Source organism: Pinus tabuliformis, chromosome 7, assembly GCF_031772625.1.
Source record: "Pinus tabuliformis cultivar Carrire ecotype Pingquan chromosome 7, CPIR1, whole genome shotgun sequence".
Classification (NCBI taxonomy): Eukaryota; Viridiplantae; Streptophyta; class Pinopsida; order Pinales; family Pinaceae; genus Pinus; species Pinus tabuliformis.
Window position 1 is genome coordinate 922,918,778 of NC_142293.1, and position 72,089 is coordinate 922,990,866.

The 72,089-nt window shown below is 37.5% G+C and overlaps 1 protein-coding gene across 1 annotated transcript; it reads right to left on the reverse strand.

The window, feature by feature from the left end:
* Nucleotides 1-22,405: 22,405 nt before the first annotated feature.
* Nucleotides 22,406-25,556, reverse strand: LOC149250666 (4-coumarate--CoA ligase-like). The gene is made up of 6 exons (XM_089459172.1): nucleotides 24,498-25,556; nucleotides 24,071-24,269; nucleotides 23,374-23,519; nucleotides 22,956-23,023; nucleotides 22,759-22,861; nucleotides 22,406-22,542 (listed from the first exon to the last, which is right to left on the reverse strand). The coding sequence occupies exons 1-6, from the start codon at nucleotides 25,554-25,556 to the stop codon at nucleotides 22,408-22,410; spliced, it is 1,710 nt and encodes a 569-aa protein (XP_089315298.1). The 3' UTR covers nucleotides 22,406-22,407.
* Nucleotides 25,557-72,089: the final 46,533 nt, after the last annotated feature.

Below are 72,089 nucleotides of genomic sequence, written 5' to 3' on the forward strand. Positions count from 1 at the left end.
TCTTGTGCTCCATGCCCGCATTTTGCGGGGTCTTTACATTAAATTGACCAAACTCAGGCTTTAAGCCCCAGAAACCCATTATGGGGGGATCCACTGCCCAACATTTATTAATCTCTTCTCTGGTTACAGACTCAACTCTACCCTGTGCACTCAGCTGTAGGGGTCCGCGCACTCAACTACAGACTCTACTAGGCCTTTGTGCACTCAGCTGCAGAGCCTCTTCCTACTACTATGACCCAAGACACACTTAAATTCTTCCTCTATGCTTCGCTATCTCAATCTATCCATTAGATTCTATCTTCTATGCTTCACTATCTCATTCTATCCATTAGATTCTATCCTTTGATCTCTTTACAACTTAGAGCCTCGCTTTATTTATACAATCCCATGGTCCATAGACCATGGGTAGGCTGACATTACACTCAAACCTAGGGCAGACATCCCTATGACTCTAACATACATTTCGCGCCCGCAATTCGCGGAGCTTTATAATAATATTACTCAAAACTTGGGCTTTGAGCCCCAAAACATGTTGTGGGGGGATTCCATGCCCAACAGGCCCCCAACACAAACATCATGACTCGCCCTCGAGTCACTCTATCGGTGTAGTGATCTTGGCGCGGAGTCCCTGCAACTAGTCTCGAATAGTCCTGATGTTTGCAATGCACTGAGATGCTGCTTGTTGAACCTACTACATCCATTCTTCTGAAACCTCTGTGTCTAGCATGTTTCCCTGTATCTGCGCATGCATCCCTTGAATGTGCGCAAACTTCCATTCAATATTTGCCGTGATTGTGAAGGCCTCGTCAATCCATGGCTAAACGCGTGCTTTGAGAATTGCTTCCTTATGGCGTGCCACATCCACCTGCTCCTTTAATGCCTTGGCTTGCTGCATCCTCACAAGCCACTGAGTGAGGACTATTGTTTGCATAGTTCCTCTGATACTGTCGCACTGTTGCTGGAGTTCGCGTGCCTCTGTCTCTAGCCACTGGATGTTGGGGTCCTCCTACAAAGTCACGAGGATGTCAAGTGCCTATTCCAACATGTTGGTATAGTCGCGCACTGCACCTTCAATTCCTTCCAACCCTGCTGTGATAGCGCTAGCACGCTGTTCTCGGCCTTCCGGGGACGTGGAAGGTTGCGCCTTCAACCGCAGTTCGTCGATATGAAGATTCAGCTCTAGCTAAACCTTTGTCGTCTCTTCTTTTGCCTCACGGACTCCAGTTGCCAAACTATGGATCCGCACTTCTACGGGTAGATCTGTTGTGATGGCTAGCTCCGTGACGTGTCGCCAAGCGTCATCTACCGTCTGCACCAACTGTTGATTTTGTGACACGAATTCATCGCATTGCAAGATGAGCTGTTCTATGTTTATTTTCTACTCGCTAAGAACTTGGATCACGCGGCTCTCCCTAGCCCGCAGCTCTGTCGTGATCCCATCCTGTAGCTGATACAGTGTCTCTCGGGGAAGGGCAGCCAAATTAAGGCCAAGTCCTTTCAACATGCTAACCGAAAATCGATCCATCGCATTTGACAGCATTAAAGCTTCCTCCAGAAACATTATTGTGATTTCCATCCTTGCGCGCAACATCTACTTTGTTGTTGAAGTTCCTACTGTGACGTGTGTTGACAAGGTACCTTCCTGAGGGGGCTGCACCTGTAACTCCTGCAGTTGTGCCCTGAGGGCCCCCAACACAGTCTGATGCTCCTGCATGAACTCCTGAAGTGCTTCACTTGTGACATCGCAGACTGTCTCGCCGATGTCATGGAGATCACCTTCGGTTAAGGTGATTAGGTCAATGGCCAACTTTGAGGCCTTGACCTTCTTCCTTGGGCCCGATCTCTCTTCGATACGTAAGCAATTTAACTGTGTGGATGCGGCCCCTGGGTCCGCACTTCCTTCTGCTATTTCTGTTTCCTCTACCTCCTGCCCTGAGGACATTGCTTGGCCCTCGTCTGCCTGTGCTGTTGTTGCCTCTGCTGTCTACACTGTTGCTGCTGCTTCTGCAGCCTTTTTATGATCTGCGGATTTCTGTGACGCTTCTTGCACTACCCTAACCTCAATTGCTACTTTTTGGTTCCGCCTTTTCTCTACCAATTAAGTGACGCGTAGCTTAGCATCGTCCTTTTTCTTCTATGCTGCCGCCTTCTCTAGTTTTACCAGATCCGGGGCACGCCATTCTGGAGGCCATGTCTCCAAGACAATAAAAATTGCGTTGTGAGTGGCTACAAATAGTAGCTTCGTCCATTGCTTTGTTGGATCCTTTCGCGCCCTGATATAAATGTTGCACATATTAGCTTTAAAGTTTGCAAAACTCTGCAGATTATTGTGCACTGTAGGTGACAGGCGTCGCCTCTGATTGATCCACATCCGGATGCTCACATCCATGAGCACCCAGAAAATTTTGGTGTTGCGAATCCTTTTCGCATCCTTTGTGGCCCAGAGCGAAGCGTACTTCGTGGCTTTTGGTAACTCTCTGTCAATGTTGGGGAATTGACTATCCTCCGGCAGTTCTCCTGCTACTAGCAATATGGATAATAACAACCACGTGTAGTGGAAGGTTTTACCCTGCTCCTGGGCTTCACGACAGTTTGTCAAAAATTCCTCGTAGAGGAATTCAGACTAGTTGAACTAGACCCCCTCCGCGCACTACTCGGCCAGTGCGACCACCGACGTTGGTACCTCATTAGCGCGACACTTCCTCATCACTTGGCCAGCCAGGAGTTGGGTTGCTACACACACCCCATTATCCTTGATGCCGGAGATAGCGTAGCCCCTCTTCTTCTTCTCCAGCTTATATTTCACCTTCATGTCTTCTGCAAGATCCAAATCACTACCTTTTTTGGCTATAGTCATGGGGTCCTTTCCTTTATAGGGGAGCCGAGAAATACGGTGAATGAGGTCTACTGTGATGGGAATAGGCTCCTCCAGCCATAGATACATGTGTAATGGACCCATTGCTTGTTTATCCTTCTTGGGCCTCGGTGTTCACGGTGATTTGGGGATTTCTGTCACCACCCCGGTGCCTTCTGGAACATCCTCCACCATTTGGGTTTGCACGGCCTCACCAGTGGGTACCTCTTCAATTCCCAACCCATCCTTAGTGGCCGTCATCATCTCTAGGCTGTATTCTATCTCTCGCGAACTTAGGGGCTCAATTATTGCTTGACTCTCAATGCTCTATGCTCTACTCAAGTGCTCAATTCTCAAATGACCAAGTGTTGTTTGTTGGCCAGCCCTTTGAGTTTTATAGCGCTTTTCGAATTTGAATTCTACCATTCCCCCCAATTTTGGGCCATTAATGCTTTCTTGGCAGAAGATTTTCCCAAATCTTGCCCATAACTCGTGTCTTAAATGCCCGTCGCCCACTCCATTTGGCCTCAAATTGAAGATCCCATCATGAATAGTGACACCAACAGTCACTTCCCAGCCAATCTGCACGGCAACGCAACCCTCCATGTGCGGTCGCTAACCCTGTGACGTTCTAAGTCTGCGTGCATTTCCAATATCGCGCAGCTCCCAAACAGAATATTTTATAGTCCCGCGCTCCCTTTTAGTTGCCTGGAGCGCTAAGACTATTCTCCCTACGACTAGTCAGGTGGTCGCACCACCCGTACGGGACTCCATCCCATCCTCCACCATGGTTCGCGGAGAATCCTCATATTTCATTGTGGTGATCGACACCGTGCACTTTACCACTTTCAACGTGCTACCCTAGTCACTTCGTTTGACAACATGCAGTCCAAGCCACGGTAGCAGATTAACTAGTTCATGACGATAGTCCTCCAATTTGTTAGTACGATCGTATGCATCTTGCATTACCATTCCTAGTTTTTCGACGAGAAATGCTTCCTTTATTTCATCTTCCAACTTCTTGACCTCCATGTCCATCAAAGCACTTTTCTTCCTTAGCTGTACCTGGTTTTTTTCGAGTTCACGAAGTCTAAAGTTTCCTCGTCGGATTTCTTCCTCAAGTCTTATGTGTTCTGTTTCTCGCGGCTATATGATTCCTTCGTTTCGTGCTTCGTGGATTGTCGTAGCTACTGCTTCTATTCACGAACTAGGCTTCACATGCTTCCTAGGGATTATAGCCCCTGCTTCATATTTCAGCTTCGGAATTACGCGTGCGGTCAAGGTCTTGCACATGGTCCTATAAGCCCATAGAACTACTGGTACACACAGGTCCCAGTCAGTACATCTCACCTGTTGGACCGTGTTCAGCACTTCACACACCTTGTCAAAGGCTTCCACGTGTATGATCTTCGGTGCACTTGGTCTTATCATACTTTGTCATTCACACCCTCGTCTTGCCTGTTCTTGCTTGTTGTTCTTGTTTCCTATTGTGAGGATGGTGTGCATTTGTGTAGGTTGCATACCATATGCCTGTACCCATCTAGAAAGGTGGGCGCACAAGCTGTTTCATCCATCATTCCTGGCTTCCATCCGCATCTGAGGCTTCCCAAATCATACGTGCATCATCTTTTTGCATTCGCGCCAGCTCTCAATACTTCTCTGATGGATATCGCACCACCTTGCGGGGCGTAGCGCGTAGTGCCCATTTTAGAGCATCGAACCGTTGTTTTTCTGGCACTTCTCTTTCAAATTTGTTCAAGAATTCCTCCACCGTTGTCAATCCGTCATACATAGGCAGATCCCTTACCTCTATTATTACGCAGCACAATGATCTTACCATCATGTTGCAATTGAGCGTGGTTACCTTGTGCAACTGGTTCTGCCATCGTTCTGTTTCCTGATCCGAATCTGATGTGCAGGAGCTTTCGCACTCCCATGAAATCCTGCCATCCACTATAGTATTAACCCAATCCTTTTCCCACGTGGTTATGTTGTAGATACAATCTAGCTCGTCGTCACGCATTGGCTCTGTGTAGCACTATCCTTCTGCGGGGTCTAAAGGTACCACTACGCGCAATGACTTTTTCTCAAAGATCATTTTGCACTTCTTTAGATTTATCACTCCATTCATATCAGTGGCCCAATCTATTCTCAGTAACGTGGGATAGGGATTACTGTCATCGATAATTTCTATCACTTCGAAATTTGCAAGCGCGCTCGCACCTTCGATGTCTATCGTTATCCCCTGCAATCTTCCCATCAGTAGGATCTTCTGCTGGTTCACCATTCACAATTGAATAGGGGACCATTGCAACGCGGGCCTACCCATGTGCTCCCATGTCTGCTTTTGGCAGAACATTCGGGTCCAATCCTAGATCTAGAATTACTTGATCCATTTCATACTCCCTGATTTTCACAATCAATCTCATTTCCCTTCCTATTTGCAATGTGTGCTTTCCGAGCTTCTGGACTACGCGTGGTTCTCCTGACCCAGTGCACCTATTGATAAGCTCCTGTAGTCCGTTCACAGCCTTGTTGTTGCACAACAACTTCATACATGTCTCCAGAAAGGTAGTGATCATTGAAGGATCCATCTTCAGCTCTAGTTGATCCTTACTACTTGAAGTGGAGGCCTCTGTGAAGCTCTTCTTAGCTTCCATGAATGTCTCCTTCATGCGCTCCAAATCAAATTCAGGTTCCTTTGTAGGAGCCTTGCGAACCCATGCACTTTCTTCAGGCTACTTACCTTTGTCATCTCCTGTCGTGATACCACTTCGGAGCACGATGTTTACATTTGGGTCCTCTTCGCGTGGCTCAGACCTCATCATTTGCAAATTCTGAGTTAGGGGAGGCTGGAGTATCCCTTTATCGCACAACCTCACTATCAATGTAGGGCAGTCCTTTATCTCATGATCAAATTGAGTACAATATAAACATGATGCTATTATCAGATTTATACAATCGTAGGCATAATTCCCTAGCCAGCAATTGTAACAAATCAGCTATCCATGAACCCTTCCTAGTCCCATTCCACCTTGACCTTGTCCACGCCCCTGAAATCCAGTGCGCGCCATCCCTGCATTTGGATTGAGGGCTCTCATTTTGACTTGCACTCTGTAGGTAGGAGTTCAATCCATCATCACCTCGTAACTTCTGCAGTTGCACTCATCATGGCCGACCGACCTGTAGAAATTACAGAACAATTGTTGGGACATCTGCATATACTTTTGTAATAGGTGAAAATTATCCATAGCATGTTTTCCTCATATTTGACAAATCGCGCACCATAATGTAGGCGCTGTGCTCGGCCCTGCTTGTGCCTCTGGTCTTAATGGCATCGACCCTCCTACTACTAGGTAATTCACGAAGACTGGACAACGGTCCTTGACATGCCCCTAGCCTTTGCATTTTATGCACCATACCTCCTTGCGCGCTTTTGGGCGAGTTTTACTGTCCTGTTTCAAACTCTGCATTTCCAAACACAAATTTTGCAGTTGCGCATGGATTTGTTGGACTCCCAAGCCAGGATCTTGTATTGGGGTCTTGTGCAGTCTCATTGCAATCTCCAAATCTTCAGCCTGGGTGGATAACTTCTACTGTGACAATGTCATCCTTAGATGCGACATTAGTGATGCTACAAACCATGCGTGGTGTTGCCCATCTATCAAGGTCATGTTGGCTTCATGAATCATACTCTTCAGTCTCTGATCCAGATCCCATGGGGTTTTGCCTGGAAGCATTGCAATTTCCTTAAACCCGATGACTGATTATGTCTTCAGTTTTGGCCTGCTAAATTCCTTATTCAGCACGGCTTGGATATCTGTGATCCCTGCATTTGGATGGTCATTAGAATGCTTAATGTACCATGTTAGTGCACGATCTTGCAACGTGCTTACCAGTATTGCCTTATTTATATTTTCATCTACGACTCCTTGCGCTTCCCATACAGCTTTTACCATGAACCAAAATTGGTCCGGATCTTCGTTCCCTACTCCTCTGAATACCGACAATTTTATCACGCTCTCCATATCGAACTATGGTGGTGGCGAAGGTGGTGTGGGAAGAGATGGAGGTGAAGATGGTGAAACCGGTGGTGGTGGTATGTGCAGAATTCTTTGCCTTATCAGATCGATCGTGCTCCTCGGAGAAACTTTCACGAGTTCTTCCTCACTTTACCACTGAGGCGAAATGAAGGGGCTATTTTCTATCTCTGTGCTACCTTCGTTTCTATAGATCCTCCCACTTTGCGTAGCCCCAAACATCAATTTATTTGCATAACCTGCTTTTCACACAGTAACATTTTAATCCAAGTGTTCAAAGATTTAATGTACTTACCTTGCGGTCCTTTAAGGAAGCGTCGTTCTGCCTCGCTGTAGCTGACTGTCGTGTCTACCGCGAACTCGGTGATAAACCCTCCTATAATTCGATCGAGCCAATGGTCCACAGCGTGTGCGATCTTATCTTCCGATGATTCTAGTCTGCGCACCAATTATAGAGTCGACACAATTGGTTTGTCAAGCCTACACCTTCCTTTACTGTCTGCTAGCTTTGAAATCCACTCATACAACTCAGAGGGGAAGGATGCAAAGAAAATTTTGTGGATTTCCGTATATAAGTAATTCTCTAACCACTGTTCCTTTGATACTTGCGGATTCCTGTTTTCCTGTGCCACAAACTCGTGAATCTTTCTCTCCAACCACCCTTCAATTTCTTTCTTCATTGGATTCCAGTGACACGACACCAGACATCCCTTATGCAGATCCTGATCTTGGCAACAGAACCATTTGTTGGCTTATTGGGGCCTGACCTAGGTTCGGAGGTGATTTAACCAAACATATCCTGATACTACTGGCCCTTTTGGAAATAGTCCACGGAGTGCGGACTGAGGTCTCACCCAAAGTAATATGGGAGGGTGCTAGAATCAGGTTTCCACACCCTGGGGATGTCTGATGGGTTTAAGTAATCTGCGGTTCAACATTGCGTGCACGTCGCTATGCGCACTCACCCATACCTCGCAACTTGAGATACTACCTTCGTGCAGCCCTACTAGGGGTCCTAACAATGTTATTACCCAAGTCCTTACTAATCATCCAATATTAGTTGATTAACTTAGCTTATTTGTATGCCTTCAGTTATACTTTACAATATTCACAATTCATACAAGTGCACCCAGTGAATAAACAATATAATTGTAAATGATATCAAACATGTAATAAATCATAACAGATGCACAAAATTGGTAACAAAACCTTTCTTTATTAATCTCTTCTCTGGTTACAGACTCAACTCTACCCTGTGCACTCAACTGCAGGGGTCCACACACTCAGCTGCAAACTCTACTAGGCCTCTGCACACTCAGTTGCAGAGCCTATTCCTACTACTATGACCCAAGACACACTTATATTCTTCTTCTATGATTCGCTATCTCATTCTATCCATTATATTGTATCTTCTATACTTCGCTATCTCATTCTATCCATTAGATTCTATCCTCTGATCTCTTCACAACTTAGAGCCTCGCTTTATTTATATAATCCCATGGTCCACTGACCATGGGTAGGCTGACATTATATTCAAACTTAGGGCGAAAAGCCCTATGACTCTAACATACATTTCGTGCCCACAATTCGCAGAGCTTTACAATAATATTACTCAAAACTTGGGCATTGAGCCCCAAAACATGTTGTGGGGGGATTCCATGCCCAACATAGCGCAACTCTCCTCATGTTGTCGCGAACCCTATGACATTGCCTCGTTCCACACAATCCTCCAATCGCGCAGTTCCCCAACCCAGGAAGTGTAGTTTATAGTCTTGCACCTCCTTTCAGTTGCTTGGAGCACTAAGACTATGATACCTTCATAGAATCACCTAGCCGGATCACCGGTGTATGGCTTCAATTGGCTGCCATTCACTTTGTCTAGGAAGGGATCTCCGTTCAATTTAACCAACTGAACTGCTCCACCATTGGTAATCTACTTAATGACATAGGGCCCTAGCCAGTGCATTCTGAATTTCCCTGGAAATTTATCAAACTTGCTGTGATATAAAAAAGGCAGATCATTTATCTTAAAGGTGAGCAATTTAATGTACCGATCATGCTATGATTTTTCGCGCTGCTTTTGGACCTGTTGGTGAAATCCAGCCAGAAATATTTCTTCCTCAAGCTCAGGATGTTGCACAAGCCTCTCTTCTAGGGATCCGCGATCTGTCATACCTGTGGGTGCCGATATGTGCAGACTAGGCACAATGTATTCCATGGGAATCACTGCTTCAACACCATATATAAGCCTAAAGGGTGTCTTCCCAGTCAACTTTTTGCATGTTGCTCGATAGGCCCATAGTATTGCGGGTATGCGCAGGTACCAATCACTTCGCTAAGCGTTGCAAACCTTTGTCAGTGTGTTCTCCAGTACCTTATTGAATGCTTCCACCATCCCATTATCCTGTGGGTGATAAGGCATGCTTTTCGTGAGATACAACTAAAATTCCTCCGTCAGCGTGCTGATCATTTTGTTCAGAAAGTGTGTACCACGATCACTCATCAAAACCTTTGAACACCCAAATCATGTCAGTACATACTCAAAGAGAAACTTCGTGGTGGTCATGCTTGTGCAGTCCTTCATAGGCTATGCCTCCACCCATCGATTCAAATACTCAGTCGCGGTGATAATGTACCATGCTCTCGTCTTCTTTCCTTGGGGCTAAATGGGTCCCACAAAATCTATTGCCCATTTCTTGAAAGGTTGTAACATCATCTGTGGGTTCAGGGGCAACTCATGTCTCAACGATGGCCTGCCATTCCTTTGACACACATCGCACGCCTTGCAGTAAGCTTTTGAATCTTGATGGAGGGTTGGCCACCACAATCCTGCGTGTAAAATATTATGTGCGGTCGCCCTTCCTGGATAATGCCCTCCTGCAGCACCCCCATGAGCATCCGCGAGGATACTGCTTCTTTCAAACTCTAGTACATATCGTCGTAATACTTCATTAGACCCCATTTTGTACAGATGTCCAACAATGATAGAAAAGTCTGCTGTGTGCATCACTAACTCCTTTTTCTGCTGGATGGTGTGGCCTTCCAGGTCAGTTCATGTAATTAGGAAGTGTATGATATCTTCAAAGTGACCATCCGCGATGCGCACTGCAAAGAGCTGTGCGTCAGACAATCCCTCCAAATTAGTGGGCTCTTCCCTCATTTCGGTGAGTGACAAATGGTTTGGTCCCGTGTTCAGTCATCCAAGCTTCACAATAACTTCAAAATCATACTCCTGGAACAATAAAAACCACCTATAGATTCTCCCCCCACAATACATGCTTATTGACTAGGTATTTCAATGAAGAATGATCCGTATACATCTTAAAATATCCACCCAGCAAATAGTGTCTAAACTTCTAGAGTGCGTATACCATGGCTAATCCTTCGCGCTCAGTGGTGGAATAGTTCTTCTCAGCCTTGGATAACCTCATGCTTGCGAACACTATAGGATGGTCCAATTCTCCTCCACCGGCCTATGTAAGTACTGCTCCTAGTGCTATATATGACACGTATACATGTACATGAAACTCCTTCTTCCAATCTGGGAAGGCTAAAATCGGTGTGGTGGCCATTTTTCCTTTCAGCACATCCAAGATTTTCTAATAGTCCTTGTTCCAACAGAACGTGACATCATTTTTCAACAGCTTCTCCATAGCCGTGGTGATCTAGGCATAGCCCTTGATAAACTTCTTGTAGTACCCAATATTTCCCAAGGTGGCACGCAACTATTTCACACTCCTCGACGCCTCCAAGTTAAGTATCACTGCAATCTTCGCGGGATCTACCATTAGTCCCTATCTACAAACCACATGACCTAGTAGAGTCCCAAAAGGAACACAAAACAGACATTTCTTCAGATTGAGTGCAATCTGGTACCTTCAACAAGTATCTAGCATTAAGCGCAAACTGGCCACATGGTGTTTTACAAACCCAAACACAATGCAATCATCAAAGTACACCTCCAAAAACTTATGAATGAATTCTTTTAATGCAACAATGATTACGCATGAAAAAATTGAAAGCGCATTCTTTAATCCGAAAGTCATTACAATATACTAAAAACATCTCCATTCAGTTGCGAAGGTCGTCTTGCTTCTATCTTCAAGCATGATTTTGATCTGATGGTACCCAAAAAACCCATCAATGAAGGAGTATGTTTCCTGGCCACCTACATTATCCAATAACTCATCAGTGAATGGAGTCGGGAAAGGATCATGCATGCAAGCATCATTCAACTTCCTGAGATCTACGCATATCCTTATTTAATCCTTCTACTTCTTTTCCTGTACCACCATTGGGCTCACCCAATCAGATTCTTCTACGGGCTCAATGATGCCTGCCGCGAGCATCTTATCTAACTCTAATCTGACCTTCTCCTTATACTTCGGATTGAGACGGCAAGGTCTTTTCTTAACCGGATTTGTGTCGAGTTTTAAAGTGATCTTCATAATGCCCAAGTCCCCTATTATCCCCTTTAACTTTGTAAACTTGGTAGGGAACAAATCTTGGTATTCGTGGAGCAATTTGGCGACCTTATCTACCATCATGCCATCCCAGTAATCTCTAATATTTGCGAATTTGGGCTCCGCCTCCATACCAGTATTTACCTGTTTCGATTTTAGTGGCACGATTATATCAGGATTCTCGATCTGTGGTCCCTCGACCTCGCAGTGACCCTCGACCTTGCGGTGACCCTCAGCTTCAGAGATATTAATCTTTAGTGGGTCCTTGTCTTCTTCTTTAGCAGCCACTTTATAGCATTCCAGTGTGTGGCTTGGCTGAGTAGTCCAATCGGGTTGAATCAGATCCAAAGGATCCTGCAGTATCCTAAAGATTGATTCTTTAACTTCTTGTAGCGCTTCGTTAATATAGTCAAACCCATATTCGAAGCTGAATGTCATTATGAACCCTTTGTGTAGAATATCCCATTCGCCTGTGCCATGGAGGAGCTCTGTCTCCAAGTACCAGTTCATCGGGATGACATCCAAGGTGTGACAAAACAAGTGCACCAATTCTAGTTGGGTCTTTCCTCCATATGTCTTAGCCCATTTGGCCAAGTGTGTGCGCGAATCAACTTTTCCGTCATACTTGTATGTCACTCATACCTTCGGCTTCCCAAAGCATGTTATCATCATCCTCCTACACTCGTGTCAATCGTCAAAACTACCCTTGTGCGTACCCCACCATCTCGTGGGCATAGCGCACAGTGCCCAGTCCAAAGCCTGGAAGTGTTGCTTCTTTGGTACTTCCCTCTCAAATGCATCCAAAAACACATCCACATCATTCAAGCCATCATAAGTGGGTAGATTTCATACCTCTGACGACACACAACGTAGCAACTAAGTCATCATGTTACAGCTTAGCGTGGTTACTTCATGTAGCTGATTCTGCCAGCTCTAATTATTCGTCTGAGTCTGAGTTGTAGGAACTCTTGCGATCCCATGTAATTCATCCATCCACTATCGGATTTAGCCAACCTTGGTCTCGTGTTTTTATTTTATATATGCAGTCCAAATCGTCATTGCTTTCATAATCGCGGATTGGTTTAGTATAGCGCTATCCTTTTGTAGGATGTAGGGGTACTATGACATAAGCGATTTATTTTAAAATATCATCTTTCACTTCTTTAGGTTGATTACCCCATTCATGTCAATAGCCCAATCAATGCCAAGGAGCGCAGGGTAGGGGTTGTTGTCATCCACAATTTCTATTACTTCAAAATCAGCCAATGTGCTTGTGCCCTCAATATCTACAGTTACTCCCTGCAACTGTCCCATGGGTATGATCTTCTATTGATTTTCCATCCTTAACTAAATCAGAGACCGCTACAACGTGGGTCTCCCCATCCGCTCCCAAGTCTGCTTTGGCAAAATGTTTGCGTCTGACCCCAAATCTAGAATAACCTGATCCATTTCATATTCTCCTATTTTCGCGGTGAGTCTCATCTCATGCCCTGTCCTTGCCTTGTGCTTACCAATATTTCGTACCACACGCGGTTCACTCAGAGTTTTTTCGGGGCATCTATTTATAAGTTCCTGTAACCCCTTCACAACCTTGCCGTCACGCAACAACTTCATGCGGGTCTCTAGAAAGGTTGTAAGCATAGAAGGGTCCATTTCATGAATATGCTTATCCCGACTCCCTGAGGTAGAGGCCTAAATGAAGCTCTTATTTGCTTCCATGAACATTTCGCGTGCGTGCTCCAGATCAAATTCAGCCTCCTTCGCCGGAGCTTTGCGAACCCATGTGTTGTCTTCAGGTTGTTTCCCCTTATCATCGCCCGTTGCAATTCCACTTCAGAGCACTATATTCACATTTGGATCCTCTTCGCGAGGCTCAACCCTCATCATCTGTAGGTTTTGAGTTGGCTACGGTGGTAGCACCCCTTTGTCGCGTATCCTCGCTATTAGTGTAGCACAGTCCTCTATCTCATGATTAAACTGAGTATAATATTTGCACGACGAATGCGTTGGGTTAGTGCATTCACGGGCATAGTGTCCTAGTCCTCCACAATTGTAATAGATCAGCTGTCCCCGACCTCTGCCTGGTCCTCCTCTGCCTCAGCCTCGTCTGTGCCCTTGAAAACCTATTCGGTCCATCGCAGCGCTCTAGTCAGGAGGCCGCATTTCTACCTGAACTCTATATTTCGCTGTTTTTGCCTTGTTTTCCCTCTTTATTGAGATCGTCACTGTTTAATTCCTAATAGCTACGATAGATCACTCCTGTTCTCTCTACCCTCGCTGTACGTTGTGAATAGCTCGTCATATAGTTGTGACGATTCCTGAAATCGGACCATCTATGAGAACATGTGTACTCTTGCGATTGTCTCAGGTTGTTAGTGTTGTGCCTACAACGATTCCTGTAGGGTTAATTTCTACAGCCCTACCTCCTGAATAGACCAGTGTAGATTGTCCTCTGTTGTTTCTTTCACCTTTTTAATCTTGTTTTGATTGTGTTTACTAAGGCATGTCCTTCTTAGTTCCATTTGTATGAAATTTGGCTTTTTGGACTGTGTGATCTAGGTCTTTTAGGTTTCCGTCAAGAATTCATTGGTTTTGGGTTGCTTGTCCTTTCAAGTTTCTGAACTAAATCCACAACAGCCTTGTTGACTTGTTTGAAGCTGTTCTCTTACTACTTGCCCATCTTCCTGGTTGATCTGTAGTGATTGGTCATCAAACTAGCTTGTTGTGTTGATTTGATTTCCATTCACTATTGAAGCATATATTACATTTTCCTTTTGATCGGTCGGGCTGTGCATTATCTTGTTTTTTATTTATTCCAAAAATAAAAACAATTGCAGTCATATAGTATACAAAAATGAAAATGTCAGAGGTTCACTGTGTGAATCCCCTGTGTACGCACCGGTGTTGAGGCTTCTCCTAACGCACTACTATTTTTAAATTAAAAACCATGCAATGGTGCACCATGTTGTATATGCACTGAGGCATTTGGAAAATGTCATAATACCAAGGCTTTGTTGGAGTATAGCACCAGAATGGTGAAAATAAATTTTACGATTGACATTTTCTTAAATTTAACACACTTGTGCTTTGTTTTGATTAATTATGGGCCTCCTTGAAAGACCATCTCAGCTAGGATCATAATGAAATGGTCTCTTAAGAGTTAAAATATTAATGGTGGTAAGTGGCTCCTTGTTCCATGGCTGGGAGTTCATGGAAGGTGACACCACATTTATAGTAGTAAAAAATCTACACTTTGGAAATGAAACATTTATTATTTTAACAATGAGGTATGGAAAGCCTTTTTATAGTGGTGGATGAGGGCTATAATTTCTAGAAATATCCTCAATATAGCAAATATTTAAACATAACGTTACTTGAAGGTCCACTTTGGTCACCTTTACCACTATGACCAAAATAATTTTAATTAACATATTCCAACACACACCCTAAGTATTGGCATGGGAAATGTGATACAAAACAACCTAGTTAAACATCATTACAAGAACGCATTTCCCTTCACCACTCCCTACATGGATTGGGTTATGAAACCCATCCCTATTGCATGAAATTCTTGAAATCAAACATGTAATATTCTCTATATAAAATTTGTGTCTAAAGCTTTATTTGTGGTTTATGAGCTTGAATAAAAGTTAAATCCTTAATATTCTTCTTTAAAAAAAAACTTAGTCTAACATACCCATCTTACTATGTTAAAATAATCCTTGAAATTTGTTCTAAATTTTTAAATGTATAAATGAATTCATTTTTTTTTAAGATTTCAAGTTATTTAATTATATTAATTTAACAATTTAATGTGTCATATCATTATATTAGTTTAACAATTAAAATCTACACGCTGATTTTTTTTTTAATTAATTTTTATGTGAGTGATTTTCCCAAGGAAAAATCACAATTTTATTCATCTAAAAAAAAATTCATATTGTAGATGCTAAAAAGCATATGCATAAAAACAACAGATCATGGTGTCAAAGATCAATAAAAACTCATTAAAGAGTTATACTAGTCTACTCTTTTCTACCTTTCTTCTTTTCCACTTTCCGCCAATCACTAGAGTTGGGCGTGGATGATACAATTGTCATTTGAGTCTCTTTTACATTTACTGGTATTGCGTTATCTGAATCCGATCTTTCTAATACCACAGCTGGCTTGACATATAACCGATGTTCGTGGCATACGAAACAATAACCCTAATTTGACTACATATTGGAAAATACTTCTAAAAATAAAATTATTTAACCCCCTTACCAATATGAACCCAATACACCTTCCCAATTTAAACAACCCCTACTTTCACTAGATATTATAAGTACCAATTTTTTAATAACATTTTGTATACCCCTTTATATTTTTTCATTAACTTTGAGCTCCATTTTTTATACTTGCCAATATATTATATCATTTTTTCCTCAATATATATCCCCCAATATGAACCCACATGGGATGATATTGCTCTCCTAGTGAATCCTCCATGTCTGATATATGAGTTCGTTTGGTAACACTTATTTCCTTTTCATAAGTAATCATCTCAATCTATTGTTGTTGATCGGATTGTATTGGAACTAATGAATATTTATTCTCAGCGTCGTCCTTCTGTGAAGTGTCCTGGAATTTCTGATCATTTATGTTAGTGGTTGTTTTTGTGGTTTCCTGTTTCTGCTTCATGAGTTTTTGAACACTGGCAACCTTTTGGCTTTTGAGGTTGTCTCTTTTTTCTTTTGGGGTATTTTTTGACTTGAGGACAAGTGCTTTGTATATGACCGGTTTGAGGACTTATACGACATCGAAAGGTCGTGTTCTCATAGTCAAGGGGTTGTGACCACTCAAGATTGTTGTGAAACAACAATATATGATGAGGTAAACATTTACTAAGATCTACCTCCGCACAGATTCTGGCAAAGGTGAAAATGTCTTTTGAAACTTGTTATGCATCCACCTCTATGAATTTTCCAAAAAAAATCCCAATTCCTTTTAATACTTTGTGGTGCCAAAAATGCAAAGGTAGATTATGTAACCTTACCCACACTGCCATTTTGGATACCAGCATGGTATTTGCATCAAATTCCTGAAACCAAGGAGTCATGAATAGACCTGCATTGCCCCAAAACCATGGTCCCTCATTTAAAACATAATCTTTATCTTTTGTTGTATCAAACTTTACAATGAAAAAACCCCTAGAACATAGATGTATATCACAGTTTTCTATCCATGTAGATAAAATCCATTGATGTAGCGCCTCCAATTTGGGCCAGAAGCCATTAAATTTACATATAACAACTTTTGCATGGAAATCAGCATAAATCTCATTGTCAACACTAGCACCTGGGTTATCTGCTCCATGATATAGGGACCAAGAAGAGTGGGAGACTACTTCGTTGATTTTGTGGCTCTGCCTTCCCTTTGACTACATCTTTGAATGAAATTGGGTCTTTTGTGCTTGATCCAAGGCATCTTTCAAGAAATCTCAAGTTAAGGATGATAGTCGAGTGAGAACCAATGCCATAATCCTGCAGCTTGAAGTCCTCTTGCATTGATTTCCCTGCATAAATCAAATTTTGTAGTCTTGCTTGGATACTTATTTGATCTTGAAATTTTTGTTTAAGAACTTGCATCTGCTCGCAACTCCAAATCCTCGTACAAAAAATTTTCCCTCTCGGCTTTCGCATCATTATTTTAATTTAAAGCATAAATAATTATAGTTATTTTAATTTATAAATAAAATATCATTAAGCAAATTTGCCATGCGATTTACACAATAAATTACTTTACCTGTGTCATCATCCCATACCAATTGAATTAATTTAATTTACAAGACACACAAACCACTTAAATAGCCAAATGCGATGGAGGTGGAGAAACTTAGGGTAAGTGGAAAGGAGACTGGAAGAAGCGAGGTGAATCAGAAATATGGCACGCTATTACTCAATGTCTTTCTCTCTATCCTAATTACTCGTAATGGCTCCCTCACAGAGAACCAGGAATCCATAAATATATCTCCAAAAAGGAGCCCAGAAAACAGTCACATGATTGGTATTGACCGCGTTGAGTCTATGGCACGCCCACAAATCCTTGTTGAAGAGATAAAATCGATTAGAATAAAGAATATCATGCTTTGATTTCAACGGTGGGGGCAGAGAGCTTCGCCCTCAAATCCTTTCGCAGTATTTTTCCAGCAGGAGACGGATGAAACAGAATTTGTGCAACTTCTTGTAGAAGACCATAAATTTCATATAATTAGATATTTACACGTTAGCATAATGGAAATTTGCTGGATAATTCAAATAGTTGACTTCACTTCTATATATGAGAATTTTTTTGGAATAGTCTAGAATCTAAAATAAAGATAGACTTTTGAAATAGTTGAGAATATGTAATTTAGATATTTTGGAACTCTAAATTTAGATGATTAATTTTAATTTTCAATAAATTAATTTAAAAAGTTTAAAATTTGTAATAATTTTTAATTTTCAATAAATTAATTTAAAAAGTTTAAAATTTGTAATAATTTTTCTTGGAATTGATTTATAGAGGATTTGAACTTGAATCTCATATTTTACATAATTTAACAATTAACAATTAAGAGTTTAAATTTTTTTAACAATTAATTAATTTTTCTTGGAATTGATTGATAGAGGATTTGAACTTAAATCTCATATTTTACATAATTTAACAATTAACAATTAAGAGTTTAAAAAATTTTAACAATTAATTTTGTTTTAATTAAAAACAATTTACCCAACCACAAATTGCTTGATTTCATCTTCTGTGAGATCAAATCCATTTGATCTCACCACTAAAGCTACTGGAACTTCTCTTGCAACTTCATCCTTTTGACAGTCTACAAAGTTATACGAAAAGGGTTACATTGTTTTTACAGCTGGAGGTAGCTGTAAATCAACAATAAATGGCCCATTAAAAATAAGGTTCATATTTTTGGTGTACACATTTAAAAAAAAATCTAAAATAATCAGTTATTTTAAATATTTTATTAAAGGTTTTAAAATATTTTCAAAATTTGATAAACAGTGGAGAAAGATATGATCAAATTCAATATGTTTAATTTTTTTTTAAATGTATTTGATATATTAAAATTTTGAATTGCAAATTTCAAAATGTTCTCACAATCTTAAAACAAAATTATATGTTTGACTTTGCTCGTATATATGTTATATCTTGGAAATATGTTGAAATCTACCATCTAACCTCAACCAAAACAATCCAAATCTAAAATCCCTTATATTTGATAATCTCTTTCACTCTGTCAACAATGAAAACTTCGTCATCGTCAACAATATAACCAATATCCCCAGTATGTAGCCACCCATCTTCGTCGATAGTTCTGGCTGTAGACTCGGCATCGTTCAGATTACCCTTAGAAAAAACACTTAGAGTCAAAGCTCAATACAGTGGCAGAATCCGGGTGAATCCGGGAGATAACAAAAACCAATAACATTTAACCTTAAATATGGCAGATAAGTGGCCTCTCACTCTACAGTACTTAAATTTTCAGGCCAAGTTTCTTGCACAAATTTGACACACTGTAGATTACGATGTAATTTTTTATATGGTATGGAATCCAAAGTAAAATCCCAATTCCCATTTGCGTAGTCTAAATAAGTTTCAAATTTATTCGAAAGTAATTTTTTAAATGGCGTGGAATCCAAAGCAAAAACCAAATTCGTATTTGCTAATCAAATTTGTAAATAATTAGTAGGAAAAATGACCAAGATATCATAGTCATGATATATACTAGATAGAAGGAATATGGTCCATGGTAACGACTTGGGATGGGATATTTATTGTCCTAGGTGGTGCCTCTTTCCAAGGGAGGTATGTTGAGATGTTGTTCGATGCACTCCATCTATCAATTTAAGTCTTTCATGTGACCATGTAGATGCTCAGGGAATGGAGGATATTCTCACAATGCTCGTGCCGGTCCTATAGGGTGCAGCCAAGGAGGAACTTCATGTTCCAGTAGAAATCAAATATGTGCATATTATATTGATTAAATTGGTTGCGGGTGTGCCCAATGTCCAATATCCAGTTTGTCATCTCAACAAGAACCTCTATATCTAAGAGGTGAAGCCGATGGGAGGAGGCTTTTCCCTCATCATAGGTTAGCTCTTCGTGAATGGGGCTCAGTGTGAGGTCATGGAAGCGGGAGGTGGATTCCTCTAGATGATAATACATGTGTACTACCCTTGTGGGCTCACTCTTGGTAGTAGGCGACGCCCCTGTGAACCTTAGTGAGTTGATGAGGCATGGGAAGGTGTCAAAGGATATAAAAAAATTGAACAACATGTGAGGAAAAGAAGGCATTTCAAGCCAAGGGGAACACCACATCGTGAGTGCATAGGGAGGAGGGTCGACATGGCAAGAGTGAAAACCAATGATTTCCATTGTCTATGTCACTGTGAAACAAAAGATTGTAAGAGAGCAATAACAAAGGAATAGTGAGTTGAATCCAAGGCAAATGCCCACATTGAAGGACCCATAGTGAAGGAGAAAGTGGCGCTAAGGAATGGACATGAGGTTGAAAAAGGGGAAGTACAACAACGATGAAGAGCTCCAGAGGATGAGAGAGAGGGTGGGCCTATAAAGATGGAGAAAACCCCAGAAGGATACTAGTGGGACTACGCCTAAAGACTAGGACTAAGAGCGACGCTGAAAGTTTTGAAATTGAAAAGGCTCGAGCACAAGGATGTATAGAAAAATATTGCTACAAGGAAAAGGCCTTACAGCTGAAGTTTTTACGATAATCCCTATAAAAATAGCCAAAAAATTTGTTTATAGGAGAGGTCACTAGTGGAGTTGGGAGGGCAGTTAGCGTAGATTTTTTAATGGTGTGTCTATAATACACTAACACATCGGTGTGTTTCTATAACTATACACACCAATTCTTACTAGTGTATGGTGCACTATGGCAGAGTTATTTTTTATAAACTGTGGTAGAGTTATTTTTTATAAAAACAAATAAATAACAGTGCATTAAATACATAATGCACATTGGTGCGTATACTACTCAATATCATTGAAAAAAGGTTAAATGTATAAAAATGTCGGTCGTAAAATTCATTTTTCCTAGTCGGGTGCTATACTCTCATGATGACCCGTTGCTAAACCCGTATATGAATGCCTTAATGCATAAACAATATGGTGCACCGTTGTGGGGTTTTTATTTTAAAAATAGAAGTGCACAACTTATATTATATGCACTGACATCGTTAATTGAAGTGAAGGCCCCAATGCTTAATAGAAAATGGTGCAACATTGCAGAGTTATTTTTTATCCAAATAAAAACAATGGTTCACTATGTATATGAGGCGCGCCCGGGAGTATACTATTCAATAGCACTAGATAAGAGTTAAATTTAAAAAAATATGGTTCATCATAAAATATATTGTCACCATTTGGGTTATATACTCACATAAACTAGCAGTGATTTCCCTTTTTAGGAAATCCACAGTGCGTAAAAGCATGGTGCACCGTGGCAAGGTTTTTAATTTAGAAAATATCAATGCGTTACTCATATAATAAGCATCGGTTCCATTAATAGAAATGTACATCTTGGTGCTTAATAGACAACGGCGCACCGTTCGAGGGTTATATTTTAAAAACTAAAAAATAACAGTGTGCTAAGTAACTTTGGAGCATCGATGCATATACTACTCGATAGCATCACACTGCCGTGATTTTTTGAATTAAAAACCCTACCGCAGTGCAACATGGTATTTACGCATTGAGGCATTTCAAAATAGGAATAACATCGGTGCTTTGTAGGAGTATAACACCGGAATGGTGAAAATGAATTTTATGACCAACATGTTTTAAAATTTGGCCTTTGTTCGGTGCTATCGAGTAGTATACGCACTGGCGCCGCGTTTTCACCTAGAGCACCGCTATCTTTAAATTAAAAACCATGCAATGGTGTGCCATGTTGTATACACATCAGGGCATTCAGAAAATGTCATAGCATCGGGGCTTTGTGGGAGTATAACACTGGAATGGTGAAAATAAATTTTATGACAGAGATTTTTTAAAATTTAACATGCTTGTGCTTTGTTTTGATTAATTATGGGCCTCCTTGGAAGACCATGTGAGCTAGGATCATAATGAAATTGTCTCTTAAGAGTTAGAATATTAATGGGTTGTAAGTGGCTCCTTGTTTCATGGTAGGGAGTTCATGGAAGGTGACACCACATTTATAATAGTAAAAAATCTACAATGTGGAAATGAAACATTTATTATTTTAACAATGAGGTATTAGATGCATTTATATAGTGTTTGATAGGGGCTATAATTTCTAGAAATATCTTCAATATAGTTAATATTTAAACATAACTTTACTTGAAGGTCCACTTTGGTCACCTCTACCTCTATGACCAAAATAATTTTAATTACCACCACTCCGTACATGGATTTGGTTGGAAAACCTATCCCTATTGCATGAAATCCCTGAAATGAAACATGTAGCATTCTTTCTATCAGATTTGTGTCTTAAACTTTACTTGTGGTTTACTAGCTTGAATAAAAGTTAAATCCTTAATATTCTTCATTAATAAAAGTTAAATCCTTAATATTCTTCATTAAAAAAACTTAGTATAGCATACTCATCTTATTGAGTTGAAATAATCTTTGAAATTTATTCTAGAACAAAAAAACCAATTTTCAAATATTAAATCTTAAGATCAAACTTCTTAAAAAGAAATTTAAAACATTAGGATTAAAAACCAAATGTTATTTAATTATATTAATATTATATAATATATTATGATTGATATTATAATAATTTATATGTCAAAATTTTTGAAAGTTTTCCATATTAATATTAACATAATATATTGAAAGATACCCATAAACGTATTTTATATTTCTTAAAAAATGATATGATCAACACTTTTGAAGTTACCAATTTGGTACGTACCTAATGTAGGGCAATGAAATGTTCTCTTGCTCATGCGTCTATGGCATGCCCACAAATTCTTGTTGAAGTGATAAAATCGATTAGAGAAAATAATATCATGAAATAATATCATGCTTTGATTTCAACGGTGGAGGTGGGGGCAGAGAGCTTCGCCCTCAAATCCTTTCGCAGTATTTTTCCAGCAGGAGACTTGGGAATTGCGTGGATGAAATAGACTTTGTGCAGCTTCTTGTAGAACACCACCTGTTCAAAATTTGACCATATATTTAGATATTTACACAGTATAATTTGATTCTAGATTTTGATGGTTCACTTCACTTCTATAACTATAAAAATATATTTCTGGAATAGTTGAGAATATGCAATTCTAAATTCCGGAATAGTCTAAAATCTACAATATAAAGGTAAGCAATTTTCACTTCCAATAAATTAATTTATTTTAATAAAAAAACAATTTACCTGTTTAGCCACAAATTGCTTGATTTCATCTTCTGTGGGATCAAATCCATTTGTTCTCACCACAAAGGCTACTGGAACCTCTCCTGCTACTTCATCCTTTTGACTGCCCACAAAGTAAAAAAGAAAAAGGTTACATTGTTTGCACAAGGTTTAGTTGGAATTAAAATGTGTGAGATTCATTCAGATCAGAGACTCACGGTATAACTGCTGCATCTGCGATAGATGGATGGGTTATGAGAATGTCTTCTAATTCAGCAGGAGGTACCTGTAGGTCAACAACGAATGGCCGATCAAAAATACGATTCATATGATTGGAATACAAATTCAAAAAAAAATCCAAAATAATCGGTTATTTTAAACTTTTTATTTCAAAATTTGATAGAAGGTGGATTTTAAAATATTTTCAAAATTTGATAGATCATGGAGAGATATGAGCAAAGTGAAATTGTTTAATTTTTTTCAAATATTTTGTAATGCAAATTTCAAAGTATTCTCAAAATCTTAAAACAAAAGTAACTGTTTGACTGCTTTAAAATCAGGTCAAATTGTTAAACTTTAATCAAAGAAATATTTTTTAAGATTCTACCATCAAAGTTCAACCAAAAGAATCCAAACCTGAAAGCCCTTATATTTGATAATCTCTTTTAGTCTGTCAACAATGAAAACTTCGTCATCGTCATCAATATAACCAATATCCCCAGTATGCAGCCACCCATCTTCGTCGATGGTTCTGGCTGTAGACTCAGCATCGTTCAGATACCCTGAGAAAAAAACTGAGAGTCAAAGCTCAATAGAGTGGCAGAATTCGTCTGAATCCGGGAGATAACAAAAACCAAAAAATCTGGCAGATAAGTTACCTCTCACTCTACAGTACTTGAATTTTCAGGCCAAGTTTTCTTTCACAGATTTGAGATACTATAGATTAGTATGTAAATTTTTAAATGGTGTGGAATCCAAAGTAAAATCCCAATTCCCATTTGCCTAGTCTAAATAAGTTTCAAATTTATCCGGAAGTAATTTTTTAAATGGTATGGAATCCAAAGTGAAAACCTAATCTTCAGGAGAACATTATAAATTCTGGTGAAATTTTGATTGTACTGAATCTATTTCTCACTCCTATTTGGGAAAAAAATTTGAAAAGCTTTTTTTGGCCGTCCAAACATATTTGACACCTCTGTAGACATGGCCATGAAACATATTTGACACCTCTGTAGACAAGGCCATGAGTATTTGCTACCTACGATTTTAACGCGTGCCACATCACAAACTACTGTAAAACCCAAAATAGAGGAAGGTATATATTGACTGTTACCTTTCATAATTTGGGGCCCTCTGATGCAAATTTCTCCCGGTTCGTTGTACGGAAGAGACGCGCCCGTCTCCGGGTGAACGATCTTCATTTGGGCATTCCGAACAACTGTTCCACACGATCCGGACTTCATCGGAAAGGGCTCCTTAGCGAAGGCCAGACACATTGATAGCACAGGTCCCGCCTCTGTCATACCGTATCCCTGCCCAAAATCAATACCACAGAGGAGAATTAGAACAAAAATCCCAAAATCAATACCACAGGAGAATTAGAACAAAAATCCCAGATTTTGACAATTCATTCATTATTTCCAAGTTACTAACTTTACTTCAATTTTAAAATATGATGTGTAATTGGAGAAAATGATTTTTTTTTAAATACGATGGGGGCAGAACATATACACAAAATATACAGAGGCATGGAAGCCCACCTGACCAAGAGTGGCTTTGGGAAGTCGTAGCCTCAATGCATCCTCCAGCTCCTTCCCGAGAGGCGCAGCGCCGGACATCACAATCCGAATGGACGACAGATCGTAGCCTTCCACCAGCGTGTTCTTGGCAAAGGCAAGAACTATGGGAGGCACCACAGGCGCCACCGTGACCTTGAACCTCTGCACCAGATGCAGCAGCCTCCCGATCTCGAACTTGTGCATGAGCAGAATAGCAGACCCGGCCCTGAGCGAGCAGAGCAGCACAGAATTCAGCGAGAAGATATGAAACAGAGGGAGCACGCACAGCACCACGTCCTCAGAATGCAAATACACGTTGGGATTTTCACCATCAACCTGTTGGGCGAGGCTGGAGACGAGCCCCTTGTGTGTCAACATCACACCTTTGGGGAGCCCCGTCGTGCCCGACGAATAGAGCAGCGCAACCGTGTCGTCTTGCTGGACGTCGGGGCAGTACTCGCTCTCGTCGCCCTCCAACAAGAGCGAGATGCTCTCGCAGCCCTCGGGAGGGCTATCAATGGTGATCACTTGGATCCCATGGTTTTCCATGAGGTCCGTCAACTTTTCTACACAGGCAGCGTAGGTGACGATCAGCCGAGTGCCCGACGCAACCGACTGTTTGGCAATGTCGGATGGCGTGTAAAAGGGGTTTGCCGTGGTGGCAATGGCACCCGCTATGGACGCCCCTAGGAAAACAAACACAAATTCCGGGCAATTGGGCAGCAGCAGCATGACCACGTCCCCTTTTTTGAATCCCAATTTGGCCAAACCCGAGGCCACCTTGCGAGATATCAATTCCACTTCGCCATAGCTGTAAATCTTCCCGTTCGACCCCTGTATCAGACATGGCTTCTCTCTCAACTCATCCAACTTTTCGAAACAATAAGAGTGCAGTGGAAGATGGTTTGGAATATCTATATCCGGAAGCTTTGACCGATACAGAAAATCCTTGCCCCCCTCATTCAATACTACCGCATCATGTTGGCGATTTCCGTTCTCAGTGGACCGTGCCATGGGGGGAGCTGACTGTACTTCAATCATGGCTACTCTTAGCAAGAAAAAAAAGGGAGAAATGATACAGACAAAGCACTAGATTGAATTAAGCTCCCCCACCTACGTGTCCACCTGAAATCAATTAGAACAGAAAACACTGACAGAGTAATTTACAGACAACAATGAATAGATCGTATATATAAACTCTGGTTCTGCTGCGGCTATTATTATTCATCATGGGTGGTGCCCCTCGTAGAGGGGCTGGTGCGCGTGTATGTCTGGTGGGTTTTCAGTCAAATTTTTGCAACTTCTTTCCCATCACGCTCACCTCACACCACCACACCCTCATTTGGATTCTCTCTTTGACGTTGATGGGTACATGTAGGTATTCAACGTGCTAGGGAGGTGGTATATATATATATAATTAAAACATATATATTAAAACAGGGAAGAAAATCTGCCGCCGCCGCCGCTAACATCCATCATCCGTCTGCCGCAGTTGACCATCTATACCGTCTGTCACCAATTCTATTGCCGCTGGATTCCCTCCCCAAAAAAATTCTAATTACATGTTCTGTGAAAGTGCATTGAAGTAATTTAAAATCATCCATCCAAACCTTAAAAAAATATCAAAGTCAAGCTAGGTGCATATTTGATGTCGTTTAATTGCTTGAACATTCCAAACTACCAATGGAGTCCAATTTTGAATTGGATGGAGTCCATTTTTCATGAAAATTTCATATATACAAGAGATAGAAATCACAATATTACATTAATATATATATATATATATATATATATATTAATTTTTTCCATATATATAGATATAACATTATACATACTCATACTTTAAACACTTCTTATTACATGTTATATGGTATGAAAGAGCATTGTCATTAATGTTTTTTCATATTATATTATATATATATATATATATTTGAACATGGAAGATAAAGATGCAGCGATAAAAGTAATACATGTGTGAAAAAAAAGGAAAATAAGGAAAAATGTAAATATGAAATATAATAATAATAATAATAATAAATTATTTAAAATATTTTAATAAATAATTAATTTTTTTTTATAAATATTGAAATATTTATTTATGTATTTAAAAAATGTTTAAAAATACTTTTGTTGTAAATATATATTTTATATTCTTTTTAAACTATTAATATTTTTGTCAATTTTTTTTACAAAGAAAAACAATATCTATAGCTATTTATATTTCAATATAATTTAAATAATAAAAATAGTTGTGATGAAGCACAGTGTCTCCGTCCACTGCTAATTAATTAATTAGGGTAGCCTTTGGTGTGCATTTTATTGTTAGTGTGGGGTCCATATTCCACATTTCATCTTTATTGGAGAATGCTTTTTGCATTGCAATGTCGTTATTGTGGCCTCCACACACACACAACGAAATCCACCTTCACACGTTTTTTTTGTTTTCATCCTTATTCGAGAATGCTTTTCACACTTGCAATTTGTTGTTATTGCCACCTACATTGGAAACCACCTTCACACATCTTCTTCCGCTTCCACACAACATCTTTCTCATAATCAATAACTAATCTCCCTATCTCTTTTAATTAAAATGAAACTATTTATTGCTAAAAGTTAAAATCTTATTAAAAACAAATAAATTTAAAGTATGGAGCTTTTGCACTTATCTGCACAATGGGCCATCATTTGTATTTACCTTACAAAACAAGTTCGAACTAACTTTAATCTTGATAATAGGCTAAGAAACTGCCAAATGTGAAATGTGGGGTTGGCATTTCATTCTTATTATTCCACATTTGCAATATATCCTTATTAGTGTATTTGTAGACGCACAATGAAAACAACCTTCTAACATCTTATTTCAGTTCTGCAAATCTTCGTCCACACAACTAGTCGTTTCGTTGTTTATTCGTTATTAAGTTTGTTGTTGGGTGTGTGTTATATTCTTTCCACGACTACCTCATGCGTGGGGGGGCAATATCCTCCCTTATATGTTACAGTGGGCGCAGTAGGGGGGAGTGGCTTCCCCCCTTGTTGAGGGGTACGCCCCTTGCACGGAGTTTGAGGCAGCGCCCTAGGAAAATATTTTTGGACCCTATATTAGGTGGGTGGACCCACCTATAGTTTTGTGGATGGATTTCGCACATGGTTTTGGGCATGATGTGATCGGGCCAGCCCACGTGGTCCCGCCGTCTAAACGCCGATGTGTTATGTACTTACGATATGTATAACATTGTAATTGATTTTGGAAATAAATGTTATTTGATTTTTAATCTGCTTGGGTTACGACATGGGTACCTTGATGGTCTACCTGTTGGACAACTGTCCCTCCTCGGGATTTTGCAAAACCCGCCTTGGTTTGGGGTTTTACACCATTCACGCTCCTTTGGTTTTCATTGTTACTCTGGTATTTGGCTCTGCGAGCTCCTGGCGATTCCTTGTAACTTCTGTATTTTCTGTTGTGAGTTTGTGAGTTCTGCTTGCCTGGTCGACAGAGTGGTGTGCTTCTGGTTGCGGTCGTGGTCTCATTCGTTCTAAGTCTCGGCCTGTATGCTATTGTTTGCTTGGCGAAACCCTTGTAAGGTTTGCATTACGGGATTTGTTTGCATGTGTTTTCGCTGTCACTGTGGTATATATTAGGCTTTAATGTCTGCCTCTGTTGGTTCTGGTCAATGTCTACCCATATCTCACAAGGGTTTACAGCTAGTCGAGAGCTGTAAGGTTCATGGTGACATTTGCTTCAGCTCTGGTTCGTTGGCTTCCAAATTCGACAGGTCGTGGTGGCATGCTCTGTTCGTCCCTCCGTCAACTTAACCTAGTAAGCTTCCGTTCTATGCTGGAATTTTCTTTAGCTGTTTGTTTTGAGTCTAATGGTCTGGCTCCTCTGTGAGCAGGGGGTTCGTCCGGGTGAGAAATTACAGTTATGGCTCGCCTATCAGGTAATGGCACTCGTTTATCTTACTCAGTAGCTTCGTTCCAGTTCTCTGTTTTTATTTTGCTGTGGTTGGAACCTAACCCTTCCTTTGTTTGCCTTTGTGCAGGTGGAGCCGTTCGTTGGTCTGGATGCCTAGACTTCCGGCTGCCCCGAACAATATATGGGTAGAATCATTCTGTTGTTCTAGCTTTGCTTGGCTGGGTTTTCCGACTTGTAGGGTCTGTTTGTTTTTTCGTTGGCCTTGTGCCGCTATCTGTCGTTGGTTCCTTAGTTGTTAAGCCTGGTGGTAGCTTCAAGAGATGAGTTCGAACTCTATGCTGATGGCTTTTGTTTATGGTCGTGTCAGTTCCCACGTCTGCGAACTGGGTTTGTCTTGTAATTATTTTGAACAGAGAATGTGAATGCTTATATAGACTTTGGATGACTATGTTATAATCTTGTGAATTCATGTGGAAATAAATCTGGAACCGCTCTTGTGGTTTTGTTTACATACCTGTTATAAGTGTATACGCCTGAACGCTATGATTGTGTGGCCTGCGCTAGTCGTTGTGGCTCTTCGTTTGATTTAGTTGTCTTTTCGTTCTGGTTCAGAATCTGTAGTGATAATTTAACAATGTTTACACCATAAAAGGAAATGCACAGCATTGAATTGTACAGTATTTGAGGACGCTTGTAGGAATTGTATGTGCACTGAAAAATAATGAATATATTCTTTTCTGTTAATTACTTTTTCACAGTCGAACCCGTATTGGGCTTGTTTTCCTCCTTTTGTATCACTGTTCTCGAACAGTTGGATAACTGCTGTTAGTTGTTTTGTTGTCAGTTACAATAGTTATTTCATATTTGAAACTTATTCATAACTAGCACATTTTCCTTTGCTTGTATTTACAACAGTAATATAACTGTTTGGAAACGAATGATTCTAACTAATTACTACTGTTCCTAATTAGAAGTCATTACATTATTCTAGGCATTTTAAGCAGAAAAGTAAAATAAAAACAACAGATAAAAATAAAGACAGACACGCTGTCCGTCCAGTGAGCTATGTTCTCTATCCTTCTCAGAAACCATGTCAACCTTCTTTCCGTCTTCGCCCTGTTAGCTAGATGCTCCTGCATCAGGCTCCCGAGGTAAAAGAAATTCATGGCTCCGTTCCATGAGTTCCTCCACCGAATAACCAGCCTTCTGTATCTGCGCCGCGTCGAGCCATGAGCTGTCCTCCATTGGACGGTCTCTCTACTTGACGAGGTAACGTAGATATTCCTTCCTACGTGTCTTCTTGGCTACCTGGGTGCTGAGGATCCCTTCAATCTCATGGGACTGGGCCGAAGGCAATTGTTTCTTCCAAGAACTGTCTCCAAATTGGGTGTCCCATTTTGGCTGTACCACACTATCATCCTCTGCTTGGGAATTATATGGGAACAGATCCGCCACATTGAAAATAGGTGATATGCCTATGTCAGGTGGCAGCTGAATCTCGTAAGCATTGGCTGAAAATTTACGTAGGATTTTGCAGGGACCAATTTTCTTATATTTTAGCTTATTATACGTACCCTTAGGAAACTGTTCCCGCGCAGATGCGCAAGGACCTCATCCCCAACATTAAAATGCACCTCTCGTCGCTTTGAGTCTGCTTGCTGCTTGTATTTCTGTACGCTGTCCTGTAACCTTAGTTTGATTTTTTCATGAAGCTCGCTCATTGCTTCTGCAAAGTCTTCCCCATCCGCGCTTCTCCGTTCCAACTTTCCCAAATCTCGCCGTTCATGTATTCCTCGAGGATGCATGCCATACAAGATCTGAAATGGGCTGTGTCCGGTGCTACGATTGGGTGAATCGTTATAAGCGAATTCTGCCTGGGCGAGAGCTCGATCCCATAAACGCAAATTTTCTCCAGTTAAACTCCGTAATAAGTTCCCCAAGCTTCTGTTCACCACTTCCGTTTGTCCATCAGTCTGCGGATGATATGTAGAGCTGAAATTCAGTTGCGTGCCCAACTTTTTCCACAGGGTGCGCCAAAAGTGTCCTGTGAATTTTACATCCCTGTCTGAAATGATAGTTCGGGGTAGGCCATGTAATCTAACAATCTCCGTGAAAAACAAGTGTGCCACGTACGTGGCGTCACTAGTTTTCTGGCAAGGAATAAAATGAGCCATTTTTTAAAATCTATCTACCATCACCATTACTGAATCATACCCCCGCTGTGTTCTAGGCAGTCCGAGAACAAAGTCAATGCTGACCGAGTCCCATGGCCTATTTGGAACAGGTAGTGGTGTGTAAAGTCCAGTATTTTGACTGTGTCCTTTTGACAGTTGGCAGACTTTACACCTGTTTACATATCTCTGTACATCCCTGTTCATTCTAGGCCAATAATAAAAATGTCCGAGTTGCTCCAAAGTTTTGTTGATGCTAAAATGTCCCGCTAATCCGCCACTATTCTTTTCCCGTACAATATTCTCCCTCATTGAACAGTCCGGGATACATAATTGCCCACCTCTGAACACTAATCCTTCCTGTAAATTATAGTCTAACCATGGGCTTGCATTTTTTAATACGGGATTTTGGCAGGCTTCAAAAGCTTCCTTGAAATCTGTGTCGGTTTGGTACAAATCTTTCAAATGTTCGAATCCCACTACCTGTATGCTACTCTCCTATAAGAGCAAGGCTCTTCTGCTCAAAGCATCTGCCACTTTGTTGGCCTGCCCACTTATGTGTTTTAACATGAAAGTGAAACTCTGCAAGTATTCTACCCACTTGGCGTGCTTATGGTTTAACTTGTGCTGCTGCATTACATATTGTAATGCCGAATTATCAGAAAATAAAACGAACTCATTTCCCAGCAGGTAGTTCCTCCAATGTTTTAAAGCTTGGACCACTGCATAAAATTCCTTGTCATATGAGGAATATTTCTGCCGGCTTTCATTTAGTTTTTCACTGAAAAATGCCACTGGTCTGTCTTCCTGACTGAGCACAGCGCCAATAGCTGTTCCACTTGCGTCACACCGAACTTGAAAAAGTTTATTGAAATCGGGCAGCCTCAAGATTGGCCTCTCCGTGATCTTCCGCTTCAAAAGCTGAAAACTGTCTTCTGCCATCTTGGTCTAACAAAAAGGCTGACTGGCCTTTTTGATGGTCTCTAACATTGGTGCGCAGATTTCACTGAAATTTCTAATAAATTTTCGATAAAAATTTGCCAATCCGTGGAAACTACGTACCTCCAATAAGCTCTTCGGTGACGGCCAACTTATAATTGCTGCAATCTTCTCGGGGTCCATTTTCAATTCGTTTTCTGCAACTAAAAACCCAAATAGACCAGCTCCTTCTGCAGGAAAGTGCATTTCTTTAAGTTTATCAACAGTTTGTTCTATTGTAACTTCTCTAACACCTTTCGAACATGTTGAAGATGCTCTCTTTTTGTTCTACTGAAAATTAAAATATCATCAAGATAAACTATCACGAACTTGCCAATAAATTCCTTTAACATCTCATTCATCAATCTCATAAGGTACTAGGAGCGTTGCTCAATCCAAATGGCATGACCAGCCACTCGTACAGCCCTTCATTAGTCTTGAAAGCTGTTTTCTACTCATCTCCTTCCCTAATTCTGATCTGATGATAACCACTCTTCAGATCAATCTTTGTAAAATAAGCTGCTCCGCTAAGACAATCCATCATGTCGTCCATCCTGGGTAAGGGAAATCTATATCGAATCGTGATTTTATTAATAGCCCATGAATCTATACACATTCACCATTCTCCACCCTTCTTAGGTGCAAGTACTGTTGGTACTGCACAAGGGCTCAAACTTTCTTTGATCAATCCCTTATCCAGCAACTCCTGCACTTGTTTACGAATTTCTTCATTGTCTTTCGGGCTCATCCTATACGCTGCCTTGTTTGGCAAGCTTGCTCCAGGTATAAAATCAATATGATGGCTAATACTCCTCTTGGGAGGCAACTTATCTGGTAGATCGTCAACTACAATGTCTTGGAATTCTTTCAACAACTCCTGAATTTCTACAGGCAGTTCTGATTTTTCTGTGTTCAGCAACATCGGTCTTGTCCTCCTTACAATTGCATAATTGACCTCATTTTCCTCAATCTGATTCACAAACTGTTTTCCTCCAATTAACAATGTTTTTGTTCCACTCGGTTCTGGTGCATCCTCCTCTTTGATGGGTACAAGCGTATGTTTGATCCCATCTTTCACAAATTTATAACAATTTGTCTTCCCATCATGTGTCACCTTCCGATCATACTGCCACGGTCTCCCAAGCAGTATATGGCACACATCCATTGGCATAATATCGCAGACCACCGTGTCGTGATATTTGCCAATGTGAAATTCTACCTCGTACTGTTCATCAACTAGTAGCTGGTGGCCTTTCTGTAGCCACGACACCTTGTAAGGCGTGGGGTGTTTAAGCCGCTTCAAGCCCAGCTTTTCCACCATTTCAGTGGCAACCAAATTGTCTGTACTCCCGCTGTCTATAATCAATTTACAGCACTTCCCCTGTGATTTGCAAACTGTTCGAAACAACGCCTTTCGCTGGGTCTGTTCAACCATCTCTTTGGCTGGTTTCAACAGCATTTTGTTCAAAATTAGAGCTTCCCCCGTTTCCGCCACGTTTTCTATCTCTCGGGGTTGTGCTTCAGCTTCCTCAGGCTGTGCAACAAATGCTCCCCTCTGGCCAGCGTGCTCAGCTTCTGGGCATTCGAAGGATCTGTGCCCCCACTTATGGCACCTGTAGCACTGGACATTAGTCCCTCTTCCGCGACCATTTCCTCTTCCCCGCTGATATGGCCGACCTCCTCTAGTGCTTTCTCCCTTCTCTGCTATCCCTGAAGCTCTAGAACTGCTGCCTTCTTTGCTGTTTGTGGCAGTTCTCCCTCTGTCATAGGACTGTCCTCGTCCTCTTGCATTCCCTCTCCCTCTCCTGTTGTTCTGCTTCCTATTGATTTTCTCTTCAGCCTTTACAGCACTCTGAAAGGCTTCTTCAATATTTCAGGGAGAGAGAATACTGATCTCGTCCAATATTTCCAACCTCAAGACATTTACATACCTCGTTGTTTTTTCTGGAGTATCATCCGTATAACCAGCACGTAAATTTACACGGTAAAACTCTTCTGTGTACTCCTTTACAATCATACCTTTCTGCCTTAAATTTTGCACTCGTCGATAAAGCTCAACCTGGTAGTCTTTCGGCAAAAATCTGCCCTTCAGTTTTGCCACCATCCTTGGCCACCTTCTTATCGGAAATTTGTTCATTCGTCTCCTGTCCGCTTGGACACTATCCCACCATAAGGCGGTGTGCCCTTTTAATTTAGTTGCGGAAAATCTAACTCTTTATCCTCACTGATTTCCTCATTTTCAAAATACTTGTCTAATTCGCTTATCCAATCCAGCAAGACATCTGCGGACAGACTGCCATCATAGTTAGGGATCTCTGGTTTGGGTTTGCTGCTGGCTAACAAAACCGATCGCAATAGCCTTAACTCTAGGGCTTCTTCCTCTGACCCATCCGTAACAGTTGCTGCCTCATCTTCACTGTCATCCCCAAGTTCCGGGTCTCTTAGCCTACCCGCCTCTACTGCTTCCAAGCGAGCTGTAAGGATTCTCAACTGTTCTCTCAATCCTTCGTCTGCTACTCTGCGTGCACCTCTCCCATGTCCTCGTCTTTGTACTTCCATCTTCCTCTACTTTCTCAAAATGCTGCTCTGATACCACTTGATGGGGCCAGCCCACGTGGTCCCGCCGTCTAAACGCCGATGTGTTATGTACTTACAATATGTATAACAATGTAATTGATTTTGGAAATAAATGTTATTTGATTTTTAATCTGCTTGGGTTGCGGCATGGGTACCTTGATGGTCTGCCTGTTGGACAACTGTCCCTCCTCGGGATTTTGCAAAACCCGCCTTGGTTTGGGGTTTTACACCGTTCGTGCTCCTTTGGTTTTCATTGTTACTCCGGTCTTTGGTTCTGCGCGCTCCTGGCAATTCCTTGTAACTTCTGTATTTTCTGTTGTGAGTTTGTGAGTTTTGCCTACCTGGTCGACAGAGTGGTGTGCTTTTGGTTGCGGTCGTGGTCTCAGTCGTTCTAAGTCTCAGCCTGTATGCTATTGTTTTCTCGGCGAAACCCTGGTAAGGTTTGCATTACGGGATTTGTTTGCATGTGTTTTCGCTGTCACTGTGGTATATATTCGGCTTTAATGTCTGCCTCTGTGTGTTCTGGTCAATGTCTGCCCATATCTCACAAGGGTTTACAGCTAGTCAAGAGCTGTAAGGTTCATGGTGACATTTGCTTCAGCTCTGGTTCGTTGGCTTCCAAATTCGACAGGTCGTGGTGGCATGCTCTGTTCGTCCCTCTGTCAACTTAACCTAGTAAGCTTTCGTTCTATGCTGGACTTTTCTTTAGCTGTTTGTTTTGAGTCTAATGGCCTGGCTCCTCTGTGTGCAGGGGGTTCGTCCGGGTGAGAAATTACAGTTATGGCTCGCCTATTAGGTAATGACACTCGTTTATCTTACTCAATAGCTTCGTTCCAGTTCTCTGTTTTTGTTTTTCTGTGGTTGGAACCTAACCCTTCCTTTGTTTTCCTTTGTGCAGGTGGAGCTGTTTGTTGGTCTGGATGCCTGGACTTCCAGCTGCCCCGAACAGTATACGGGTAGAATCGTTCTGTTGTTCTAGCTTTGCTTGGCCGGGTTTTTCGACTTGTAGGGTTTGTTTGTTTTTTCGTTGGCCTTGTGCCACTGTCTATCGTTGGTTCCTTAGTTGTTAAGCTTGGTGGTAGCTTCAAGAGATGAGTTCGAACTCTATGCTGATGGCTTTTGTTTATGGTCGTGTCAGTTCCCACGTCTACGAACTGGGTTGGTCTTGTAATTATTTTGAACAAAGAATGTGAATGCTTATATAGACTTTGGATGACTATGTTATAATCCTGTGAATTTATGTGGAAATAAATCTGGAACTGCTCTTGTGGTTTTGTTTACATACCTGTTATAAGTGTATACGCCTGAACGCTATGATTGTGTGGCCTGCGCTGGTCGTTGTGGCTCTTCGTTTGATTTAGTTGTCTTTTCGTTCTGGTTCAGAATCTGTAGTGATAATTTAACAATGTTTACACCATAAAAGGAAATTCACAGCATTGAATTGTACAGTATTTGAGGATGCTCGTAGGAATTGTATGTGCACTGAAAAATAATGAATATATTCTTTTCTGTTAATTACTTTTTCACAGTCGAACCCGTATTAGGCTTTTTTTCCTCCTTTTGTATCACTGTTCTCGAACAGCTGGATAACTGCTGTTAGTTGTTTTGTTGTCAGTTACAATAGTTATTTCATATTTGAAACTTATTCATAACTAGCACGTTTTCCTTTGCTTGTATTTGCAATAGTAATATAACTGTTCGGAAACAAATGATTCTAACTAATTACTACTGTTCCTAATTAGAAGTCATTACATTATTCTAGGCATTTTAAATAGAAAAGTAAAATAAAAACAACAGATAAAAATAAAGACAGACACGCTGTCCGTCCAGTGAGCTGTGTTCTTTGTCCTTCTCAGAAACCATGTCAACCTTCTTTCCGTCTTCGCCCTGTTAGCCAGATGCTCCTGCATCATGATGATTTTCTGTCCATGGTATTTTGTAGATCCGATCAAGGGAACTACGATTATGTTCTAAGCTAGGGTTAATGGATTAGGGTTTATGGATGCTTCAACATGTATATATATGTATTGTAACATTGAAATGAATATAATGAAAAATCAATCTGGTAGTCCTAATTTTTGGATTCAGGGGAAAATCTCTGTGTATATCTGTTTTGAGTTTTATGCTCTTGTCATTGTTTATTTTCCGTTCTTTAAAATTCGTATCCAGGTAATTTCTGTATGGGGTTAAAACCTACATTCATGTTACATCCTTATTCCATATTTTATTTTTTATTTATTATTAACAGCTAATCATTTTTTCTTTTGTTCATAATTATTATCTGTTTTAATTAAAATAAATTAAAATGAAGCTATTTATTGCTAAAAGATAACATCTCGTTAAAAACAGATAAAATTAAAGTCATGGTGGATTTGTTTGATAAAAAATAATATATTCCGAAAAAAACGCATTGCGCGGAAGTACAGAGCATATGTACTTCTCCACACAATGAACCATCATTTGTATTTACCTTACAAGACAACTTTGAACTAACTGTAACCGTCATCTTAAATCCATTTGTGCACAAAAATCTCTCACGCACAACCATTTCCACATAACTTGGTCGACACCTTCATATGGATATGGTATTTAAATAAAGTAATGTTCTCTCGTGCAAATTTTTTTGAAAAGAAGATTATTGTGTGAAAGGAAGTTCAATGTGCGGAAGTTAAACTCATCATCGGACCTCCTCACGTTGAACTTCCTTCCGCACAATAATCTTTTCAAAGTCGATGCTTGCAAAAAAAGATAAGTTCACCATTTTTATAATAGAAAAATAATTTTTTCTTATTGCAATTGTGCAAAAAGCTCTCAAGTTTTCATTGTTTTCACTTCTGCACTTTGAAAAATCTATTAATAATTAAATTAGCATGCACAACTTTTTCCACACGACTACTTGCACACTTAATAACACCCTAAGTCATTGACATTCAAAGATGATACTAATTAATGGTTATACATTGTTAAATACATCACTAAATAGGAATGAAAAAAGGTATTTGTATATTTATTATTTTAATAAATTTTGCACAAAAAAATCGCATAATATCCGCACAGGCACAATCACCTCTATACAACTTCGTTCATAAAACTACTTCCCCACTCCATAACACCCTTCGATTAGTCGCATAGCTTCTTCCACAAAACCATTGTGGTTGCGGAAAACATTGCTAGATAATAATTAAAAAGTCCATTATGCAAAAGCAAGTTTCAAGCTTTCATTGTGTGATTATCCACAACTTGTATTGAAGGCGTTTATTGCTAGTATTTTAGTATTAGAAGATAATCCATGTTTGCATGAAGCTTTCCGCATAGTGGAAAGTGATAACCACTTCCACATTAACATTGAAAGTTGTTATTAAATGATAAATAGATTATGATGACATATCTTTACTTATGCTCTTGTGTGGAAGTGTGAAGGAAGTCCATAGTACATAGAATTGCTTTTTGTGTGAAACTTCACACTTTGTACTAAAAGCTTTTATTGCTAATATTATTGGTAATATTTTAGATATAAATAATTCATATATATTAATTCTCTTCCCCCTTTATTTTATTTATAAATGAAGTGTTCATTGTGCACCATAATTGTTGTTGGCAAGTTCAATTTTCACATCATTAAACAAATTCGCGGTCAGAACCAAACAATTTGTTTGTGTGCAGAGAGCACATAAGAGTTCAAAATTAATATACCATAGAACAAAAAATCTTCGTTATGAACTTTTTCTCATATTATATAAAATATATCAAATCTCTAGAATGTCAAAATGTAAACACAAGTACCAATTAATAATAAACAATGCATATTTCTCTTGCGAATTTGCATAGAGTTGTGAATAGAATTCATTATTAAATAATTTTGAATTTGATATAAAGTTAGTGTAATTAACTTTATATCTATGATTTTTAGATTTATAGTTTTTAAGTAGGGTAGTCCTTGTCTAGAGGTTTTACTATCTGAAAAAGCTTCTTTTGCATAACGAAGCTTTTCATTGCAACCTTTGACAATGATAGCTATGTACAAGAAACCGAGTAGTATCAAATAACACAAAATTAGCAAACAAAGCACATTAATTTATTAAATGTTGTAACGGCAGAATCAAATAGTAAATTAGATGAGTTGTAGTTAGTAATTATATTCTTAAGATATCTATGTCTTAGATCCAAAACTAAAGTTAAATGCTAATTTTTATTTTAATCAATAACACAGTATGAGATATAAAATAATGTTTGAAAACATGTGTTCAAATACAAATAAAATACATTATCAAAAAATCGGTACAGTCAAGTAGCTTTGAATGTAAAATAGTTCTTATAGTTCAATTTGTAAAAAATGACTAGTTCAAAGCCTCATTAGGTTGAAGACATAGGCATTAAAAAAAAAATTTCTCAACAAGATCATAAATAATTTAATTTAATTTATATCTAATAAACTTTTGACATTGACAACTATGTACAAGGAACTAAGCCATATCAAATAACACAGAATTAACAAACAAACCTCTTTAATTGATTAAAATTTGTAATGACAGAATCAAACCTTAAGTGAGATGAATTTTAGTTAGTAATTATATTCTTAAGAGATATATGTGTTACATATAAAACTATTTTTAAATGGTAAGTTTTGTTTACCAATAACACAATATGAGGCATAAAACAAAGTTTCAAAGCATGTTTTCGTATACAAATAAAAAATGTTGTCATAAAATTGATACAATCAAGTAGTTTTGAATGGAAATTAGTCCCTATAGTTCAAATTGTAAATAGCGACTAGTTAAAATTGTGTTTAGATTCAAGACATAGGAATTAAAAATGAATTCACTCAACAAGATCATAACTAATTTAATTCAGTTTATATCTAATAACCTTTGGACAATGACAACTATGTACAAGTAACCAAGAAGTAACAAATAACACAAAATTAGCAAATGAAGCTCATTAATTGATTAGAACTTGTAATGGCAGAATCAAATTTTAACTCAGATGAATTATAGTTAGTAATTATATTCTTAAGAGTTTTATGTATTAGATCCAAAACTATTGTTAAATGTTAATTTTTATTTTAATCAATAACATAGTATGAGATATAAAACAAATTTTCAAAGCATCCGTTTGAATACAAATAAAAAATGTTATCATAAATTGATATAGTTAAGTAGTTTTGAATGGAAAATAGTTCTTGTAGTTTATTTTGTAAATAGCGACAAGTTCAAAGTCTCTTTAGATTAAAACATAGGCATTAAAAGAAAATTTCTTGAATAGGATCACAATTAATTTAGTTTAATTCATATCTATGATTTTTGGGTTTATAGTTTTTTAAGTACAATGTTCTTGTGTAGAGCTTTCACTGTGAGCAAGAAACTTGTTGTGAAAAACGACTTTTTTTGTTATAACCTATGCACAATGAGAGATTTGTACAAGGAACTAAATAACACATAATTAGCAAACGAAGATCAATATGATCAAAAATATAATACAAAGAGTTATTTCTCTTTAGGAAAAAAGGGTTTTCCAGAAACATATTTAATTCATTATTCTGCAGAATGGAATCTATGCAGGTCTAAAGAAATTATGCCAATATTCTATTATTAAGTGATATATGTCTAAGATACAAAACCGTTGTCAAATGTTCAATTTCATTTAAAGCAACAACAAAACATTGAATGCATTAGAAAAATATGAAAGCATTTTTTTAGAAATTTATAGAAAACAGTATTATAACATTGATACAGAATCAGATTTGGTAAGAATTGTATTCAAAATAAAATGTATATAACCGTGGCCATACGGTATTGCTTTGTGTAAATATTGCACTGTGCGGAAGAAACTTGCTCTGCACAACGAAACTTTTTGTTGTAACCTCTACACAATGAGAACTATGTACAAGTAACTAAATAACACAAAATTAGCAAACGAAGCTTAATAGGATAAGAACTGTGATACTGAGAGTTATTTCTCTATAGGTAGAAAGGGTGTTAGAAACACAATTAATTAATTACTCCGTGGAATGAAATTTGTGTAGGTTTGAAGACATTGTGTTAGTATTATATTATTAAGAGATATATGTCTAAGATACCAAACATTGTCAAATGTTCAATTTCATTTAAAGCAACAACACAACACTAAATGTAATAGAAAAACTAAAAGCATATATTTGGAAATTTATAGAAAACACTATCATAACATTGATACAGAATCAGATTCAATACGAATTATAGTTAGAGTAAAATTTCATTGAGCATGGCCATATCTCATATTTGTACAAGATCATAATAAAAACATAGTCCTAAAAGACAAAATGCTGAATAGAATTGGAATTATGCAAAGAAAATTGTAAAGTAAATGGATTTTTTGTAGCAAAAATTGATGTTCTACTTCCTTGAATGACATCTGCAGCCACAAAAAAATGAATATATAAGATGTATTAGGATTCGATGAATCGTTGAAGAAACATGTTCAACGTTTTTTTAATGTAGTCCTTGTCGGGGGTAATTGTAACTTCCATTTCCATGTTTTTGGTGTAAATCTCTTGTTCAATATCCCTAGTTTCTTCCTCCACCTTGACAACTGACTCAACGTTTTTCTTATTAACCTTGGCAAAAGTAACTAGCCATTTGTCAATATGGTCTGTAGTAACATCAATGACGTTATCAAACTCCAGAATCCTGTATCATGGACGGACGACATAATCCTTTTATAATATACATTCCCCTAAGATAGGAATTATCTCTCCTTTTGGATAGGTCACTATAGGCATAATCGATATTCTTAAGTGTAGTGAACCTTTCCACCCATCCAACTTCCAATTTCTTCACTTGTTCAACATCTAATAGTTGTTAGTTTTTCTCTTTGAACTCAGAGAGTAATCTTATCCTATGCTTAAAATTAACCAATTCATTGCCAATGAATTTCTTGTCTTCTGTAAGATTATTGTTAACTAAGTTCATAAATATCGTCATTTGTTGTTGTAAACTTGTTAAATAAAAAACCACTTACCAAACATCATCTATAATTTATAATATTTGGTATATGTTATCGAGGATATATGCCTTCACTGCATTAAGAAAATTCAGAACATTATTAAATGTTTGCGGTGTTCCAGCAACAAAACTTGACAATGAGGGTGACGGTACTACTAGGGTAGTCATTAAAAAAGTAACTAGATTTGTAATGTCTTGTGTTTCTTTTAATTTACTTTTCAGCATGTGATTTTCAACAAGCATGTTGGTAACATTTTGAGTAATTGCATCATTGGTAGATTGATGCAATACCATTAGCCCCATTATATTAAAAAAAATGAGATCAACATCCATGTGTTCTTGATTAACAATAATTTTATTTTCAACCTTTACCTTTTTGGTGGTGATCTTGAGGAGGGACATGTGGCTGTGACCGTTTAATGCTTTCGGTTATGAGTTAAGTTTGGTGGCAGGGTTTTTGGTATGTGACTTTAATGGGTTTTATTGTATGTTGTCCTCTGCTCTATACTAGCCTCGGGCTTGCAACCTTGGTTTATCACTTTCACCGAGGGTGTTTGGAACTCATTTCTCCTTTGCTTTGGTTTGGCTATGTGGGTGCTCTGTGCCTTTACCTGGTTCTTGTGATGGTTGGTAAGTATCATGCCTTGTTTGTCCCATATGGTGGTTTGCTATGCTTTGCTGGTTCTCTGTGGTTTGTTGGTGTTATGCCTCTGCTCGTTCTCCATGGTCTGTCAATGTTGTGCCTCTACTCGTCCTCTGTAGTGATTCACTGCTCTGGTTTTTGGAGGGTTTTAGGTCTTCTTCCTCCTATAGGTCTATTTGTCTCTGTCATTTTCTTCAGGCTCGTCTATGCTCTGTTTGTGGTGATTTGTATGTTGATGTTGGGTCTGGTGACAGTTCGGCTCTGTAAATTCACAGGTTCCTACCTAGTTGTTGCACGGGATGGCTTGGTAAACTCGCTCTCAGGTAAGATTCTCCTTCCAATTTCAATTTCACCCCTTGTTTTTGAGGTTCTAATGCTCTAGCTCCTTGGTGAGCAGGCAGAATGCGTCCATGGCTTTGCTGCTAGTGGAAACCCTTTGTTGCGGTTCTCGACTCTTGTCCTCTATCACGAAATCGATCCTCCTCAAGGTAAAAACCCTTGTTCCTCTTCCAATTAGATATTCACTGTTGTTTTTGGTTTTGTAGCTCAAACTAACAGCTTCCCTCCTCTTTGGTGGTGTGCAGGCCCTTCCAGGGGAGCGCTACTCCATATCTTTGACCTAGGGACTATTCGCGGGCTTAGGGAAACCCGGGTAGGCTCTTTCCGTTGCTGTAGCAGTTTCTTGCTTGCTTTGTTGTGTGTTTAGTCTGCATTTGCTCTATCGCTTGCTCTTGTCTGTAATTCGGCTATACCCTTGGGGTTTTGGTTCCTTTGTGTCTGTATGTGATCTTCGAGGTGTTCATGCCCTCGCTATTTGATTTAAGCCTAGCTTGTGGACTGTAATGTGTTTGGTTTTCATGGGTTTGGAGCCCTCCACGATTTCCAGATTATAGAGTTTATACAGTCAATTTTGTTGAATGAAAAAAATGAAAATGCGATGTACAGGAAATGTTTTTAAATGCAGAATATAATAGTACCTGGGTTTTGTTTTGTTGAGAAAAGAAATCTATATGTTGGTGTACCTCTGTTTGGTTCTCGGTTTTGAAATGCTTCCTGTTACAAATGCTTGTCGATGCTTATTCAGATCTTTTGAATAAATGGTTTCATTGTCTTGCTTTCAGTTTGATGCCTGAAACATCTATGCACAGGGAATATAATAAAAATTGATTTACTTCCTTAATGACAGATTTTGAATTTTTTTCTATTTTATAAATTCAAATAATTGTGAATTACAACTTCTGGGCTCTCTCTCCTCTCTAGATGGTAGCTCTTCTGTCCTCTCTAATTTTTCCTTTTCAATACACTATTAGCAGTTTCTTTACAGTTGAGGAACTATTCCTCAGTTGCTTAATAGTTTCTTCAAACAAGTTCCTTCTAATGATATCTTGATCTATTTTTCTAATTTAAAAACTAACAATGGTTGATTCAACCTTAATTTTAAATGAAACAAAAACTCAAAATGTTTTCCTCTCTGTCCAACAAAATAAAATAGAACAAAAACATTTCCCAGTTGTCGCCTCTTCACTAGGATGCTCCTGCATCAAGCTCCTGGGGTAAATTAAACTCATGGCTCTTGTCTATGAGCTCTTCAATAGAGTACTCGGTGCTTTGAATTTGGCCAACATCTAACCATGAACTATCTTCAATAGGATGACCCTTGCACTTGACTAGGTACTGCAAATATTCCTTCCTTCGAGTCCGTCTAGCCACCTGGGTATCTAGGATATGTTCAATCTCTATAGGCTTTGCTGGGGGCATTTTTTAATCCATGAATCATTCTCTTTCTGGGTGTCTCGTGTTCGTCTTTCCGAATTGTCTTCTTCATTTTCCGCAATGTAGGCGTATAGATCTGCCACATTGAAAATGGGTGAAATTCCAATACCTGGGGGTAACTGCAATTCGTAAGCATTCATAGAAAACTTTTGAAGAATCTTGCAAGGCCCAATTTTTTTCCATTTCAACTTGTTGTATTCGCCTTTAAGAAACCTCTCCTTGTGTAGGTGTGGTAATACTAGGTCTCCTACGTTGAATTGTACCTCTCGCCTTTTCAAATCTGCCTTCTGCTTATATCTTTGGTTGTTTTCTTGTAATTTTAATTTCACCTGTTCATGAAGATCGTTGATTGCCTTTGCGAAATCTTCACCATCAGCATTCTTGCGCTCCAACTATCCCAAATCCTGTAACTCATGTACTCCACGTGGGTGCATTCCGTATAGGATCTAGAAAGGACTATTGCTCGTGCTTCGGTTGGGTGAATCATTATAAGAAAATTCTGCTTGTGCAAGCACATGATCCCACTGTCAAGAATTTTCTCCAACCAAACTCCTCAATAAATTTCCCAGACTTCGGTTCACCACTTCGGTTTGACCATCAGTCTGCGGGTGATAAGCTGAGCTGAAGTTTAGTTTGGTGTCTAATTTTTTCCATAGGGTTTGCTAAAAATGTCCTGTAAACTTAATGTCTCGATCCAAAACAATAGACTTCGGAAAGCCATGTAATCTGACTATCTCAGTAAAGAACAAATGTGCTACATGTGTGGCATCATTGGTTTTCCTGCATGAAATGAAATGTGCCATTTTGGTGAAACGATCCACCACCACCATGATGGAATCGAATCCTCATTGTGTTTTCGATAGACCTAAGACAAAGTCTAAACTGACTGAGTCCCATGGTCTATTCGGAATAGGTAAGGGCGTATACAACCCTGTGTTCTGGTTGTGTCCCTTTGCAAGCTAACACACTTTGCATCTAGTCACAAACCTCTGTACATCTTTGCACATCTTCGGCTAATAGTAAAAGTGGCTCAACTGATCCAAGGTCTTGTCTATGCCAAAATGCTCAGCTAAACCTCCATTATGCTTTTCCTGGACTAAGTTCTCTCTCATAGAATATTCTGGAATACAAAACTGCCCTCCTTTGAACAGCAACCCTTCCTGCATATTATAGTCCAGCCATGAACTGTTATCTCTCAACAATGGATTTTGGCAAGCTTCATAAGCTTCCTTAAAATCTGCATCTGCCTCATACAAGTCCTTAAGATGTTCAAATCCTAATACTTGTATTGTACTTTCCTGTAGGATCAAATTCCTCCTACTTAACGCATCTGCCACTTTGTTGGCTTGACCGCTAATGTGTTTCAACACAAACGTAAAACTTTGCAAGTACTCCACCCACTTCGCATGTTTATGGTTTAGCTTATGTTGCTGCATAATATACTGCAATGCAGAATTGTCTGAAAATAACACCAATTCATTGCCCAACATATAATGTCTCCAATGCTTTAGCGCTTGAACCACTGCATAAAATTCCTTGTCATAAGACATGTACTTCTGCCTACTTTCATTTAGTTTCTCACTAAAATAGGCTACTGGCTTATCCTCTTGGATGAGTACTACATAAATGGCTATCCCACAGGCATCACAACGAACTTGAAAAAGTTTGTTAAAGTCTGGTAATCTCAAAATCAGTTTTTCAATAATTTTCCTTTTGAGTAGCTGAAAACTCTTCTCTGCCATTTCTATCCAATGGAAAGGCTGATTGGCCTTCTTAATGGTGTCCACCATGGGTGCACAAATCCCACTTAAATTTTTAATAAATTTCCGATAAAAACTCGCCAATCCATGAAAACTCCGTACCTCAAACAAACTTTTGGGAGACGGTCAGCTAACTATGGCTGCAACATTTTCCAGATCCATTTTTAGTTCATTCTCGGAAATCACAAATCCCAAATAAATTAACTATTTCTTGAAGAAATAGCATTTCTTCAAATTTATCAGTAATTTATTCTGCTGCAATTTTTCCAATACATAACTCACATGTCGAAAATGCTCTTCCTTCGTCTTGCTGAATATAAGTATATCATCCAGATATACGATCACAAATTTTCCAATGAATTCCTTCAGCATCTCATTCATCAACCACATGAATGTGCTAGGGGTATTGCTCAATCCAAATGGCATAACTAGCCATTCGTACAAGCCTTCATTAGTCTTGAAAGATGTCTTCCACTCGTCACCTTCTCGAATTCTAATTTGGTGGTAACCGCTTTTCAGGTCTATCTTTGAAAAGTACGCTGCTCCACTCAAACAATCCATCATATCATCCATCCGAGGTAAAGGGAACCTGTACCTGATAGTAATCTTGTTAATGGCATGGGAATTTGTGCACATTCGCCACTCACCTCCTTTCTTGGGAGCTAAAACAGTTGGAACTACACAAGGGCTTAAACTCTCCTGAACTAGTCCTTTATCCAACAACTCCTACACCTACTTCTAGATTTCTTCGTTATCCTGTGGACTCATTTGGTAGGCAGCCTTGTTTGGCAAACTGGCTCCTGGAATAAAATCAATATGGTGACTAATGCTCTGCTTCGGTGGTAATTTTTCTGGCCGATCGTCTACCACAATATCACTAAACTCTTGCAGCATGTCTTGTATCTCTTTAGGTAAGTCAGTGACTTCTGTACGGATCAATACTAGTTTTGGCGTTCGAACAACTGCATAATTCACCTCATCATCCTCCATCAGTCACAGAAACTCTTTTCCGCCTAACAGTAGTGCTTTTGTCCCACTAGTTTCTATAGAATCCTCTTCCTTCATGGGCACTAGGGTATGCTTTATCCCATCTTTAACAAAATTGTAACAATTTGTTTCCCTGTCATGGACGACCTTCCTATCATACTGCCATGGTCTACCCAATAGAATATGGCACACATCCATAGGCATGATATCACAAGCCACCTTGTCCTTGTACTTGACAATATGAAAATCTACTTCACACTGCTCATCGACCAGCAGTTGGTGACCTTTCTGTAACCAAGAAACCCTATATGGAGTTGGGTGCTTCAACTTCTTCAAAACCAATTTTCCCACCATTTCAGTGGCTACCAGATTATCAGTACTTCCACTATCTATAATTTATTTTCAAAATTTCCCATGTGACTTGCACACAGTTCGGAACAATGCTTTCCTCTGTGTCTGATCAACTACTTCCTTAGCTGGTTTTAATAATACCTTGTTCAACACCAAGGCTTCCCTAGTCTCTGGCATATTTCCACCTCCTGTGGTGGTGCCTCTGCTTCATCAGGTTGAGTGACATATGCTCCTCTCTGCCCAGTTTGTTCATTTTCAAGACATTCAAAGGACCTGTGTCCCCACTTATGACATTTGTAACACTGATAAACATTTCCTCTGCCTCTGCCATTACCTCTTCCTTGCTGGTATGACCTTCCTCCTCTGGTGTTACCTTCCCTTTCACTCTATCTCGAAGTCTTCGAACTATTGCCCTCTTCATTGCTGTTGGCATTCCTACCTCTGCCAAAGGTCTGTCCCCGACCTCTACTAGAACCACGCACTCTTCTAGCATTTTGTTTCCTAGTAATCTTTTCCTCCGCCTTCAAAGCACTCTGATAAGCTTCCTCTATGGTCTTAGGGGAAAGAATACTAATTTCGTCTAGGATCTCCATCTGTAGACCATTTACAAACCTCATTGTTTTCTCAGGGGTATCTTCAACATAACTAGCTCTTACGTTAACTTTATAAAATTCTTTAGTATATTCCTTCATGGTCAACATTCTTTGATTCAGGTTCTGTACTCATCTATAAAGGGAAATTTGATAATTTTTAGGCAGAAACTTGCTCTTCATTCTAGCAACCATCCTATCCCATTTTCTAATCAATGGTTTGTTTAATCTCCTCCTTTCTACCTATACACTGTCCCACCATAGTGTTGCATGTCCCTTAAATTTGGTGACAACAAACCTGATCCTCTTGTCCTCGCTGATTTCTTCATACTCAAAATATTAATCTTGTTCACTTAGCCAGTCTAACAATGCCTCTATGGACAAACGACCATCATAATTAGAGAGCTCCAGTCTTGGCTTGTTGCTAGCCAACAAAACTGACCTCAATAGCTTAATTTTTGGTCCTTCGTCATCTGACCTATCCATCGTGGCTAGGTTTTCCTCCTCACTATCATCCCCACCTTCCGGATCTCTACGCCTTCCTGCTTCCATTGTTGCCAAATGTGCAGTTAAATTCCTAATTTCTTCTTGTAGCCCTTCATCTGATACTCTTCTGATGGCTCTTCCTCGACCGCTTCTTCCTACCTCCATCTTTACTAAGAGAAAGGAACAATAAGCTCTGATACCAAAAATTGGTGGTGATCTCGAGTAGGGACATGTGTCTGTGACCATTTAATTCTTTCGGTTCTGAGTTAAGTTTGGTGGCAGGGTTTTTGGTATGCGACTTTAATGGGTTTTATTGTATGTTTTCCTGTGCTCTGTACTGGCCTCGAGCTTGTAACCTTAGATTATTACTTTTGCTGAGGGTGTTGGAACTCATTTCTCCTTTGCTTTGGTTTGGCTCTGTGGGTGCTCTGTGCCTTCGCCTGGTTCTTGCGATGGTTGGTAAGTATCGTGCCTTGTTTGTCCAGTATGGTGGTTTGCTATGCTTTTATGGTTCTGTGTGGTTTGTCAGTGTTGTGCCTCTGCTCGTTCTCCATGTTCTATCAATGTTGTGCCTCTACTCGTTCTCTGTAGCAATTCACTACTCTGGTTTTTGGAGGGTTTTAGGTCTTCTTCCTCCCGCAAATCTATTTGTCTCTGTCATTTGCTTCAGGCTCATCTCTACTCTTTTTGTGGTGATTTGTATGTTGATGTTGGGTCTGGTTATGGTTCGGCTCTACAAATTCACAGGTTCCTAACTAGCTGCTGCACGAGACGGCTCAGCAAACTTGCTCTCAGGTAAGCTTCTCCTTCCAATTTCAATTTCACCCCTTGTTTTTGAGGTTCTAATGCTCTAGCTCCTTGATGAGCAGGAAGAACATGTCCATGGCTCTTCTGCTAGTGGAAACCCTCTATTGCGGGTCTTGGCTCTCGTCCTCCGTCACGAACTTGATCCTCCTCCAAGTAAAAACCCTCATTCCTCTTCCAATTGGCTATTCACTGTTATTTTTGGTTGCGTGGCTCAAACTGATCGTTGTCCTGCTCTGTGGTGGTTTCCAGGCCCTTCCATGGGAGTGTTGCTCAATAGATTTGTCCTGGGGACTGTTTGCGGGCTTAGGGAAACCCTGGTACAGTCTTTCCATGGTTGTAGCGGTTTCTTGCTTGCTTTGTTGTGTGTTTAGTCTACATTTGCTCTGTCGTTTGCTCTTGTCTGTAATTCGATTATACCCTTGGGGTTTTGGTTCCTTTGTGTCTGTATGTGATCTCCAAGGTGTTCATGCCCTCGCTATTTGATTTAGGCTTAGTCTGTGGACTATAATGTGTTTGGTTTTCATGGGTTTGGAACCCTCCACGATTTCCAGATTATAGAGTTTATACAATGAATTTTGTTGAATGAAAAAAAGAAAATGTGATGTACAAGAAATGCTTTTAAATGCAGAATATAATAGTACCTGGGTTTTGTTTTGTTGAGAAAAGGAATCTATATGCTGGTGTACCTCTGTTTGGTTCTCGATTTTGAAATGCTTCCTATTACAAATGCTTGTTGATGCTTATTCAGATCTTTTGAATAAATGGTTTCACTCTCTTGCTTTTAGTTTGATGCCTGGAACATCTATGCATAGGGAATATAATAAAAATTAATCTACTTCCTTAATGACAGATTTTGAATTATTTGCTATATTAGAAATTCAAATAATTGTGAATTACAACTTCTGGGCTCTCTCTCCTCTCTGGATGGCAACCCTTCCATCCTTTATGATTTTTCCTTTTCAATACATTATTAACAGTTTCTTTACAGTTGAGGAACTGTTCCTCAGTTACTTTTCAGTTGCTTAACAATTTCTTCAAACAAGTTCCTAACTAATCCTATCTTGATCTATTTTTCTAATTTAAAAACTAACAATGGCTGAGTCAGCCTTAATTTTAAATGAAACATAAATGAAACAAAAACTCAAAATGTTTTCCTCTTTGTCCAGCAAAATAAAATAGAATAAAAACATTTCTCATTTGTTGCCTCTTCACTCGGATGCTCTTGCATCACTTTTCAACTCTCAATTTTTTGTTGGTCTTGTCATATTTTTCATTTTGTATCATGTGGTAGGACATTGATCGAAAATAATGTCATCCTATACAATTTGTTCCATTATCTTCTAATTCTCCACAAAACGAGTAGCAACACAATTAGGTTGTTCACTACTATCACTTTCCAAGTCTATAGCTTGTTGAATGCTTTCTCTATTCAGGGCACTTTTGGAATTTGTTGTTTGAACTATATGCGTTTGGTCTAGAAAGAATTTGTGAAAATTACGTTGATCATCTCAATGACATGCTTAGTCACCATTAACCATTTTTCTAGAACCAAGATTTTTTCTTTTTCCTTGAGTCTTGGATGACACTGCACCAGTAACAATTGTGGAAGGTGAAGTTTTTGTGTGTGATTTAAGGTTTTTTTTGTGTGTTGCTTCAACTCCTTTTTGGGCATCCATTATCAATTTTTGATACTTGATTTTCTCCAAATTTAATAAACTATGTGTTGTGCAAACACATTTTGAATTAGATAAGGATTTAGAGACACTATTTTCTTGCACATTATGACATGAAAAAATTGCAATATTTCTCTATTCAAATGCAATTTAGACTATTAGGGAAAAAGAAAATTCAAATACCTGAGGAAAAAGAGAGAAATAGTGAATTGATAGAGGTGCAATGACTATCACATGTGCTGAAACTTTTTCTAGAGTTCATCTATTCATAAAGTACGAAATGATCAAATACAAATCCTTAAACAATTCTGTAAAAAAAGAAATACGGTGTAGAGAGAATGGAGAAAGAACTTGAAATTGAGAAAATGAAATGTTGAATACTGCTGAATCCATTGAGAAGTGAGACCAAGAAAGTATTCACTAGTGCAAATGCCTATGTTTCTTTACTTTTTTATTGGCATATTCAAATACCTCTTGGTTGACTATATATGTGTAAATAGATTGCTTCGTTTATATACTACTTATATTTATCTCCAATGTCACGTAAATTTGTAATTTGTTGTTGTAGTCCCAAATACTAGTTGTTGCTATTCTTCACATGGAAACTATCACATACGACACTCTTAATAAATAGCAATTGAAAATATCAAAGCCAATGTTTACAGGAAGAAATGGAAATATATATCAATATTGAAAAAACATCATGTCCACTTATTGCTTATTTTTCTCTTGATTTAATATCATTGAAATATGTGTCATACAAAAATAAATTTGTGATACAATATAAGGTCGTTATCTATCTGTACTACATTCTACAAGGTTTTCCGGTTCATTTTCCAGCTTAAATTGCCCAAACTTTGTCAACAATTTCTTAGATTAACAATACCGGGTTGTAATTTTTGCATAATATGGCAGTTGTACAAGTTTTCGAAATGAGTAAGTTCATATATGCAGTGATAAAAAAACCCATGACAATTATGATAAGTAGCTTTGAAATTGCCAAGAGTAGTTGTTAATAGTCGTAAATAATTATTATGCATAAACGTGTTTCCCTATTTCTATCACGAATTGGCTTAGTTACTTAGCTAGCCCACACCACTAAATCACTAACATTTTTTTATTATTTTGATACTGTAACATAAAAAATGCTTAAGGGAATTTTATTTATGAACACTTTGATATACAATTGTCAAAATCACGGTACAAAACTCTAATTGCCATAATGTGTTCCAACTGCCTACGTATACATTTTCTCATGATTTTTGACAAGGTCTTTCGTTTACTAAAGCCATTAATAATGAGTAATAGTGTGATTCCAGTAGTCCTCGCTATCATTTTTCCTTAGCCATTATCGGATTCAGATCTGATTTATAGATTTATCAACACATTTAACACTTTCAATAAATAACAATTGAAAATTTCAAAGCGAATGTTAATTATAGCTAGTAAAACAAATCTTGAAATTTGAAAATTATTAGCTTTCTTACTTTGATAACGGTTATCTCTTTAATTTTTTTGATAAATGTGTACTAAGTAGTAGGGATGTACGAAATAAAATAAATATGAGTTCATTCTGATCATCTACATTATTGTATAGGTATTCAATATGACGATACAAAAAATCATCTACATTATTGTATAGGTATTCAATATGACGATACAAAAATATCGTGCATAGACACAAAAAAATTATATAAGATGTATTATGAGTCGATGAATCGCTGAAGAAACATGTTCAACGTTTTTTTAATGTAATCCTTGTTGAGGGTAATTGTAACTTCCATTTCCATTTTTTTGGTGTATATCTCTTGTTTAATATCCCTAGTTTCTTCCTCCACCTTGACAACCAACTCAACATTTTTCTTATTAACGTTGGCAAAAGTGATTTGCCATGTGTCAATATATTCTGTAGTAAAATAAATGAAGTTATCAAACTCTATAATCTTGCAACATGCACAAACCATATAATCATTTTATAATATCCATTTAACTGAGATAGGAATTATCTCTCCTTTTGGATAGGTCAATATAGGCAGAATCGATATTCTGAAGTGTAGTGACCCTTTCCACCCATCCATCTTCCAATTTCTTCACTCATTCAACATATGATAGATGTTAGTTTTTCTTTTTGAAATCAGAGAGTAATCCTATCCTATGCTTAAAATTAACCAATTCATTGCCAATGAATTTCTTGTCTTTTGTAAGATTACTGTTAACTAAGTTCATAAATATCGTCGTTTGTTGTTGCAAACTTTTTAAATAAAAAACCACATACCAAACATCATCTATAATTTATAATCTTTGGTATATGTTATTGAGGCTATATGCCTTCACTACATTAAGAAAATTCACAACATTATTAAATGTTTGTGGTGTTGCAGCAAAAAAACTTGACAATGAAGGTGACTGTATTGCCAGGGGAGTCATTAACATAGTAACTAGATTTGCGTTGTTTAGTATTTCTTTTAATTTACTTTTCAGCATTTGATTTTTGACAAGCATGTTGGTAACATTTTGAGTAATTTCATTATTGATAGATTGATGCAATACGATTAGCCCCATTATATCAATAGAAACCAAATCAATATCCATGTGTTCTTGATTAATATTAATTTCATTTTCAACCTTTACCTTTTCAACTATCAATTTTTTGTTGGTCTTGTCATATTTTGCATTTTGTATGTGGCAGGACTTTCATTGAAAATAATGTCCTCCTATACAATTTGTTTCGTTATCTTCTGATTCTCTACAAAATGAGTAGCAACCCAGTTAGGTTGTTCACTACTATCACTTTCCAAGCCTATATCTTGTTGAATGTTTTCTCTATTTAGGACACTATTGGACTTTGTTGTTTGAACTGTATGTGTTTAGTCTAGAAAGAATTTGCGAAAATTGTCTTTCTCATCTCGATGACTTGCTGAGTCACCATTAACCATTTTTCTAGAACCAATATTTTTTCTTTTTCCTAGAGTCATGGATGACACTGCACTAGTAACAAGTGTGGAAGGTGAATTTTTTGTGAGTGATTTAAGGTTTTTTATTTTTGTGTTTCTTTGGTGACTTTTTGGGTATCCATTATCAATTTTTGATACTTGATTTTCTCCAAATTTAATAAACTATGTGCTTTGTAAACATATTTTGCATTAGATAAGGATTTAGAGACACTATTTTCTTGCACATTATGACATGAAAAAATTGCAATAGTTCTTTGTTTGGATGCAATTTAGACTATTAGGGAAAAGAAAATTCAAAAACCTGAGAAAAAAGAGAAAGAAATAGTGAATTGATAGAGATGCAATGCATATTGCATGTGTTGAAACTTTTTCTAGAGTTCATATGTTCATAAAGTACAAAATGATCAAATGCAAATCACTAAAAAATTCTACAAAAATAGAAATATGGTGTAGAGAGAATTGAGAAAGAACTTGATCAATTGAGAAAATGAAATGTTGAATACCATTGAATCCATTGAGAAGTGAGACCAAGAAAGTATTGACTAGTGAAAATGCCTATGTTTCTCTACTTTTCTATTGGCATATTCAAATACTGCTTGGTTGACTATATAAGTGTAAATAGACTGGTTCTTTTATCTACTACTTACATTCATCTCTAATGTCACGTAAATTTGCAATTTGTTGTTGCAGTCCCAAATACCAGTTATTGTTATTCTTCATGTGGAAACTATCACATATGACACTCTTAATAAATAGCAATTGAAAATATCAAAGCCAACATTTACAGAAAGTAATGGAAATATATATCAATATTGAAAAACCATCATGTCCATTTATTGCATATTTTTCTCTTAATTTAATATCATTGAAATACGTGTCATACAAATATAAATTTGGGATACAATATAAGTTCTTTATCTATCTGTATCACATTCTAAAAGGTTTACCTGTGCATTTTATAGCTTAAATTGCCCAAAATTTGTCAACAATTTCTTAGATTAACGATACCAGGTTGAAGTTTTTTCATAATATGACAACTGTACAAGTTTTTGAAATGACTAACTGCATATATGAAGTAATAAAAAAACCCATGACAATTATGATAATTAGATTTGAAACTTCCAACAGTAACTGTTAATAGTCGTAAATAAATATTATGCATAAACATGTTTAGTTATTTCTATCACGAATTGGTTTAGTTACTAAGCTAGCCCACACCACTAAATCACTGACATTTTGTTTTATTTTGGTACTGTAATGTAAAAAATGCTTACGGGAATTTTATTTATGAACACTTTGATACACAATTGTCAAGATCACGGTATAGAACTCTAATTGCCATAATGTGTTCCAACTTCCTACGTATACATTTTCTCATGATTTTTGAAAAGGGTTTTTGTTTACTAAAGCCATTAATCATGAGTAATAGTGTGATTCCAATAGTCCTAACTATCATTTTTCCTTATCCATTATCGAATTCAGATTTGATTTATAGTTTTATCAACACATTTAACACTTTCGATAAATAAAAATTGAAAATTTCAAAGCGAACGTTAATGATAGCTAGTAAAATAAATCTTGAAATTCGAAAATTAATAGCTTTTTTACTTTGATAACGGTTATCGATTTAATTTTTTCAATAAACGTGTAATAAATAGTATGGATGTACGAAATAAAATAAATACGAGTTCATTTTGATCATGTACACTAATGTAACGAAATAAAATAAATACGAGTTCATTATGATCATGTACATTAATGTATAGGTATTCAATACAGCGATACAAAAATATCATGTATAGACACAACCAATTAGAAAAAAAATGGTAAAATGATTTACATTTTATCTTGCAATGAAGGATCTTAATTAATTGTTTTATTGACACCAAATCATGTCTCTAAACATTGGCATACAACTTCCTTTACACAGTGGTCATTCATTGACATTTGAAACTGTTATTAATTGATGTGTTTCCTAGTTGTTGTGAGAAGGAATAAATGTTTTCGAAATACATTACTAAATAAGAATTCAAAAATAAGGTTGTATATTTTTTATTTTGATAAATACTAGACAGAGATTTGGGTACAACCAAAGCAGTGTCCCATATGCATTTGTTGTCATATGAAAAACCATTTCTAGATAGTTATTCATGTAATCAATAACATGGTTTGGTGGACATAATGAAAGAAATCTGCATGTGCATTTGTCCTCCGCACGTGCTTCCTGTAAACGAAACCTTGGGTATTCAGTAATCTCAAGAGAATAAAGACACTTTCATATAGCTTCCACTGCACATGATAGTCATTAGATTTAACGTTATTAAATAAATTTTATTATAATTTGATCAAAATTCATTATTCTTTCTTTGAAATGACAACATAATGATTTCAAATATGTGTGGAAAGATGGCGTGTGGAACAAGGAACATAAACCTCCACATTCACAGAGATTTTCACTTCGAAGTCACTTTGCACAATGAAAGCTCCACACAAGGGCTCATGGAGTATGGACATGTTAACTTGATAATGTTTATGCTCTTATGCTCTTAAGTGAAAATATATTCTTTTGCACTAAGCACTTTGCACTCTATTTTTTTTGTCCGAACATCTACTGAAATGTTGTTTGGATGCAAAGAGTAAGTGTGGAAAGATCAAATCTATATAGAATATAAAATCTCATTTATCAATTTTAGTGTTGCATGGTGCAGTGGTTTTAGAAAAAATAATATTTATGTTTATGACATATTGTATCTTGTAACCATCATAATAATAATAGGAAATGTATAAATTGTTGAAAGAATTCTCCACGTTCCTGATGCAGAAAATTGGTATTCGCACTTAGCATACAAAAATTAATAAAATCCAACTATTACTATCAATATTCATTTAGTAAATCCACACGCAATGACTTTATCACATCTAGTTACAAAGATATTGATAAGGTCATAAATGTTGGTATTATAAAATTGTCTTTTCAATATCTATTCGATGAATTCAAGTATATATTGCTTTTAAAACACTGATTTTTAGAATTCAATTGAGTCATTTGGGAATAGAGAAAAATCTATGAGTTTTGGTTGGAAGTGTTGCTGGTGTTGGTGCTCGTGTGCCCCTTGCTACAGTAGCCGGTGTTGGGTATTGCTGTTGTAGTAATGAGTACCTCATATCTATACCTGATTAGTGAGAGAAATTGGTCATAGAGAAATAACATGTGGAGAAAGTATAGTTAGCAAATTAGAGATTAGGCCTAGAATATTTGTTGACTGAATAGTTTAAGACTCATTTCTATTACGTTGTGCTCAAATGAGGATGCAATATGGATCTGGATATGGATGGTCAATTTTTTTGAGTTAGTTACGGAGTACTATTTGGTATTAGCTTGCTAGAAATTTTTTTTTGGAGGTGGTTGTGCATATTCAAAACCAGTGGTTATTTTATTATTAGTATACTGTGTGAAGCGCAGAGGTTAGTACAATGAAAGCTCAAGATATTTTTGCACATTATGATTTTTCTATGCAATTATGCATGTATGCATTTATGTTTTTTTTTTCTTTTTTTTTTTTTAATTATTATTATTATATTTATTATTAATATTATTTATGAACACATTTCACAGATAAGGAAATAGATATACAAAGAAAGTTGTGCAGGGGTGGTTGTGCTGAACTGGTTCTCTAGAGAAAGTGTGGCCCTATCACGATGGCCTTGGCACCAACACGGAGTTGCATATTATTCGTTAAATCAACCATTAAATCATGGGCGAACTCATGAAAAACAACATGGGAGTTATAAAGCTGATTGCCCAACATGGTGTTGAGGATGAACTGTATTTTATGATGAACTGTATTTTATGGCATTCGTGAATACTGGGTTTGAAACGCATGTAATTAAAATTGCCGAAGTCGAACCTGCGACCTAGGCCTTCTCCATATTCGCAATAATGGAAACCATTAGTCGAATACCTATCCTATCTGAGAAGTTTGTTGATATGGGTCCTGCGCTGGAGCTGGAATGACATGAATTCATGGAAAATTTTAGGGGCGAATGTTCGCTCTTTGGCGTAATTAAGGGGTTTTAAATTTTTAGTGGGCCAATATTTTGTGTCATAGTACTTTTTTACAAATCACCTCATATATCCCACCTTATTTTAAGGGAGAGGGTAAAAAAGGTAAATTTAGCCCTTGAAATTAGGAGTTACAACCTTCCATTCACCCTAATTTTCAAGAATAGGTTTTATTTAAGTGAATCCTATGGGCCAAATACCATATTTATAAAAGAGGTATGGTAAATTAATAAAAATATAAATAAATGAGAGGTATGGTAAATAAATAAAACATTTTTTATATTTACTCCATAAGTCACATTATATACATGCAAGGGTGTAAACAAATAAAAATATAAATAAAGTGGAGGTATGATAAATAAATAAAACCTCTTTTTATACTTACTCAAGAGGTATGGTAAATAAATAAAAATATAAATAAACTAGATGTATGGTAAATAAATAAAACCTCTTTTTATATTTAGTCCATAACCCTATTTCTATTTATGAGGCTCAAAAAGAGGTTTTATTTAAGTGAATTCTATGGGCCAAATACCATATTTGTAAAAGAGGTATGGTAAATTAATAAAAATATAAATAAATGAGAGGTATGGTAAAAAAAATAAAACATTTTTTTATATTTACTCCATAAGTCATCTTATATTTATGAACACTCAAAAAATGTGTTATATTTTGGTGAAACCTATGGGCAAAATACTATGGGCCAAAAACCATGGGCTAGATTATTATTAATACCATGAAAAACCATTATTAACCCTAATATTAGTATTAATTAAAATAAAAATGGCACATGGTATTGACCCATTGTATTCACGTGGAATGTAGCCTATTTAAATGGGGGATTTAAACCAACATAGATCATCTTTACTCTGGATATTGAAGTGATGTGGGCAGATGGAATGATTTAAAAAGTAAGTGCTCTCTTGTTTTTGCTTGGATCTATTCTTTGTTACATTGATGTTTACTAACAACAGATGGCAAAGAATTTCAAATGATCAGTCATATTTGACAATCGTAAACAACTTAATTTCCAAATAAAGTTTTGTTCAATAGCCTTGAAGAACTAGAACCACCACAATCCAGCTACACCAATGGTGCAAATCCTTAGCAAAAGTGGCAAAATAATTTTTTTTTAGACATGCTATACTTGATCATGTTACTTATACAAGTCTCCATCTATTTTACCAGTCTCCAAAGAGAAACTCACTAGTGAGATGATGCACGCTATGCTACAACAAACCATCTTTTTATCCCCACAACCAATATATGGGTCAGGGTACAAAACCTAGATCTTTGAAATACTCGTGCTCCTTAGCACTACGAGCAGTGATTTGGGTAATTTTTCTCACTGCAAACATGAACATACTTGTGTATTGGCAGGGTGGTTATGAGGTCCCTAGAAGTGATGAATTTGAATTTTTCTTGGTTTTATATTTAGTATTAGGTTTTTTCTCATGCTTTCTATGAATGACAAGGGTGAATTTTATACTACACCCACTAGGTTATCGATATGTAATTTCGGTAATTTTGATTTCAAAAGATATTTTAAAGAAATGCAATGATTTCATTTGTGTATTCAATAAACACAATATTCTAATGGAATTCTGCATTTATGGTTTACCTATAGAGATTCCATGGAGAAGTATTAGTGGTGTGACATCAATTGTCCTCAAGCAGAGGCTTTAGTTTTACTCTTTTCTGGAAACAAATACTTTCTTCCAACGTTTTTGAGTTCCATGAAAAATTTGAAAGTCCTAATAGTATTCAATTATGGGTTCAAGAGAGACATAGTATTCAATTATGGGTTAAAGAGATCCACACTGAATGATCTATCAACCTTACCTTCACTTAGTTTAAGACTATTCACTTGGAGAGGCTGCATGTGCCCCCACTTCAAGAGCATAGTAAAGTCATGTAGAACTTAGAGAAGCTATCTTTAACCTTTTAGTGAAGATTGGAAAAATGTATGGGTTCAATAACACCCAGTCGAGCATTAAGCTTCCAATAATTCTAGATTTTAACCTGGAGCACTTTCGTGATTTGGAGGAGATGCCCCTCGTATTTGTTAAACATCTTCAGTTGTGAATTGGACTATTACTAACTGTCATTTCCTTTGAAAGTTACCTGATGACTTGGGGAACCTCAACTCTTTAAGAATGTTAAGGAAGGAAAGAAAGCACATTATGCTAAGTTCTCTTATGCTTTTCAAGTTTTTCTTGGATATCTACAACGTTTCAGGTAGGAAAGTACATTCTGTTAATGAAAATTTGTCTTGATAGAAAGGCCCAATTTCAAATTCTAATGCTTTCAAAAAACATTGTATAACTGTAATGTTTCTAAAAGGAAAGCATATTTTTTCAATTTAAGCATCATGATCCCATATTCCAACTGATTTTTCAGTAACCCATTAGGCTTTGTAGCTTTGAATAAATCCATGTCTTTTGATAAGATCCTCTTCCAAACTAGAACACGGTTTCCTTTTGGCAATAACCACATACAATGTCTTGATTTTGTTATTGAGAAAATAGAGGTTGTGAAACAAGCCTGTGCCATACAAGGACTTGATTCATTATTATGTATCAATTATGGCTCTTGATGTAACAATGTCTTGATTTTGTTGCTTGAAAATAGAAGTTATGCTTTACTATTTCACAGAATTTTTTACAATCTTTCCATAAGTATTGATTTGTAATCTCTGTCACTGAGGGATGATAGTAATGGCAAAGGTAATATTCCATGGTTTGAATTTCCCCTCTTACTAAATATTTAAATATATCGCCACAATTTTTATTGTTAGTTAAAGGAATTGTATTTGATTTGTAAACAATTCATTGCTTGATTTATAGATTTTGATTTTTTCCCTTTTTTATTTTTTTCTCAGATTTGGTATGAGATATCTTCCAAGATTTGGGTTCCCTAGTTTCCCCACCATAGCTACGAGGTTCAGATGATATCATTAAATATTCTTAGAACATTACAACTTTTCTAGTAAGTGTGCTTTGAAACATTGTTGTTTCTTTTCCATGGTGTTAATGCAAATAAGCACTGCAACTAGTGCCATTATTTAGATTAAGTGCCGAAATCTAGGTGGTCTTGTAATGATAGAGTGATTGTTTTCTAGCTACTAAGGCCATATGCATTTTTATCTCTTATGTTTTCCTGAGATATTCAAATTCAGAATAAGAATTGAGGTCTCGTTTCCACTATAGATTGCAATCAGTTTCTTGAACATAATATATAGTAGATTATCTTTTACTAATCAACTGTGTATGTGATCCCTCACAGGAAAGGAAATTCAAAGTGACTTTGATTTCACATTGATTTGTCAAAACATCCACATAGGAAAGGAGATTCAAAGTGACATTGATTTCACACTAATTTGTCGAAATGGAGGCAAGATAAAAGGAAACTTTGTATTCAACAATGCTCTTAATTTCATATGTACATGCACAGACATATTAGTAGAAAATATTGAAGGGTTTCCTAAGTAATATTTTCCATTCCACTACATTCTTTACAACGTGTAAATAATACACTAATTGTTATTATTGATTAACCAGTGGTTAAGATTTTGATATTGAACTGGCTAAGATTTTTCTTCCTTCTGTGAAATTGTGTGTTCTATAATGCTTCTTTTCCATTCATTATGTATAGCATATAAAGTGTGTCTAATGGAGTAGGAAGATTGGAAAGTCTTGTGATCCTTGAACTATGTTACAAGGCAGAAACCCAACGGGGCAGGGTAGGTGCATCCCCACAAAGGGGTCACAAATACCAAATTTGGTATTGGCTAGTGCCTTGAGCTAGAAAATTTCCTTTACCCTTGTATTAACAGTGAATCTGGAGAGGATTCTAATATTATCTTTATAAGATTTATGTCAGTTAAGATTGATGAATAAAATTCATGAGACATGAGCCAGGATGTCCTTGCAAGGTGGTTGTTGATTATTGGAAGCTATGATGGCCATTATGTCAGGCTAGGTGGTCGCACTCGCTTGATTTTGAGCACGATTGTAATCAATATGGAAGACTTCATAGTCTAGATTGATTGTTTAGTAGTGATAGTTAGTGGGCTCATTCACAGAAGCTTCTATTTCACTAATCCTTTTTATAAAGTTGTCAGATTCAATTTCAAAAGGTTTTAATTACACTATAGAGTTGAGTTATGAGAGAGTTGTGATTCACAGTGTTAAGTATAGCAGCTATGACACTTGAATGAATACAAGCATAGTAAAGGTATCAGACTTTGTTGTAAGCTTACCTGCATATTATAAGGGACTTGGTTGGATTTTTTTTAATTTTATAAACAAGTTCCATGTCATGGAAATGTGAAAAAAAAAAAGTGATATTGCCACCATGTGGCTCTTGTCATATATGGTTTTATACTTTTTCAAAAAAATTTCTAAGAGTTCACAATGCTAAGATTCACTAGGATTTTACAAAGTTTTATTATTTAGTGAAAGATTCGCCAAGATCTTACAAGATTTTATAATTAAGTAAAATATTCACCATGCCTGGTGAGAGATTCGCCAAAAAATTATATATACATATTATATTATTGATAAAATCGCATTCCATTTTTCCTATATACCATGGAGATTCGCCCATTTATTATACATATAAATTTGGGGGGGTTCTTAAAATTTTCCTTGCATGAATTTCTTTAGAAAGTAGCCAATGGAGATTCAAGATTATTAACAACCACAATGGGTTTTTGCTTTCTTTTGATTCCATGAATGCATTTTCATCATTAGGGAGGCGTCATTTGAAAATTTGTACTTCAAAAATCAGATTTCCCCCTGCAACAATATTTTCAGTATTATGATGGTAATTTTAGATTTTCAGTTCCCAGAGGGCTTAAAAGTACTTGTTCAAGAGACATTGATGAAGAGGGCTTGAAAGTACTTGTTCAAGAGATGAAGGAAAAGTTTTCAGAGGTAGACAGATACTCTTCGATACGAAAATAGTTTGTTGTGTTGCATGGGCAATTGAATAAACTCAAGAGACGGATTGAAGGAGATCAAAATTGATCATAGGATGCACTCGTCTCCATGACATAAAGAAGAAATAAATATTTTAGAATTAAGACATACTGCTGGTTCTGTGAGCACTGTGTAGGTTGAGAAAGTTTCAATATATTTTAGTGTTTTGGCACTGGCTATTTCTAGTTTTTCTCTCTATAATTTTTTTGTTATTGACATTCTAAAAATATTTTTGCACACGGTAACAAAATCCTGTAGTTTTGTTTCAAGGTTATGAAGCACTTTCAGATATTTTATTGATAAAAAAAAACTTCAATTCAATTCAATATATTTTAGTGTTATGGCGTTGGTTATTTCTCTGATACCAGTGAGAATGGAGAACATGCATATCCTATTTGCATGAATTTATGTTCGCTCTTCATTCAAAATTGTTGATCCATCATTGTTGCTAGTTGGTTGAAGCATTGAGTCCATGTGTTGAAGTCCCAAAAATGGAAAATTTTTATGAATTATTAGAGTTCTTTAAAACTTTAATACAATGTACTACTCATGACACATTCCAAATCAGCAAAGGCTCTCTCTCAGAAATTCAGACCTATCTACAATATGCACAAGAACAGATTGATTTTTTGCAGCTTGAATCACAACTACAACAAGAGGAGTTATAGAAGTGTAGTCATGATTCTAAACTTGTCTTTGTTCAAAGAAATTATTTGTTTGAGACACATTCCCATCAACAACCAGAAATTGATCAGATCATTGAGCCTCTCTCAGGAGCAGTTGTACATGTAGATGTAGAAATTTAGTATGCACTTCCCAAGTCGGTCATCAGACCTTGGGAAGAGATTTTCCATAACAAGCACAAAACCAGTCTCCTTTCATATTCTAGATTACTCAAAGCCCATATAGTTTCAGAGTGCTAGATTTCTTCATGACAATTCATCTTCAACTATTCCAAATTCTGCGCCTCTTCCAAAGCAACAAAAATATATTGTGAAATTCCAGCATTGTGAAAGAGTTGGCCATATGAAAGATCATTGTTTTGATCTTCATCCATGGAATCATTGTGGTCATCATACCCATTTTTCACACAGATGATTCAAAAACAAAACTCCTACAAGAAAAAATATTCATCTTGGATGGATCGCTTCTTGGCAATGGCCTTCAACAGCCAAGAAGATATTTCACTCATACAACACGATTTGTTCTCAAATATTGAAAAGTCTTGCAGTTGAGATCTCTTCATATTCTCACCTTGTATCTAACAGGGGGGAAGTGATGGTCATCTACAAGATTCAAAGCCACATCAAGTGAGGCTGAGCCACAACCTACCATTCCAGATTCAGAGTTGTAGCCAGAGAGAAAGATGCCCCTGAGCATGCCTTCAGTTGGTGATGTATCTTCAAAGAATTGTGGACATTTCCTCTAGAAAAAGACTTCAGCTTCTTACTAGTTTTCGAAGAGCTCCAGGAATTTCATTAAGCATTCTAGAGTTGGTGGTCATCCTTAAACCATTGCAGGTTGTAGACCTCTCTTTTTCAGGTTGAAGGTCTCCCTCTCCAAAGCATTAGGGACACTTCCTCTTGCAGAAGATTTCAACTTCTTATCAGACTTGGAAGAGTTCTGGGAATTGCACTAAGCTTTCAAATGTTGGTGGTCATCCTTAAACGACATCCCTTACACCAACATTTTAGAGAGCACATTCAACCTAGTGTTGTCATGCATTTTGCACAGTTTATATTACAAATCTCTTCTTGGACTCATATGAACCCCTTCAGGTTAAGGGGGGGAATGTTGGACACCTAATCCTCTATGGGTTGGTGTGGAATCTGAACAGCCAAAGGGAGTCCATGGGACTGCTTAGAATATGAAACCAAGGGCCACTTCTATGTATTATAAATATGTATCATTGTGAATAAGAAAATCATCTCAATTTTAATCATTCATATTTTGCCTCCACCATGTATGTGTTTAACAGTCATCAATGATCTTTGAGGACAAAGTTTTTCTAAAGGAGAAGACAATATTATGAACATAATATACAATTAATAATTAATAAATAATTAAACATATTGAAGAGAAAATACATGACTATTCGTGAACGAATACCTTTCCTAGTATACAAGCAAGACCATCACTTATAACATATCATATATCATATCTCTTGTACATTAAAAATTCTTATATATACATATTAATCGTCTTATAAATGAATATTTACATATTTTAGATATCTTAAATATTTCATTGAGTACGAACTCTATTCGTTACATTGTTATTGTTGTTTTACTTTGGGTAATTTTGTGTCAGCAAATATCTAATTCAAATCCCTTTGAATTAGTGACACAATGTAAATAAATAAATATTCTAAAAAATACCTTACACAAAACTTGAAAAACACATCCTTTAAGTTTTTCATGAAATTTTCATCTATATATATATATATATATATATATATATATATATATATATATATATATATATATATATATATATATACATGATATTAAATACACATACTTTAAACACTTCCTATTTCATGTTCAACATGTATAGTATGAAAGTGCATTGTCATAATTTAAAATGTTCCATCCATACCTTAAAATGTCAAGCTAGGTGCCTCATATGCATAACATATTTGATGTCATTTTGCTTGAACATCCCAGACTACCAATGCAGTCCAATTTTGAATTACATACTCTAGTTTTGTTCAAGATATACATGCTGAAAAGAGACAGACCAAATGATTTGTAGGGGTGAACCTAATCCATCAAATCTTGAAACTCCATATTTTGAAAAGAAAGGTATATTTCCACACAATTAGTCAAATCCCTGAAACTTACTAACCTTTTTGTAGATTTTTCTGTAGATTCAACAACTTATGTGTTTTTATAAAACATAAGACAATAATCTACTCTACTCTTCTCAGCAGAAACCAAAAATGATCGATGAAAACAATAAGCAGAAAGAGGAAGAATATCAATTGAACATAACACAATATTTCTCTTGGGAAAGCAACTGCTAAACACCTCAACTATCTATATTGCATTAACTAGAAGATCTGAGAAGAAAATACAATTATGGTTTGTCCTGAACAATTACTGCAATAGTACAATGTAACTCTCTACTTCACAAGGTAGCTCAAACGAACACTTAGCCAATTCTGCCTTCTATCAAGCCCCTACTTCCTTGTGCAACTCCTAGAGGAATCAACCCATATTTAATTGGGAAATCCACTCTCCATAACTATGCAATCCAAAAATAGGTCCTCAAATTATTGCACACACCATCTGTACAACTTAGAAATGTATACAACTGATTGTACACTGTCCCTAAACTCTAATCTCAACTGGGCCTTCATTTGAACTAACATGCATGAATTATTTGTGAGTGAATCTTCAATTAACTGGTGTGGTACTGGTGATGCAATGGTGCACTACTCCACTACTAGACCTCTACTATTTCCTCCAACAGTTAGAAATATTTTAACTGACTAATTGAGTTATCTAATTACAACTCCAAAGAACTCAACCCCTGCCCCTAAGATTTAGGGATCACTCTACATGACTCTAGATAGACTTCCAACTTGAATTTCCTAAGTCAATTAAGTCAATTTAACTTAATTAACTATTAGAAGTTGCTATGAGAATATAATTTCCATTTAATTCAAGGACAAATTAAATTGGAATTTCTTGTTGTTATTTTTAACACTCCCTCTCAACAAGAAAGGGATTATCAGCTACCCCGATCCTATCTCTATGAAACTTGAATTTGCATCTTGACAATGCCTTTGTCAAAATATCTGCATCCTGCTTCTCTATGCGAATGTACTCCAACAACATAATTCTCCTTTACACATAATATCGAAGATGATGATACCAGATATCAATATGCTTGGACTAATCATGAAAAACTGGATTTTCAGAGAGTTTGATAAAAGTTTTGCTGTCACAGTAAATCAAAGTTGGATCCATCTGCTGACCAAACAAACCAACCGAAATCTTCCTCATCCAGATAGCCTCACAAGTTGCTTGACTAGCAGCCACGTACTCTGCTTTTGCAGAACTGAGTGAAACTGATCTCTATTTCCTGTTGTACCAAGAAACAATTGTTGACCCAATAATGAAGAATCCTCCTGATGTGGTCTTCCTATCAGATGGACTCTTTTCCCAATCTACATCGGTGAAGCCTTGAAGCTTCACTCCCTTTGTCCCTTTGTACCATAAACTATACTAAGTAGTGCCTCTAAGGTATCTCAACACATGCTTGGTTTCCTTCCAATACAACTTGGTCATCTTAACCATCGCTTGAATAAGATGGTTAACTGCATATCACATGTCCAATCGTGGGTTCACCCAATACATGAGTGAACCCACAAGCTTCTTGTAAATAGTAGCTTCCACTACTTCATCGGAAGTAGCATCCTCCTTCCTCTAGTTACATGCTAGAGGAGTCTCCATGGGTTTACTCCTCTCCATGTGGAACCTTTTCAATATCTTATTGGCATACTTGCCCTGGGAGACAAGAAGTTCCTCATCACCTTGCCATACTTCCATGCCCAGAAAGTAGTGCATGAGCCCCAAGTCCTTCATTTTGAACTCTCTTGCAAGATCCTCTTTGCAAAACTTGATCAGCTTATCATCACCTGTTAGAATCAAATCGTCGACATATAAAACAATAATCAAGAATCTACCTTCAATCAAAATATGGTAAAGGTTTGCATCCACTTCACTTTTGGTGAAAACAAACCCGGTGAAGTAATTATAAATGCTGGTGTACCAAGCATGTGGTGCTTTCTTCAGCCCATACAACACTCGCTTGAGTCGATACATAGGGGACTCTCGGTTGAAGGTCTCAAAACCTTTAGGTTAATCAATATACACCTATTACTTAATCATGACATTAACGAAGGTTGTCTTTACATCCATCTGATGTATCTTCCAACCCATCTATGTCGACAATGCCAAAATGGATCTGATTGATGAGTACCTTGCAACAGGAGCAAAGGTCTCATCGTAATCAATCCCCTCCACTTGAGAAAATCCTCGGCCCACAAACCTAGCCTTGTATTTCTCCACACTACCATTCGCTACATGCTTTACCTTGTAAAGAAATCGGGAATTCACCACTAACTTGTAGGCCAATCTTGGGACCACATCCTAAACACTATTCCTGACAATGGAGACATACTCCTCAACCATGGCATCAATCCAAACCAATTGCTGCACTGCTTCCTCAAAATAGGATGCGTCTATCTCAACACATCTGCTCATAAGAGCCATGTATCTAGTGTACCTCTCTGGTAACCTCCTCTTCTTGTGTTGTGATGTGAGTGCTCCCACAATCTCTCTTGCATCATGCAATAACATGTCAACCTCTCTCATGTGCTTTATCCCATCTATGGAAAACTCTGCATGAGTGTGTGTTTCCACTCTTTGATCCTCTGCATGTGGCTACTCCACATCAATCTGAGGCTCCTCCTTAGGAGCTAAACTCTCCTCAACCACATGTAGATGAAGCTCCCTCTCAAGGGAACATCTCATGACCTTCTTTCATAAAATTTTACATCCTTGCAAACCACTGTCGTCCTGTTGTTTGGAAGGTACACCCAATAGTTATGAGGTGTATCAATGTACCCCACAAATATTCCCAACTCTGTTGTTGGCTCAAGCTTCTTCCATGCATCTTTGTTTACATGGTAGTAGAATCATGAACCAAAAATCTTGAAGTGACCCACATCTGGTCTCTTCCCTTAGAAAGCCTCCTCCGGTGTACTCATCCCAAGAATTCGACGAGGGCTTCTGTTATGCAAATAAAAAACTGTGTTGCATTCCTTGGCCCACAAGTGTAGTGGTAGGTCTTGATCGTGCAACATCGCCCATGCTGCCCCTACTATGCTTCTATTCTTCCTTTCAGCCACCCCATTCTATTGTGGGTTATGAGATGTTTACAACTCTCTTCAAATGCCTTCTGCCACACATAAGTCTTTAAACTCATTCGATACATATTCTCCACCATTATCACTCTTGAGAGATTTAACCTTCCTGCCAGTATATTTCTCGAACAATTCCTTAAATTCACAAAACTTTGCAAAACTTTAATCTTTCTTCTACATGAGTAAGATCCAACATTTATGAGAAAAATCATCAACAAATATAACATAATACATGTTCTTTTGCGTGGATGTTTTCCAAAATGGTCCACACACATCTAAATGGAATTGATCGAGGATTTATTGTGCTCAACTATCTTGGTCGTGGAAGGAAGCTATGGTGTATTTTCCCAAAGTACACCCTTTGCATGTGTCAACTTGCTCTAGTGTACCTTCGAGAAGACTATTAGAAATTTGTTGCATGATTTTCAAAGCACCATGATGCAAGTGACCCAACCGCTTGTGCCAAAGCTCACCGATGTCTTGTCTCTGGACCTTCTCCACTTTCGTGCTCAAGGCAACAAAATAATCTACCTCCAACTTGTAGAGATTCTTCACTCGAACCCTATGCTCTTTCGGTGTCCCATGGCTATGTGAGGAAGGAATGCCTTTCCCTTACTAAAGATCACATCATAGCCTCTATCCTCCAACATGGCAAGAAATACCAAGTTCTTCTTCAAACCAGGAACATACATAACATCTCGCAAAGTGAGAGGAGCACCCGGCTCCCTCTAAAATGTAACTGTACCAAGCTCGGTAACACTATACCTCATATCATCACCCATCACGATATGCATCTAGAGATCCTTCTCCTCCAAGTTATTGAATAGCTCTTTGTTCCCATTCATGTGGAAAGAAGATCCACTGTGCAAGTATCATACACTACCGATAATTGACACCATACATGCAATGAGGGTAAAGTATAGTTCAAATTGTGAGGCAAGAGCCTCACCTCCTTCTGCTCCTCCTAAGGGATTCTTACCGACCTTCTTGAGTGGACACTTTATCACTGGCAAAATGTCCCAGATCGTGACAATGAAAACACTTGACTTTCGAGATGTCCTTCTTCTTACCTCCATGAGAAGAATTTGATTTGGAATGGGATGCCTTTCCCTTCCCTTTCTTTGCCTTACCCGCTAAGGAACAATTTTCCTCATCATCAATCTTTGATGAGGAACTATCTCTGGTATTCCTCCGAATCTCTTCTTGTACCAAATCTTACCACAGTCATTCCCAATCTAGTAGCTTCTCCTCCCATTGATAGAGTCTTGATAATTATTCCAACTCTTGGGAAGTCTTAGAAGAGCTAGGCTCACCATATCATCCTCAGCAATAGTAATCTCGACACTTCCAAGCTCATCCTGACAATGGGTGAACTTGGCCAAGTACTTTAGAATAATGTCACCCTTCTCCATCTTAATCTTTCTGAGTTTGTCCTTCAGTGCCAATTTCCTATGGTCACTGCTATTATGAAACAGGTTCATTAATTCCTTCCACATTGAGTATGGAGTATCCTTTCCATGGAGAATCGAGACAATGTGGTCTCGAACTTCCTCCAGGATAATCCTTCTCGCATTTTCCACACACTTTCTCCATTCAACCAGATCTTTAGCATATGATGTTGGAGGCTTACGAATGTCATGGTCTATGAATTCCTTGAGGCCATTGTCTTCCAACACTGCTTCCATCCTATCCTTCCAAGCTATGTAATTCGAGCTTCCCTCCAAGGAATACTCAAGTCGCAACATGTAGAAAGAGATATTGTTGTTGTGAAATATGAACTTGCAAATTAGATTTTCACTTGCACACTAAACTCAAAATATCCTCTTCTATACTGTCTTCAGCTTTGCTACAATGTAGATTTTTCTGTAGGTTCAACAACTTATGTGATTTTCTAAAACACAAGACAAGAATCTACTCTACTCTTCCCAGCAGAAACCAAAAATGATCAATGAAAGAAATAAGTATAAAGAGGAATAATATCAATCGGACATAACACAATATTTCTTTGGGTAAAGCAACTACTAAAAACCCCGACTATCTATATTGCATTAACCAGGAGACCCAAGAAGCAAATACAATGCTTGTTCATGCTGAACAATTCCTGCACTAGTACAATCTAACTCTCTACTTCACAAGCCAACTCAACCCAACATTTAGCCAATTCTGCTACCTACTAAGGCCCTACTTCCTTGCACAATTCCTAGAGGAATCATCCCATATTTAATTGGGAAATCCACTCTCCATAAATGCGCAATCCAAACATAGGTCCTCAATTGATTGCATGCACCATCTATACAACTCAGAAAAGTAGACAACTGATAGTACAATGTCCCTAAACTCTAATCTCAACTGGGTCTTCATCTGAACTAACATGCATGAATTATTTGTGAGTGAATCTTCAATTAACTGGTGTGGTACTGGTGATGCACTAGTGCACTACTCCACTACTAGACCTCTAATAGTTCCTTCGACGGTTAGAACTAAGTTAAATAACTATAACTGAGTTAGAGTGAGTTATCTAATTACAACTCCAAAGAACTCAACCTATGCCGCTAAAATTTAGGGATCACTCTATGTGACTCTAGATAGACTTCCAACTCGAATTTCCTCAGTCAATTTAAGTTAATACCTATTACAAGTTGTTATGGGAATATAGTTTCAATTTAATTCATAATTTAAATTCAAGGAAAAATTAAATTGGAATTTCTTGCTGCTATTTTTAACATTTTTCAAATCAAGATGTATTACTAATACAAAGACTAAGGCTAAGGTTTAAAGTTCGATCCTATTTTGATTCTGTGTCCTAAGCTCATTGAAAAAAGGAAATGATAGGTAAGAAATAAGTGTAAAATGCATCGTTGTTGCTTAATACCTGTCTCTTATGAAAAATGTAATTGATAGTAGAATAATTCGTGTGAGAATAATTATAGGGTAGTTTAATATATTGTTACCATATTAAAACAACATCATTAAATTATAACAGTTTGGATTTAATTCCTTAGATAACATGAAACATGCACAAAAATTGTAGTGCCATGTCCTCTATTATGAAAAAAGTTAATGTTTATCAAACCAGAGATAGGATAGTACCATTTATGTTGTGTGGAATTATTAGTTTTTTTTTAATATTATTTTTAAATCATTTTTTTAACTTTTTTTTTTTAATTGAAGTCAACATTTTTTTTAACTGAAAAGAAAAAACAATGTAACTTCTCGATATATAAAAGCGAAATAAGAACTTCCAACTTTCTCCTTAGTGAGGAGACAAGGCTAAATTAGATTTTAAGGATGAATACCCTATTTCTTGTGGGTCATTTTCCATGCAAAGGCATAATCACTAAAATTGTGAAAGTATTCAAAAACAAATCAAACTTTTTGAGCCCATTATAATCCAAATACATTATTATTTTAGAAAAAAATATCTGAAATATAAATAAATATCATACATAAAAGGTAGCATTGGGGAGCGCAACCACTTTTTCTCTAAAAATGGCATCAATGCAAAATATGGTCAATGAGATATCATGTCAATGAGTAAAATATATCTAAGCAATGTTGGTTATGTGGTTAGAGGGAGTGATTGGAAAAAATAGGAGTATACCTATAATAACATTAACCTATCTTTCAAATGAAATAATTACCTAAATATTGCATATATTTTTGGACTAAATATTGTATTAAAGTTTTGGCTAAAAAAAGATGAATATAAAGAATGGTTAGTAATATTTCTTTAACCTAGATATTGTGTTAAAGTTTTGGATTAAACAAATGAATATATAGATTAAATACTATGAAGATATCACCTTAGCTAAAACAATGAATAATTCAAATATTTCCTTCGTAAATATAGACTAGATTACGAAGTTATCAAATTGAAGTGTTGTCATTGTCCTACACACATTTAGCAATTAAATGATTTTTCATTAATTATATATATATATATATATATAT

What these genes read in the sequence shown, in the direction of transcription:
- LOC149250666 (XM_089459172.1), bottom strand. Translation starts at nt 25,556, where the DNA reads ATGATTGAAGTACAGTCAGCTCCCCCCATGGCACGGTCCACTGAGAAC. An exon ending in TCAAATATAAGGGCTTTCAG is followed by an intron (nt 23,024 to 23,373) that starts GTTTGGATTCTT and finishes GTTGACCTACAG; the next exon opens with GTACCTCCTGCTGAATTAGA. An exon ending in AGCAATTTGTGGCTAAACAG is followed by an intron (nt 22,543 to 22,758) that starts GTAAATTGTTTT and finishes AATTTTGAACAG; the next exon opens with GTGGTGTTCTACAAGAAGCT.